The sequence below is a fragment of the Lactuca virosa genome, chromosome 9, assembly GCF_052849685.1.
Source record: "Lactuca virosa cultivar CGN04683 chromosome 9, Lactuca_virosa_CGN04683_v6, whole genome shotgun sequence".
In the NCBI taxonomy this organism is placed as follows: Eukaryota; Viridiplantae; Streptophyta; class Magnoliopsida; order Asterales; family Asteraceae; genus Lactuca; species Lactuca virosa.
The window spans coordinates 6,401,345-6,473,433 of NC_136434.1; the positions used below are offsets into that span (position 1 = coordinate 6,401,345).

General features: G+C 38.2%; 2 protein-coding genes and 1 long non-coding RNA gene across 6 annotated transcripts; 1 reads left to right on the top strand and 2 right to left on the bottom strand.

Moving 5' to 3' along the window:
• Window positions 1–23,949: 23,949 nt before the first annotated feature.
• Window positions 23,950–27,111, bottom strand: LOC145135815 (kinetochore protein). 4 transcript variants are annotated; one of them, XR_013720050.1, is made up of 14 exons: window positions 26,992–27,111; window positions 26,816–26,846; window positions 26,622–26,689; window positions 26,385–26,424; window positions 26,236–26,285; window positions 25,793–25,912; window positions 25,500–25,704; window positions 25,315–25,424; window positions 25,083–25,247; window positions 24,893–25,002; window positions 24,730–24,815; window positions 24,516–24,631; window positions 24,326–24,412; window positions 23,950–24,254 (listed from the first exon to the last, which is right to left on the bottom strand). XR_013720050.1 is itself a non-coding variant. In XM_079070027.1 (14 exons), the coding sequence occupies exons 1-14, from the start codon at window positions 27,070–27,072 to the stop codon at window positions 24,188–24,190; spliced, it is 1,332 nt and encodes a 443-aa protein (XP_078926153.1). In that variant the 5' UTR covers window positions 27,073–27,111; the 3' UTR covers window positions 23,950–24,187. The 4 variants fall into 4 exon arrangements, 3 of the variants coding, with proteins under 3 accessions (XP_078926153.1, XP_078926152.1, XP_078926154.1); XM_079070027.1 differs by having other exon boundaries at window positions 24,326–24,417; window positions 27,001–27,111; XM_079070026.1 differs by having other exon boundaries at window positions 24,326–24,417.
• An 8,804-nt stretch (window positions 27,112–35,915) lies between these two features.
• On the top strand, window positions 35,916–37,664 carry LOC145138904 (uncharacterized). The gene is made up of 3 exons (XM_079072908.1): window positions 35,916–36,489; window positions 36,634–36,925; window positions 37,022–37,664. Exons 1-3 carry the CDS (start codon window positions 35,916–35,918, stop codon window positions 37,662–37,664), a joined length of 1,509 nt encoding a protein of 502 aa, XP_078929034.1.
• An 8,909-nt stretch (window positions 37,665–46,573) lies between these two features.
• LOC145138481 (uncharacterized) lies at window positions 46,574–48,234 on the bottom strand. The gene is made up of 5 exons (XR_013721545.1): window positions 47,911–48,234; window positions 47,316–47,479; window positions 47,024–47,194; window positions 46,831–46,918; window positions 46,574–46,748 (listed from the first exon to the last, which is right to left on the bottom strand). It is a non-coding gene; the product is annotated as an uncharacterized LOC145138481 (long non-coding RNA).
• Window positions 48,235–72,089: the final 23,855 nt, after the last annotated feature.

The following is a 72,089-nucleotide window of genomic DNA, read 5'->3' on the forward strand; positions in this document are numbered from 1 at the left end:
TCTGAGCAGGATGTTGTGTTCTACCAGATATCAAATCACAGAGAATTCGATTGTTCTTGTGATTCGATCCTTCTCGTCATGACTGACCATCGTTAAGGGCAGTTGAATTGTGCCCAATGGCCACAAATTGTGTCCGATGAACCCTATCAACAGCCCCCCGGTTGGGGGCTGTAGCCCCTTCTTCCATGCGTCTGGTAGTTGTCTAAAACAGTGCTCGTAGAGTATATCAGAGCAACTACTGTTGTCGATATATGTTCAATGGATTTTCATGTTACGAATAAATCCAGATATGAGGAGCGGATATCTCTAATCCCAGTTCAATGGTCTGGGATTGCTGCTCGAAAAACTGATATTTAGTAGATTTCTCGAGAGTACCTCTATTTCGTCCCCTGCTTGATGAGTCGTGTTTCTCTTATGAGGATGAGATATAGTAAGTACTTCCATGCCGTCTTGCGGAGGTTTCTGCAGCAGATCATGATGTGATATTGCCTTTTGAGATGACGAACAATTCGATGACGGTTGCCCGAAACTGCTCTGGAGTATTGGCACCGTAATCGGTGAGATCTGCGCCATGAGCGCCAAGATTGGAGTCTGGGTTCTATACTCGCAGTGGTGTTTGTTAGTTATCACCACCGGTATTCGAAACAGATATGGTATTGCAAGCGTAGGTGCTATCGGACATAAATCGCTGTTTTACGAAGAAACAGTGTCGTTAATTGGCTGTATCACCGTGAGGATACGTCCGGATGGCGCCAAATGTTATGATATGCTCTTCAAGGGGTTTGGATGCTTGATGATGCAACTGCTTCGGGAGTTTTCCTGAGAACACAATCACAGAAGAACCGTTAGAGGACGACCGAGTGTTCTCCTGGGACGTCGCTCCGACGATCAAGTTAGTTTTCTAAGAGAGAGAATTAAGGTAAACACAGTGAAAGAGAAGATGGATCCCTCCCTTGAGACGGAAGGGATCCTTTTATACCTGTTACTAACGGATCGTGGGGACCGTCTCTCGTGAGCGTGATACGTGGCCTCCTCTTACTGGGATAGCTATTCACGCTAACTAACCGCCAGGTGACGTCAGTTCTGGGTGTCACCTGGGCTATTTGTAGCTTTCTCATTGGTTGTGGGTGAATGAGGAGATCACATGGGATGTTCTTCCATTGTGACGAGAAATGAGCGGTCGCTCCGGCTTTGGCTCTCTAAGGCCAAGACCGGGTCTTAGCCAAGATAGTAACGTCTCTGTTACATTTAACGTGGCTGTTAGGTAACGTTAACAATATATATATATATATATATATATATATATATATATATATATATATATATATATATATATATATACATGTATATATATATATATATATACATACATATATATATATATATATATATATATATATATATATATGCGAGATATTTACCTCACAAGGTTATGGATTAAGGAATCTGTATGCTGGGTTATTAGTTGAAAGATTCAGGGTCAGAAGTATGTTTTTAGTTTTGATGATAGAAAAAGACTCTTGTGATTGTGTTTTGGATTGGTTCCACTGTGTGGAGGTTAGGCTAGTTATGGGACTTCGGAATTATAGCAGTAACGTATTGGATCGACAGTTATGTGATCAGTGTTTCGTTTAGCACTAGAAGGTTTTGTTCGGAACGTTGGTTCCCAGTAGGGTGGTAAGGAGTGATTTCGAGGACGAAATCTAATTTAAGTGGGGGAGAGTTGTTACAACAAGTTACGAATCGTTTCCTAATGCAGGGAGGTGACCCGAAGATCGGGTATCATCAGGCTTATGGCCTTTGGGGAAAGAGAGATTTAGACCCATTTAAGTGTGGGTAATGTAATTTAGATGATCCGGGAGTTCGGTTTGTGTTTAGGAGCCAATGGGTATATGGGTAAAGTGTCAGTTCGGGCTTTTATGGAAATTGGATTTTAGTATGGGAAGTTTTAAGGCAATTATGAGTTGATAGTAGCGTAGAGCTTCTCGTTACCGTTCCGTGGATATAAGGATCGTCGAAAATGGACTTATAACGAAGAAGTTATGGCCTTCGGAGGATGGTAGGGTTTAAGGTTATCCTTAGTACGTCGGGGGGGGGGGGGTACTAGGGAGAAGGATCGCGACACCTTAGAGGAGTATGTTGAGTGTAATGGGACTACGTAGGGCGACTCTAGTTTCATGCAAACCCAGTTTAGGGTCTTGGACCCTATTTAAGCTCCTTATCTCATCACCTAACCCTAATATCTTCATCCTCCATCCCTTTTAAACCCTACATACGAACCCTAAGTGCATTTGGTTATTTTTTAGCTTGAAAAGTGATTTGTGGGTGTTTTGTGGTGAAGAAGAAGAGGAATACTTGGAGGAGTGTCTTGAGCTTGTAGATCCAGGAGTATCTTCTCATTTACAAGCTTTCTAAGGTTGAAAGCTTATACCTTGATGATCATCTAGGTTGGATCTACTTTTTGGTGTTCCTTTGGCATTTTTAGTCCTTTGATGTAAAGATGAGCTTTTGATCTATTCCAGAAGTAGTGAATGTTAGATCTAAGCTCCAATAAGGTCCCTTGTTCATAAAAATAGAAACTTTATAGAAGATATTGGTCCATGCAAGTATTAAGACCCTTATTAAGCTCCTTTTTAAGTGTTGAGTCCCATTAAGGCATGCATGTATGAGAGTAAAGTTGGCAACTTTATTGGTTAAGACCTTGCCTAGGGTTCAAATCTTTGTTTTGGACATCTTGACTTAACCCATTAAGAGCTTAATGTTGTTTTTATGGACTCTGGCGAGTAAGCTGGGGTTACATGGGGGTACGCTCAACGTAATGCTGGATTTATGCATCAACTGGTTGTACATCGTGCTTCAAGACTAAGTATACGGGGTGTACATCTCGAGTACACAGGGCATACTCCCCAATTCAGCTATTTTGGGCCTTTTTGAGTTTGGGTCATTGGGCTTCTGATTTTGGGCCATGGTTAGGCTATGGGCTTTCTTGGTATTGGTCCCATGAGAGTTTTTAGGCTCAATTAGGAAGTTGGTCCATATTGGGCTTTGGGTTGCTATTTTGGGCTTTTTGTGCAATTGGGTTGGGCCTTGGTTTTGGGCCAAGTAAGAAAAGGGTAAAATTGTCTTTTATCCTTTAAGAAGTTGGTTTATGGAGTGGGCCTTAGATTTCGGATTTCGGGATAATTATTGATTAATATTTGTATTTATTGTTAGTTGGCGCGAGGTATCCGATTCAACGACCCGAGCAATCATTTAATTATTAGCGTCCTGAGGTGAGTTTCCTCATTGATTTTAGTGGGTCGAAGGCACCAATGCCGACCCACGGTTTATTATGTTAGGATGCTAGATGTTTGCATGACTCCTGCATGTGTTATGTGTGGTATGCTTTCCGGGCAAGGCCCGATGCCGAGCGGGGCTCAATGACTGTATTGTATGTTATTGTCTTTGTGATTATCGCGTGTGCTCGTATGATTATATGTTTATATGTTTATATATGTACTAGGCGGGGCTCGATGCCAGGCGGGGCCTGATGACTAACACATCTGTATACCGAGCGGGGATTGATATCACGTGGGGCCCGATGTCGGGCGGGACCCGATGTCGGGCAAGACCCAATGAAGGGAGGGGGCCCAGGATATGTTTATTATGTATGGTATGTGGTATTTTGGGGAACTTAATAAGCTTTGTGCTTACGTTTTTTTGTGGTTATGGTTTCAGGTACTTTCGATTCGAAAGGGAAGGGTCTGGCTTGATCGCAGCGCATCCACCCATGTTTCCGCATTATGATGATTTTGGGATTATACTCTGATAACTTTTTTCGTATAAAGTACTTTTGAATATTTATAAAAAGGATATTGAATGTTGACTTAAAGACAATTGGTGTTTTGATTGTATTAAAAATGAATTTTTTGCCTCATAATTTTTGGGATGTAACATACACGTTCGGTTATCGTGTTATGTAATTTTAAAAGTGAATAATATTATGAAATATTATATAATTATGAGTATTGAGTTCTAACAGATAGTTTTTACTAGAAATGAAGTAAAACTATGTTTAGAATCATCAAGAATGTTTTGGAAGTCTTATGAGATTCTGAACATTAGGCAAAATAACGAAATTTAACGAAAATATAAAATTTGAAATAAGTAAAATTTTATTATGGAGAGTTGTAAAGAATCACGTTAGAAACATTTAGGCGAAAACCTCATCGAAATCCGAGTTATAACGAAGAAGTTATGACTAATCGAAGATCCGCGACAAAACCGGCACGACGCCGAATGACGTAAAAAGTGAGTTTTTGATAAACTACTTTTTAGCCTTGGTGATCTAAATGAAAGTCGTAGTATTTTTTAAACCGAGAATTTTAATAAAAAGAACGCCAAAATCTGACTTCGTATGAGGAAGTTATGATTTTTCTAATATCAGCTTAGCAGTAGACAGCTAAAAACTCGAATTTTAGATCGAGTGATTTTTAGCTGACACAACCTAAATGAGAATCGAAGGTCTCGTCAATAGTAGTACAACGGTAAAAAGACAGACGAAAACGGACATCGGATGAAGAAGTTATGAATTTTTAACGGATTTTCCTGTCCCGGTATGTTAAAAATAATAATATTAAAAATAAATCAAAATTGTCCGACGAAATCTAAACGAAAGTTGTAGATCACAATTGTCCCTACGCGTGCATATAAAGAACGTCAAAAACAGAGCTCGTATGCGAAAGTTATGGATTTTAGAAGTTCGGGGCTCAAAAATCGAGAAAATCCTTGAAAACCGAGAAGAATCGCAGGGCTTAGCTTCGGCTACGTCGCCCTTCTCGCATGCAGACGCGTGTCCGAGTCGGAGAACCAAGCGATGCGAGGTCCAATGGCCTTTCGACGTGTGCCACCTCCGTGTCAAGTCCGAAACGCGCCTGCTGTCCCGACCCTCGCATCCGAGCCTCGCCCTTCTGCCGCGTGTACCGAGCCTCGCAGCTTCGCAGCCACCTGCCCTCTCCCTCTCGCTTCGGATCCGAACCTCGGCCCTATATAAGGGGTGCGAGACCTCCCGGGTAAATGTTGGAAAATTGTCACTTTTCACCCTTAAACCCATATTTTAACTACTTTCACTTCCCCCGAAGCCCCAATATCATTTTTAACACCCGGAACACGCCCCGAAGTGCCCGAGAAGCCCGAGAAATTTATCTTTTCGGTTTGAAGCCCAACCCTCGCAGAGCCCGGTTTTCAATAAATCTCCCGTTTTTCAACGAAGGAAGTTATATTTAGAGCCGAAGTGCTGCCCAAATTACTATTTTAACCCCCGGTTATTTCACGGTGAGTTTAATATATAGGAACAATTGTATGTTATGTGTTATATGTGCTAAATGCTTTCCTGAGTTATTTTGGTTTTTTATACTCTTGATCATGTAGAGCATGTCTCGTATCACTTCTGGTATTGGCTTTGAGCCTCTGGCCATGTAGAGCATGTCTCGTATTATTCTGGTATCGGATTTATGCCTTTGGCCATGTAGAGCATGTCTCGTATCACTTCTGGTATTGGCTTTGTGCCTTTGGCCATGTAGAGCATGACTCGTATAACTTCTGGTATTGGCATAGGGCTATGTAGGGCTGAAAGCCTGTATATTCTAGCAAAATTATAATCAGAAATTGTATGTTTTCTGTGTCATTTGGGCCAAAGTGTTATTGATGTATATCAAGTATGGAAATTGTTATGTCTCGTTGATTGTATATCTTTGAATCAAATCATTGATTGATATGGAAAGTTGGTCACATGATTCACATATGCCCTAGTTGTTTCTTGTTCCTCTTTGCTTCTGCCATATTGAAGTATATATATATGGCATAACGTTATATTGTATCTATTATTGAGCTCACTAAGCGTCACCGCTTACCCCTCTCAGTGTTTAACAATTGCAGGAGATAAGTAAGCAGTATGGTTATATACTGTCAGAAGATGTAGAATAGTTTTTACTATTACTTTTGTATTTCGGTTTATGTTTGTATAAAATTACAATATCCTGGGTGGTTATGTAAAATATTAAAACATAGTCGGTTTGTATCTAGTAGTTTGTAATCACTTTACCAATATAAAATATTGTTTTTATGAATATGCATGTAGCATGTTTTGGAATAACAATTGTCAAGTATGAAAGTTTGGGTCTTTCAGAAATACGAAAGTTTAGAAAGGGGTTCTTTCAATCATGGTATCAGAGCGGTGGTTTAAGTGAACTAAATTCCACGGATTGGTATTTAGACTTAAACCGTCAGAAGTTCACTATATGAACGGATTCATTAGGAGTATATGGATACAAACCATAGGAAAGACTTAATTAAAGTATTAGGTAATAATAAATCCTAATATTCTAAAATACTATATTGCTGCAAATTTTCAGAAGATTGGCTGAACAGGAAGGTAGCCATACCCCTGAGGTGGGTGGAGGTCCTCAACCTGGTGAAGTAAATACTCCAGTATCTCCTCGAGAGGAGCGACTCTTAGGTAAACTTACTGGTATAATTCGACAGACTCTTGAAGAACACAAGAAGAATAATGATAAAGGCAAAGAGAAAGCCACTGGAGAATTTTCAAAAAGAGAGGTGAAGCGTCCCTCGTTCAAAAATTTCAAGAGTAGTGGGGCTACGGAGTTTTCAGGTGTTCTTAATCCCATTGTTGCTCTTACCTGGATCCAAAACACAGTGAAAGTGTTTTGTATTTCTCATGTGGATAATGAAGACAAGACTAATTATGCTTCTGCTATGCTCGTCGAAGAAGCCTTGGTCTGGTGGGAAGCAACATATGAAGCTCTCAACGAGTATGACCATGAGAATTTATCCTGGGAGATGTTCAAAACTCATTTGCTAGAGAAGTATTGTCCTCTAGACATGAGGAGGAGATTGGAGAAAGAGTTTCTGGAGCTTAAGCAAGAAGGAATGACCGTGAATGAGTATGAAACTCAATTCAATCAAAGAGCACAGTTTGCTGCAAAGTATATCACCACTGAAGACGATAAAATTCAGTTATTCTTGGATGGACTGCGGTATGAGATCCGCGATTTTGTAGCTAATCGGGATGTTCTGTCCTTTGACAAAGCTGTTGAGTATGCTCGAAAGCGTGAGCATGACTTAGAGATATGTTGGGTCAAAAATATGGTTTATACTTTGCTTTTCTAGGCAATTGTATTTTTCTCTAATATTTTATGAGTTTACGGTCAGGTTTACGGCCAGGTGGGTGTTTACGGCCGTAAACAGGTTTACGGCCGTAAACCCTGTTTACGGCCCAATGGGTGTTTACGACCGTAAACCCATTTACGGCCGTAAACCCATTTACGGTCCATATTCCCCATGTATATATATAGGGGTGAGGGGTGTGAGGAATAGATTGATGAACAGAAAAGAGAGTGTACGGAATAGAGAGAAGAGAGGAGTTTTAGTGTGTGTAAGTGTGTGAATCTTGTGTAAAGGATCTTCATTCTAATTAATACATTCAAGATTCATCATCTTCTTCTTCTTCTTCTCTTATATTTTATCTGACATCATCCGTTTGATTGGGATTCCGCACCATCAAACGGATCTGATTGATACACAAGCAATTTAGGGACTTACAATTGGTACCAATTCATCTCGAAATTTTTTTGTGTGTTTTTGCAAAATCGTTTAGTCCACATCAAAGGTATGCTAAAACCGACTGAGGAAATGGTGTTTGTTCATCGATTCGACTGATACTGGGAGATTAATCGAGGTTTTTCAGTTCGTCGGCGTTTACGGTTTAGGGAGGGCTTACGACCGTAAACAGTCTGAGATTACGGCCTAGAAGCTTAAGACCGTAAACTCCTTTTGGAGTTTACGACCGTAAAATCTGTTTACGGTCAGGAGATTACTGCAATGGGTTTACAGCCGTAAACCTAATCTGGACCGTAAACCCTATTTTGACCATTTTTGACCGTAAACCCAATCTGAGCCGTAAACCCAATTTTGACCTTGTTTGACCGTAAACTCAAAATTTTTGATCAAAATATTTCTTTTTAAGGCCAAAATGAAATTGATTAATTAATAAAACTTAAAGCTTTAACTGCTCAAATCTTTTGTTTTCTTACTTGGCCTGGTTTAGTGCAGATCAATGGCAAGTTTGAAGTTTGCTGACATGCATAACTTGGCTATTGTACTGGATGATCCTCCTGCTGCTCATGGAGATTTCAGGTCGATGATCTACAGGCTGAGAGAATGCTGCCTAGCCTTTGCCATTACTGTGAACCCAGTCATCTATCAGAAGATTGTCAGGGAGTTCTGGCAGAATGCTAAGATGACAAGAGACAATGGAGCAGTTACCGTTGAAGCTATTGTGAAAGGATGCAAGATTATGATCACTGAGCAGTACATCAGAGAAACATTGCTGATTAATGATCAACCTGATTTTCCTACTGAAATCGGGATTGAAGATGTGCAAAAGATTCTCAAGAAGATGGGGTATGAAGGCATCTATCCTCCCACTGTGAAAAAGCTTCTGCCACCCTACTGGAGATTCTTGGCTCATGTGTTTGTGAGCTGTATCTCGGGCAGAAGATCAGGTGAAGATGAAACTCATGAAGTTTGTGTCGAAGATTTCTGAGCCAAGGCTTCATCCGTGATCATCGAAGAATTCTAATTCGAAGGAGCAAGAAATGAAGATTATTCTTTCAACATTCAATCCTTCAACCCCAGAAGCAAGGTGAAGCTCACTTGAGGATTAGGTGACGGATTGCATTGAAGCCTTCTCAATCAGTCTGCTGCTATCTTGAACCTGCTGAAGTGATCCAGAAAATTTGTTCTCTCTGATGTTCTCTCTGAAGATTCTCAAGCTGAAAGCGCTATCTTTCAAGAATCAGTACGTCAATCCTCCTCACCCAATGTGCGTTCAATGCCAAATTCTGAAGAAAAGCTCAAGTGCTCAAGATGAAGTCATTCATTGAAGATTCATCAAGTTCATCTTGAAGTTGTGAAGAATTTGAAGATAAATGCTGAAGCCAAGCTTACAATGAAGATGAACAAGAAAGCCAACTACTTTTTAGGGGGAGATTGTTGGGTCATTTAAGAAAAGAAAAGAAAGCTATAAACCAAGGGGGAGATTGTTGGGTCAAAAATATGGTTTATACTTTGCTTTTCTAGGCAATTATATTTTTCTCTAATATTTTATGAGTTTACGGTCAGGTTTACGGCCAGGTGGGTGTTTACGGCCGTAAACCCTGTTTACGGCCCAATGGGTGTTTACGACCGTAAACCCATTTACGGTCGTAAACCCATTTACGACCCATATTCCCCATGTATATATAGGGGTGATGGGTGTGAGGAATAGATTGATGAACAAAAAAGAGAGTGTACGGAATAGAGAGAAGACATGAGTTTTAGTGTGTGTAAGTGTGTGAATCTTGTGTAAAGGATCTTCATTCTAATCAATACATTCAAGATTCATCATCTTCTTCTTCTCTTCTATTTTATCTGACATCATCCGTTTGATTGGGATTCCGCACCATCAAACGGATCTGATTGATACACAAGCAATTTAAGGACTTACAATTGGTATCAATCAGATCCGTTTGATGGTGTGGAATCCCAATCAAACGGATGATGTCAGATAAAATAGAGAGAAGAGAGAAGTTTTAGTGTGTGTAAGTGTGTGAATCTTGTGTAAAGGATCTTCATTCTAATCAATACATTCAAGATTTATCATCTTCTTCTTCTTCTTCTCTTCTATTTTATCTGACATCATCCGTTTGATTGGGATTCCGCACCATCAAACGGATCTGATTGATACACAAGCAATTTAGGGACTTACAAGATACGTGGTGCCACTTTTTCTGTTCCAAAGCATCCACGTATCGATCAAACTATTCCTGTTTCCTCTATTCCACCAGCTCGATCTGTTCAATTTAATTCTAGTACAAGAGAGCAATCTCAGAGCGCCATTCGTGGCTGCGATAAATCACAATCTTTTTCTCTTCAGTCGCCATCATGTATAAAATGTGGAAAGAATCACCAGGGCCAATGCAGAACAGAAAAAGCGGTGACCTGTTATGGATGTGGAGAAATGGGTCACATAAAGCCTGTTTGTCCAATGAAGAGTGTTACATGCTTTGCTTGTGGTGTTACTGGCCACAGGAAGCGTTTCTGTCCTACTCTTACTAGTCAAATGGCGGGAAGTCAAGCTTCCGTTCAACAACCAAGGAATACTCCAAAGGAGGAGGTGCCAATAGCTAAAGGCCATGCATTTCAGATTACCACAGAAGAGGCACGCGAGGACCCGAATGATGTGACGGGTACATTTCTTGTCAAATTTGAGACCTGCCCACATCTTATTTGATTCTGGTGCCTCAAATTCTTTTGTGTCTCATGAATTTGCGCATTCTTTTCAAATTGCTTGCTATGCACTTGTGCAACCATTTCACGTAGATACCGTAGGAAGTGTATCATTACTTACTGGTAAAGTCCATAGAGATTGTGTCATGGAAATTAAAGGTTATAGTTTTCTTGTTAACCTGCCCAACTTTGATAATATTCCCGGCATGGAATGGTTATTAAAGAACACACTCAGACGTGAAAAGTTTCTTTGTGAAAACTTATGAATGGTGACTTGGGAACTGCGAGACAATACTTGGGACGAGTATGAGTAGGTGTGAATAGTAGTAGAGGCCTATACTACTGGAAGCACAGGACTCACACTTGGATCAGGGAAAGTCACAAGGTTACCAAGAAGCTAGTAATTGATTCTGTTGTTGTTCGAGTATGTCATTACCTTCGTTTTAGTGATGACTAAGAAGATGATTTTCGTTCAGACCTTAATGGTCATAAAGAATTGAGTCCAACTAAAATAGATATGCGAATTGAGGTGATTGGTTCAGAGAACCATGTCTCGTTTAGTGACGAAAATCTAGTCAGAGAATTGAAGAATGAGATGGTCAGACGGAAAGAACAATTCAAATGGTAGATGATATGCTTTGTGCATATGTCTTGGAGTTGGTGCACGTCAAGTGGAAACACCATCGAGGCCCAAATTATAATTAGGAAAATAAGAATGAGATAAGAGCGAAATATTCCCAATCATTTTTATCGTTATGATTTCGGGGACGAAATCCTCAAAAGGAGGTGGTATTTGTAACATACACGTTTGGTTATCGTGTTATGTAATTTTAAAAGTGAATAATATTATGAAATATTATATAATTATGAGTATTGAGTTCTAACAGATAGTTTTTACTAAAAATGAAGTAAAACTATGTTTAGAATCATCCAGAATGTTTTGGAAGTCTTATGAGATTCCGAACATTAGACAAAATATCGAAATTTATCGAAAATATAAAATTTGAAATAAGTAAAATTTTATTATGAAGAGTTGTAAAGAATCACGTTAGAAACATTTAGGCGAAAACCTCATCGAAATCCGAGTTATAACGAAGAAGTTATGACTAATCGAAGATCCGCGACAAAACCGGCATGGCGCCGAATGACGTAAAAAGTGAGTTTTTGATAAACTACTTTTTAGCCTTGGCAATCTAAATGAAATTCGTAGTATTTGTTAAACCGAGAATTTTGATAAAAAGAACGCCAAAATCTAACTTCGTATGAGGAAGTTATGATTTTTCTAATATCAGCTTAGCAGTAGACAGCTAAAAACTCGAATTTTAGATCGAGTGATTTTTAGCCGACACAACCTAAACGAGAATTGAATGTCCCGTCAATAGTAGTACAACGGTAAAAAGACAGACGAAAACGGACATCGGATGAAGAAGTTATGAATTTTTAACGGATTTTCCTGTCTTGGTCTGTTAAAAATAATAATATTAAAAATAAAGTCAAAATTATCCGACGAAGTCTAAACGAAAGTTGTAGAGCATAATTTTCCCTACGTGTGCATATAAAGAACGTAAAAAACGGAGCTCGTATGCGAAAGTTAAGGATTTTAAAAGTTCGGGGCTCAAAAATCGAGAAAATCCTTGAAAACCGAGAAGAATCGCAGGGCTCAGCTTCGGCCACCTCGCCCTTCTCGCATGCAGACGCGTGTCCGAGTCGGAGAACCAAGCGATGCGAGGTCCAATGGCCTTCCGACGCGTGTCACCTCCGTGTCAAGTCCGAAACGCGCCTGCTGTCCCGACCCTCGCATCCGAGCCTCGCCCTTCTGCCGCGTGTACCGAGCCTCGCAGCTTCGCAGCCACCTGCCCTCTCCCTCTCGCTTCGGATCCGAACCTCGGCCCTATATAAGGGGTGCGAGACCTCCCGGGTAAATGTTGGAAAATTGTCACTTTTCACCCTTAAACCCATATTTTAACTACTTTCACTTCCCCCGAAGCCCCGGTATCATTTTTAACACCCGGAACACGCCCCGAAGTGCCCGAGAAGCCCGAGAAATTTATCTTTTCGGTTTGAAGCCCAACCCTTGCAGAGCCCTGTTTTCAATAAATCTCCCGGTTTTCAACGAAGGAAGTTATATTTAGAGCCGAAGTGCTGCCCAAATTACTATTTTAACCCCCGGTTATTTCACGGTGAGTTTAATATATATAGGAACAATTGTATGTTATGTGTTATATGTGCTAAATGCTTTCCTGAGTTATTTTGGTTTTTTATACTTCGTATCACTTCTGGTATTGGCTTTGAGCCTCTGGCCATGTAGAGCATGTCTCGTATTATTCTGGTATCGGATTTATGCCTTTGGCCATGTAGAGCATGTCTCGTATCACTTCTGGTAATGGCTTTGTGCCTTTGGCCATGTAGAGCATGACCCGTATAACTTCTGGTATTGGCATAGGGCTATGTAGGGCTGAAAGCCTGTATATTCTAGCAAAATTATAATCAGAAATTGTATGTTTTCTGTGCCATTTGGGCCAAAGTGTTATTGATGTATATCAAGTATGGAAATTGTTATGTCTCGTTGATTGTATATCTTTGAATCAAATCATTGATTGATATGGAAATTTGGTCACATGATTCACATATGCCCTAGTTGTTTCTTGTTCCTCTTTGCTTCTGCCATATTGAAGTATATATATATGGCATAACGTTATATTGTATCTATTATTGAGCTCACTAAGCGTCACCGCTTACCCCTCTCAGTGTTTAACAATTGCAGGAGATAAGTAAGCAGTATGGTTATATACTGTCGGAAGATGTAGAATATTTTTTACTATTACTTTTGTATTCCGGTTTATGTTTGTATAAAATTACAATATCCTGGGTGGTTATGTAAAATATTAAAACATAGTCGGTTTGTATCTAGTAGTTTGTAATTACTTTACCAATATAAAATATTGTTTTTATGAATATGCATGTAGCATGTTTTGGAGTAACAATTGTCAAGTATGAAAGTTTGGGTCTTTCAGAAATACGAAAGTTTAGAAATGGGTTCTTTCATGAGACGTTACACAAAGGCATCAAGTTGTCGACTTTATCATTCAAGACATTCCCAAAAGCAAGATCTGTGATTTGGACATTTGGTCTTAATGCATTAAGTGCTTAAAGTCGAGTTTTGGGCATCTGTGGCATATGCCAAGCATACCTTCCTGGTACCCGGGGACGTAACGAGCTCGACCTGAATTCCCTTTTGGTCGTAGTCTAGTATGTTGGGCATAAAGGTGGTACGCATGGCGTTCTCACCAGGAGGACTTTTGGGCCATTTTTGGGCTTGGACTAGTTTAGGCCTTGGGTCATGGCTTGTTGGGTCTGGAGTAGGAAGGGTAAAATGGTCTCTTACCCTTTTGTGAGAGGGTTTATGATTTGGGGTTTTATTGTGGGTTAATACTCTAAATAGTGATTATTGTTGGTTTGAATGTGTTCAGTGTGAGGAGCCATCGTAGCAACTTGTATGTGACTGTTTATCATCTGACTGAGGTGAGTCTTCTCACAGTATTTGGCGGGTCGAAGGCACCAATGCCGACCCATTGATTTATGTTTATAGAATGCTAGTTGTTTGTGTGACTCTTGCAGGTATTGTATGTGTTTGTATGTGTACTGGGTGGGGCCTGATAGATGTGTCGGGCAGGGCTCGTCACATGTTACTGACAAATCTGTACCGGGCAGGGCCCGATGGATATCAAGTGAGGCTCATTGTATGTATAACATGTGGTATTTTGGGGAAACTCACTAAGCTTTGTGCTTACGGTATAAGTTTATGTTTTAGGTACTTTCGGTTTGAAGGGGAAGGGCCCGACCTGATCGAAGCGCATCCACCCATGTTCAATATTTTTATGATTTTGGGAATTGTACTTTGATAACTATATTCACATTGACATACTTATGTATGGTTTTATATAAATACTTGATGGTTTTTGGTTAACCAAAAGATGAAAATTTTACTTATAATTTTTGGGATATTTAAAGTTGGTATCAGAGCCTTGTTTTGAGGGATTCAGACACACACTCGGGTGTGTCTGAACTCAAACTGAGGGTTTGTTAAGTTTTTATAAAATAATTTATTTTCTAAAGAGATTACTAATAGAAAGAAGGGTGTGATGCATGCAATCGACCGAGCTCAAGTAAGTGTTCCATGCGTGATTTTGATTCAGTATGTGAATATATGAATAACATGCTAGATTAGGGCTAAGGATCTGCTTAGAATTGTGTGATAGGAGAGATGCCTTTGTATGCTTACTTTATGAGCCTTTAGAACTGCATGCTAGTATGGATTACTAATGATATGTTAGGATGGCCTATTAGGCAGTGCTCTGGTTAGAACTCGATGCTCTAATGCTGCTTGTTTTGTGCTTTTAAGAACCACTGCTAGTGCTAGTTGACTTATCAAGCGAATATGCTAGGTTACATGTTGCAAAAATTAGATAATTTTAGAATGTTAGGTTTAACTCTGTTACTCAGCTCTTGTTTGAGTCCAACCGTTGTTGTATGAGACATTGCAGTCGAAAAATTATCTAGTGTCTGTTGCATGTAATTATATTTGTAAGGTGGTTAGCGGGTGTTAGTGGAGGTTTCGTCTGCAACTGATGGAAGAGAATGGTGGGAAGGGAATCCTAGGAGTCATGTTAGCATTAGCAGATGCGTGGTTTAGTGGGATTATGGAATGTTGGAATTTAGGGTGTCACTTAGTGGAACTTTGAAGGATGGAAGCTTTAAAGAAGAAAAATCTCTGCGAAAAGGCCAAATCACGACGTGGCCATGGCTTACACGACGTGAAGTGAGTGTTCTAGAAGATAAGTGCATGGGAAGTCAGAGTCCTTGCCCAATAAGGATTCATCTCAACTCACGACGTGGAATCACTGTTCACGACGTGGAGCGCGAACATTCCCAAAACTATATATATTCATTCACTTTCACGATTTAAGGAGGTTTTAGAGGTTTTTCAGAGGGACTTCTGGAGAAAAATAACACAGAGATAAGTGCGAAAAAGCATTCATTGAAAGAGGCTTAATTGAAGATCAAGAGATTGAATAATACATTCATCATCATAGTTTGGTACACTTGATCATGTCGATTTTAATTGAATTTGTGTTCATGTTTTCAGCCATGAGTAGCTGAATCTAGTAGCTTCTGTTTAGCTAGATGAAGCTTTAACTCTATGGTTTAATCATTGATTTATGGATTTTAATTGTTGGTTATGAGCTTGTGTTTGATTATCTTTACCTAGCATGTTAATATTAGATGTTTTAATTGCTTGAATTCAGGTTCTGTGTAGCTTAGTGAACATTAAATTATATGAACTTGTTACCTAGTAGTTTAGTAACCATTAAATTGCTAGAGCTTAGATCGATCCAATCTTAGATAAGTAATTAAAGTAACTAATTTAGTTGTGCTAGAGAACATAAATTGTGATCACAATTGTGTTTAATCTTACATAGCTTGTTTACATCTTATATTTGATTATGTGTTTGCTAGTGTATGACCATACATAGTTTTACATGAATTAGAGAAATTATTAGTAAATTTTGACTTGAATTGCTAATTACATAATAATATAATAGCCAACATTAATAATCCATAATTAGTAGATAACCATAGAGGAGAAGTGGATTTGAACTAAATGGAAGTGTTTTTAGTAATTGATTGAATTCGTTAGTTAAGTGATTAAGTTTGTCTGAACTTGCAAAATCAGATTAAAACCAATTATATTTTTGCTTTGTTTTAGGTTAATTTTTAGTAGTTAAATTAGATAATTAAATATGTTCCTTGTGTTCGATGTCCGACTATTTGTGCTATATTATTTGCGAAAAGGTCCATTGCCTTAAGTCGTAATAGTTAAGTAGATGGTTGGTAAAACTAGTAGGTATAATAAATTACACATCATGGGACGACTCTTGAGGACAGTACGGATAGGTGTGGAAGGTAGTATTGAGTCCGTACTACTGGAAGCACAAGATCCATGGAAGGTAGTATTGGGCCCGTACTATTGGAAGCACAAAATCCGTATTCCAGTTAAGGGAGTCACGAGGATACTAAGGGAAGGGAATCCTATATATATATATATATATATATATATATATATATATATATATATATATATATATATATATAGGGTCGTAGGATGGAACAATATGTTATTAACAAGATAGTTCCAACGCTTAGATTAACGAAGAATGTTGGCAACAAGATTGGCCAAGACTTCTAACTTTCGTTGTTGGTGGTAGTATGTGCGCCTAAAGGCACCATGTACATGACTCTATAGTTTCATTTCTCTTGTTTTGATAATCTCCCGAGCATATACAGTCTGACTTTTTGCCAACAAATAGTTTATCAACTATAAAAAGCATTTAGAAATTTCATGTGTAGTTTTCAAACTACTTCTATCTAAAATATAAATTTCATTTTTGTGCTAGTTCAATAATTTTGAAGAAAAAACTAAGTTACAAAAGTATTTTGAAAATCATGTCTCGATATTTTAACAATTTTCTATTATATAACCTAGGCTTAGGTTATTCTATTCTAACTAATTATTATGCGGATATCGTATGCTATGAGAATGATAAAAAAAATATGTTGTTTGATAATATAAATACGTTCAATCATATATAACTATTGTCATTAACACACATTCTCACTAATTAAATCGTCTATAATGTTATTATACACTTATTATTATTATTCTCATTTCTGTCAGAATGTTTGTCAGAATGTTTATTGGGTCGTATTCTGTCAGAATGAAAATGAGTGAAAAACGATGTGTGAGAACAAAAATAAATAATAATTAGCGAGAATGCATGAAAATGATGATATTTTTGTAAGGTTGAACGTATTCGCATTGCTAAACAATTTATTCTCTTAGTAATTCTCATAGCATACGATATCCGCACAATAATTAGTTAGATACTTGAACCTAGCTCATATAACCTACTTCTATTTGTGCAAAATGGATTTCGAAAATATAATTTCTTCACATATTTTTGAAGATATTTATTTTGATTTCCGAACACATTCTTTAGGAGAACTAAACACAATGATTTTAAATTTAATTTTGTTGAAGCTATGAGAAAATTGTGAAGAAGACATCATCTTAAATAGAAGGGGACCACTTAAAAAAATATATATTCGAAGATCTTATAATTGGCAGTACATTCGGAAAATTTAGTATATTTTCTAAATTGATGATTTTTTACGATCGTGGTCTTATCCTCATGTTTTCGAAAAAAGTGGTTATTATGTGAGGTATCTTTTCTTTTGGTGGTCGTTAAAGTCAAATACCACTTTTCTAAAATTTTGAAAATAATCTTGCATGGTTTGAACTTCCGTGGAAAGATTTACAGTTCATTATTTTGTTAAAATCACACTATATTGTGTTGTTTGAGGTTTTTTTTTTTAAAAAAAACTAATTATTGTGGTTTAAACCGCATCTCTTATTAAAAATAATATACTTAGATCATTGATCATTACATATTAGATATTTACCATCTTTATCAGTGGGGGGCCGTTTGACTCTTTTAAGGTCAGTATTAGGTTCTATTCCTACAAATTTTATGTCTCTTTTTAAGGCTCATATGGGTGTTTTGTCTAAATTGGAAGCTTTGGTAAGTAATTTTTTAGGGGAGCCGTGAAGGAAGAGAACAAAATGGCGTGGTTTAGTTGGGATAAGCTTTTACCCTCCTAGGAAAATGGCAGTCTTGGTATTGGACGTTTTTTTTTCTCTTAACATGGCACTTTTATTTAAATGGAAATGGCATTTTCGTACCCAACCAGAACCGTTTTGGGTTTCAGTGATCAAAGCAGTTCATGGTGATCATGGGTTCTTGGATCACCCTCCTCCTCCTAATCGGTCTTCTTTGTGGCTGGATATCATTAGGGCAATGTTGAATCTTGGTTATAAGGGTGTTTAATTTGGTGCATAGTTGTGAAAAAGTGATTGGCAACGGGGCTTCTTCTTCGTTTTGGAAGGATACTTGGTTGGGTGATGCTCATTTTTGTATTCGTTTTCATAGGCTCTATGCTTTAGAGTTTAATAAGGATATAACTATTGCTGAGAAGATGGGTCATATTAATAGATATCAAAACTTCTTAATCATATTGATAAAATGTTTGGAATATAAATACAAACGACAAGCTAAAAAAGGAAGAGATAATAACTAAAGCAAAACATGATATATCCTAAATGAAGGATAGATATGACTAGATATGGATGGAATCTTTCACTCCCCCTCAAGTTGGAGCATGAAGATTACGAATACCCAACTTTCCCCAAAAGGACCGTAGACGCTCGACGTTGAGTGCTTTAGTGAAGATATCAGCCACTTGGTTTGTAGTGCTTGTAGTGCTGATGAATTCAGTAGCAATTTCTTTAGACTCTACTTGTTCTCTAACAAAATAGCAATCCATTTCTGTGTGTTTAGTACGTTCATGAAAAACGAGATTATTAGCAATTTGCCTAGTAGCTTGATTATCATAGAAAAGTGGAGTAGGAGCATTTTGACTGACGTTAAGTTCGTTCAACAACCAACGCAACCACATAATCTCGTTTACAGTGGTAGCCATTGCTCTATACTCTGCTTCAGCGGAAGAACGTGGTACTACTGATTGTTTCTTGGTCCGCCAGGAAATAAGGGCTCCACCTAATAAAACAAGGTATCCATGTCGAGATCGTCTAGAGAACTGACACCCCAACCAATCAGCATCACAAAAGGCAGTGAGTTCAAGGCCTCCTGTTTTTGGAAGTAGAATACCTTGTCCTGGATTGGCTTTTAAGTAGAGAACGACACGAATGGCAGAATCCAAGTGCTTTTGTTGAGGGTCGGAAACAAATTGGTTGAGTAAATTTACTGCATATGAGATATCTAGTCTTGTTACTTGTAAATACAGGAGTCGACCGATCAGCCGACGATAATGGGTGTTATCGACAGGAGGGCTATCGGTTTTGCTCCATGGGGAAAGCACTTGGTTGACAACCTAGTTGACCACCATCTTTTAAAATATCTAAGGTGTACTTTCTCTGACTAAGTACCAACCCTTCTTTCGTTCGACTTGCTTCGATGCCCAAGAAATATTTTAGAGGACCAAGATCTTTAATACTAAACTGATTGTGTAAATGAAGTTTGAATTCTCTAATTTTTGCATCGTTATTCCCCATGATAATAACATCATCTACATAAATGAGGACAACGATGAAAGAAGTGTCTGATATGTAGATAAGAAGTAAATGATCAGCCTTGGACTGCTTGAAACCAATGTTGAGTAAAGCATGGATGAATTTTTGATACCAGTTTCGAGAGTCTTGGAGAAGGCCATAAAGAGATTTGCGTTGGCGACAAACCCGAGTGTATCCGTTTCTTCCAAAACCTTGAGGAATCTTCATGTAAACTTCCTCTGCTAAATCACCATGAAGAAAAGCGTTATTAACATCTAGTTGGTGGATAAACCAATTATTCTTGACTGCCACGACCAACAAGGTGCGTACAATGAGCAGTTTTGCAATAGGAGTGAAAGTCTCGTGGAAGTCAACCCTTTCCATCTATGTAAAGACTTTCGCAACTAGATGGGCTTTGTAACGATCCACTTCTACTGTTGGTTTGAACTTGATTTTGTACACCCATTTTGAGTCAATTGCTCGTTTTCCAGGAGGCAAGGTCTCTAAAGTCCATGTCTTGTTCCGTTCCAATGCATTGATTTCATTTTGCATGGATTCTTGCCATCGAGCATCTTTAGCTGCCTGGTAATAATTTCTTGGCTCATCATGTTCAATGATGGCGGCTAAATAACATTTGTGCAATTTAGAAAACTTTTCATAAGAAACAAAGTTAGACATAGTGTGTACCGTGGAACTATAGTGACTAGTATCGGGTAGAGTGTGGTCTATGGAGGGAGGGAGTCTCGTAGAAAAATCATTTAGATGGTTTGGTTGGGTTTTGATCCTTTTCCTACGTCTTCTGATGGTACATGATAACTTCCTCAAATGTCACAATGTATTGAATCAAAGCATTCTAACGTTTTTTTGAATTACTAGGAAAAGGTAAACGAGTTTCTTTGGCCTTTATACAAGAAGCACAAAAATTATTTTCTGTGGATTTGTTGGATCCAGACAAACACGCAATTTGACGAAGCTTTTCTTCAGACGCATGCCCTAATCTCTTGTGCCAATTCCCATCTTTTGAGACTTCCATCACCACACCTCCACTTATTCTAGATTTCATGCGATAAAGACCATCTTTACACTCACCCGTGCCAATCACTCTCTTCGAAACTAAGTCCTGTATGATATAAAAATCATGAAAAAAAGTCACAGCACAATTAAGACCTTTGTTAGTTGACTAACAAATAAGATATTGGTTTTGAATGAGGGTATGTAAAGGACATTTTTCAATTTTAGGTCCTTAGTTAGGATGGTCGTTCCAAAGCCCTCAACTGACACATTTTCACCGTTAGGAATAGTAACAATATCATGGGATTGTTTAGACCATTCATGTAAAAAAATCAAGATTGCTAACTATATGCTCAGTAGAACCAGAGTCAACAACCCAATTGATGTTTAGCTTTGTCTTACCAGCCATGTTGACCGTAGGAGTTTCTGAAGTGGAATAATCGGTGGAAAAATGTTTCACCAATCATATGTATTGCTCGCTAGTAAGGCTTGGTATGGGACTTGGATCGAGACTGACTTGTGCAGCCTTTGGTTTTATTTTGACCTCCGTTGATTGAATTTTTCCTTCTCTTTTAGTCTTGCCAGGCCACCATTCTGGATAGCTAATACGTTCGAAGCAACCTTCGTATGTATGCCCATCTTTGTTCCAAAACATGCAACATATCACTTCCTCACTAGCACCATCAGGTTTCTTCACAGAGCTGATGTTTTGTGAGAAGGCTTGGAAGGCAGCGGATTCCACATCAGGTTTCTTCACATAGCTGATGGCCCTTTGTTGTCCGTCTTCAGCAACTAGGTGGTGTTGGTGATTTTAGTGTCACCATGTCATTTTATGTAAGTGGAACTAACATGTGAGCTAAGGGGCTTCATAATTTGTACTCTAATTTATGTTCGGGTATGTGTGGAGTGCACACATGTATAAGATCGAATCAGAAGTCGATTTGACGACAAGTCAGGGGTCCGGGGTTTCCAAAGGGGCAACACCCCTTTGGCAGGGTCTAAGGGCAGCGCCCCTAGCGGGGTCCAAGGGGCAGAGCCCCTGGCTGGGACCATAGTAGGAAAAGGTCTCCGAATTTTACATATAGGACCATAGTGGGAAAATTGAATTCTTGAGGATGATTATGGTAAAACTAACGAAATTCGTCAGTTTTGGAAACCCTTGATTTCCGCATTAAATTCCGAATTTCGCTGACTTGCTTCAAAAGCAACCCATGACGGCCAACCCTAAGAGGCAAACCCTAAATCTCGTTTATTATATAAACAACTCTTTTCTTTGGGAAGAGATACACAATGATTAACTTTCTTTTCTTCAAACGAACATAGAATCCTTCTAGCAATCTGGCTTACGATTTCTGTGCCTAGATTTGTAATTGTCCTCTTGGATTATCCTAGACTGAATTTCTTGCAACCCAGGCATAGGTAGAAATATCAGTTCGGAAAGTGTTCACACGATCCAAGGGGTATCCAGAACTCCAACATAAACCATAATACTTCCAACAAATGGTAGGCTGTCCCAAGACTTGGTGTTGGCTTCATAGAGAGAATATGAGTTTTTATGGTTCCAAATTTGTCTTCAAGACCCATCAAAAACTCATACAGACGCTCATTCTCTTTGGTTTCTGCCATTCTTTTCTCTAAACCACATGTACACTTAGGCGTAGGCGATGCCGACTGTATTTCGTCCCAAATTCCCCGTAGTTTGGTGTAATACGCTGAGACGGAAGCTTGTCTTGTTGACTCAAAGTGAGGGTTTGTTTCAGTTCATATCCACGAGGGGCACTTTCCTTACCGAAACATTCTTCAAGGTCTTCCCATATTTCTTTGGCACGCTTGGCATACTTGACACTACTTCTAAATTTTTTTTCTCCATAGCGGTGGTGAGCCATCCATTGATTATCGCATCACACCTTCTCCACATCATCAGATCAGGCATTCCTTCCTCAGGTGTCTCCAACGTTCCATCAACGAAACTGATTTTGTTTTTGGCGAAAAGGAAGTTCTGCATCTCTTCCTTCCGGTCACCATAATTGTTGTCGTTTAGAAGATCATTGACATGCATATGCTTTGGATAGTCAGATGCATGTATGTAGTAGATGGAGTTAACATCGATTTGTTTGTCGATTAAACCATCTTTGGCGGCGTCGCTTTCTTCTCCGAACTTGGTCATGATTTCCGGCTAGGGTTGATAACCCACTCTGATACCATAATAGATATCAAAACTTCTTAATCATATTGATAAAATGTTTGGAATATAAATACAAACAACGAGTTAAAAAAGGAAGATATAATAACTAAAGCAAAACAAGATATATCCTAAATAAATGATATACATGAGTAGATACAGATGAAATCTTTTACATATTTCATTTTCGTCTTTTAGGAGGCCTCTTTTGAGAGGATCTGAGAGTGAAGAAGGTAGTGATCTTGGTGGTTTTCTTGGTTCCCTTGTTCTTGGTGAGGTTGTTGACATGTGAGTTTGGAAATTGGATGGCTCAGGTGTGTTTATGGTTGCCTTTGCTTGTACCTTTGTGGATTCGGTTTTGTATGTGTCGGTTGCTATTAATTCGAGATGGTCCAAGATGGTGTCTTTAAAGGTGAATATTTTTATTTGGCGATTGATGCTTGATAGATTTCTGACTCGTTTGAACCTTTTTTTGCGAGGTATGAACAGTCCTTCTTTGGATTGTTCGTTATGTAATGGAGGGATGGATTCTATGAATCATCTCTTCTTTTCTTGTTCTAACTTTTGTGAATTTATTGGCTTGGGTGCTTAGATGGTGGAAAATTGATATGCCTTTGTGAGGTTCTTTTTCCGATTGGAGCCAATGGTTTGATGGGCTGCACTTGAGAACGTTGTACAAGGATGTGCCGGAAGGAGTTTTCTTTATCATGTGGTATATGTGGCTTTTTAGGAATAAGACCTTGTTTGCGAAAGGGCATCCTAGGAAGAGTTTTTTGTTTGACAATATTGTCTCGTAACCTTATTTTTGTGTTCTAATATAGGTCTAAGGGGTCATTTGATTGGGTTATGTGGTTAAAGAATCCCATGATGACCATTATATAATGTTTATATTTTCCTTTTTGTATCTTGGTTAGTCTAGCTTCTTGCTAACGAGTGTATTTTTTTCTCTTGATAAAATTTCTGCCATTCTAAAAAATAAAGACTATGCTATACATATAAAAGCATATGGATATTGTTGAACAGATCTACTATGTTGGAGTATATGTAACTTGTCATTGACTCTTATTATAACGATTTAAAATGATATCAAAAGAAATTATAATGTCATAATAAATATGGAAATCGGAAGCACATGATGATGGCCCAATAATCATATTGAGGATTGTTTGGTTATACTATAAGTAAGCATATGCAATTAAAATTCTTTTTGCATTAGGCTAAATTTAAGCATTTAAGTTGGTCAAACCATACAAACCACGGAGCTTTTTGCATTCGGCTAAATTTAAGAATTTGGATGCACTATGAACAAATTTGATGCTACAGAAAGTACAACATATGTTTCAGGTATGCAGTATGCACAACTGGTATGCCCCAAGTAAGCACCATGCTCTGGGCATCACATATGGTAAGTGTTGCATTTAATCTTAACAAGGTTAGAAATAATACAACAAGAAGAAGAAAGAAACCCCAAGACTAGTTGCTCAAATCTGGGAGTAATATGTAGATAAAATGGTGTTGTGTTGCTTCCCCTTTACATTTACTTGTTTCCTGTAAAAGAGAAAGCTCGAATCAGACATACAAAAATAAGATAATGATTTTGCAGAGGAATGAGTACATACCATGGAGGGTGAATACGAACCATCATCCCAACATCAAGATCCACATCGCCACATATTCTTGAGCTAAATATGATGCTCAAATTCTTCCTTTGCTACATACAGTTGTAAGGGTATAAGCGACATTTACTAGATATAAATAAAGAATGTCCAAATCTGGTAGTGGTCAACACACACACACACACACACACACCTCCTCATTTTCAATGGAAGAACGTGAACATGAAGATGAACATGAACATGAACAGACAGTCAGCTTTCCTTCCCAAGATCTGGACAGTATCTTCACCTCAAAAGAACCCTCTTCATCTGAATTTATTAACAAACAATCCATCCAAGTTGTCTCAATTTGGCAGCAGGGTTTATGTTTGTATGAATTTATTAACAAACAAACATGTAGGGTGTACCTTGTTTTTGCAATTTGCTCAAAAAATATAAATCTCTTTCCTTCTCCATACGCATTACATGCTGCAACTTCCCAAATAAACCAAACCTGCAATTATCAGATTTCAGAACTCTGGTATAAACAATACAATACAATACAATAGAAATTAGATCACCATCACCCACCCTGTATGAGTATGTCTAGAAACTGCATACATATGCCCCCCATCTTCGTTTGTAGAAGCAGCACCTAAAGCTTCATGAAATTGATCAGCTATGGTTTTCTGTTTAGGCTCCTGAATTTGATGTGATAGATCACAGTTAATAACTATTTTTACTGGAATATGTAAATTGTAAATTGTAATAACAGAATTACATGTGGTGGTGGTGGTGCCTTGTCTTCTTCTGATGACTCCGAATCACTGACCAAACAATTGGGATCATCCTCTATGTCTATGTCTGTGTATCTATTATCACTAACTGATAATATGCTTCTCTTTTTGTCAGCAAGCTGTTCGGAGGTGGACTTTGTTTTATTGCACTGAAACAGATCAATATCATATGTGAAATTGTGCCCTAAAAAACAAAAGAGCAAATAAATAAGCTACCTTCACAGTAGTTGTAGTTCCATCTTCATCTTCAAAGAGGTGGTCCTTATGCAACTGTGTCCTAAAAGAAAACTTGCACTTGCCTTTGGCTTTGGCTTTGTCTTGGCCACCTGGCAGCAGATGATTAAGGATGAAAACCAATTGAAAGGGAATTAAGTCAACATGAATTTGTTTCAAGAAATTACCTTTACATGACCTTTTTGATCTGGCAGATACAGGATGAAACTGAAAGGAACCACAATCAGCATCTGCTGCTTCTGTATTTGCAGCAAGCCAAGTGCAAATTCCATCTGCCCTGTTTCCTCCAAAACTAGAAGGAGGTTCCATTTTCTGATACTTATCAGCCTCTGAAGTGAAGTATTTACTCAATTGTAACCAATTTCCTCCCACCTTAAAACCGCACAATCAGCACTGTTAGAAATATAACTTAAAGCCTTGTTTCTCTTTCTTTTTTTCCTATTAAGAGCTATGTACCTACCTCATTATCAGAGACAATTTCTTCATCTGAGTTGCATCCCTGTGGATTGTAGGTGAATTTGCTTTTGGTGGCAAAATATGGAAATTCAACATCATCTTCCACACAGATATCTGCTTGCCTCTAATAACAACAAGGTGACAGAGAAAACCTATTTGTAAACCATCAAAGTTTGTAGCATCAACCGGAATGAATACAATTACTATATCATAGCAGTACCATAAGTCAGAATTGAAATATATATATATATATATATATATATATATATATATATATTAATTGACTACTGTCCACTTTGAGAGACCACAATAGTTTTCCCCTTCAGTCAGCCAAATTGCATACTAACTTTTTGTTAAGAGTTAAAGCTATTGACTTTGATAACAACACAAGGGACTCAGGGAGTGATGATGAATTGTGGTCTGGCAGAAGTTTTCATAAAAACATACCTTTTGAAGTAAACTTGTTTCATGTCGTTCATGCATGACTTCATTAGCATCTGCATAAGATCATACCATGGTTCTTTAAATAGTAATTTCAGGTGATAAATTAAAAGGATTGCAATCAATAGTGGAAGTAGTGATTGAATGAATTGTACCTCTAAGCATATCAAGTTGAGAAAGAATTTGTACTTTACCCTGCACAATTTTATATATAATGAGCTCTAACAACAAAATAAAGTATAGCTATAGCTATAGCAACACACTGTTGAGCAGATAGTTATATGAAGAAACAAACTCTCATAAAAATCCTTTCTGTTTCTACTTTCTAGCATACTTAGAAGTTGAATTTGCACACAAAACGCATACACACGAACTTAGAGCAGAATATTAACCTTTTCTTCAGCTGGAATGCCCAACGAGACGTGATCTTCTGACAAGTCTCCATCCAAATCATCATCCTCTTAAAACAAATACCATATCCAAATTCAAGTTTGCATTTCAAAAACAACATCTCAGTAGTTCTCATTAACGAGATCAAGCTGAACGTAAAGCTAAAAATCGACCAGTGCATCTATAATTACGTTACCTGATATACTCTGATCAGAATTTTCATTTTCCTGCAATTAACAAGTAGTCACTAGCAACGACAAATTCAACAAAATTTAAATGTCATTTTGAGTTAATTTCTACTTGAATTGAAACAAATAAGTTGTGATTCTGATGGGTGGAGAGTGTTATCACGAAATAAGTGCTAAATCTCACATTGCTTACCGGAAATACGGTGGCCCGCCACATTTCTCCTTGGTAAGAAGGATGACCTCCGCGGGTATGGCGTTCCACCATTTCACGGCGGACCCTTGGGCCTCGGCAGTCAGCTCACCAGACACCAGCTGGGTTTATGTTTGCACATGGCCCTGTTAAAATAAGCCCGTAAATGTAAAATGGCCCATTCTCTTAAAATATATACATGGACAGAATAATGGTATAAAAACTTTTTAACTTTGAATAAATATAACTTTTCCTTTTTTTTAATCACTTTGTGCATTTCTGGCTCAGTAAGCCCTTACGTTTTGGCAGATTTTTTTTTTTTTTTTTTTTTTTTTTTTTTGGTATAAAAAATCATTAAGTTCATTAAAATCTTTAAATTTGACAGAAATATTTGATTTTATCGGGTAAATTTGTAAAATGGTATTTTTTTTTAAAGTATATGGTATAATGAACATAAAATCCACAAAAGGGTATATATATATATATATATATATATATATATATATATATATATATATATATATATATATATATATATATATATTAGTAAGTATTTATGCATCTATAATTTTTATAAAATTTTTAATTTCTTTTTAATAATAATTATTATAAATTGATTAACTTATATTAATAAATACAAAAAAATATATATTTTTATTGAAATATGAAATTATAACATTTAAAATTAATTAACAATACTAACTATCTATAATAAGTGGTTTTATAATGAATACCATAAATGGTTTTATATCTTTCTATATGAATGGTTTCCTATAAAATTCAATTTTACAATTTATTTACAAAAAATAAATTCAATTTCTACTATCTGCAAACCAAATGCTTATAAGTTTTTTTTAATAGCATTAATATTTTAATTATTTTATTTAAATTCATGCGAGACATGTGAGATTCACCTAATATAACTATTAGTGCATAATTGTCATAAAAATCTACAAAAATTGAACACTTACACTATAGAAAGAGTCATCGTAAATGAACCCGTGTAATAGCCAATGAGCATATGTGTGGTTCACACATACACATACATATATTCTATTATAGGGTTTTTTTTTTAACAACATATAGTATTATACATGTGACGAGGATTGTGAAAGTACGGTGATTGCCAAACGTTGAAATCAATTTAAACAAAAAGAAGAAAAATAATCTCATTTTCCCTTAGGTGTCATTTACACATAATTTCTTCCTTCGACATTTGGATTGAATGGTATAATAAAAAACTGATCATTTTGTACAACCCTTTTAACATTCTCTTGATAGGGTGGTCTTTATGACGACATAAAAGAACATAATAAAACCAATTAAGATAATGACTGATGTGAACGTGACATACATAAGATTGAACAAAGACTAAATCAAAAGAAACTAAACTTTTAAATTTTATTTCCATTTAAAAAAGATGAAACGAAATTGAACAAACACATTTTACCTAAAATACCCTCAAATGAGGTTGTCGCCAAGATAGACACAGAAACCAAGAAATGAGGTTGTCGCCAAAATAGACAAAAAAATTGGCGAGCCTTTAAGGATGAGAGGGTTAGGAAGTATGGACTTCCACCACCCTAATGTCTGTAATTTAGGACTAAAAGTTTTATCCCTTAACTAAAGTTTTTTATAAAATAAATTAACTTTTAAAATTAAATTAAATATAAATATATGATTTCAAATTTCAAATTTAATTAATTTAAAGTAAACTATGTAAGTTAAAGATTAATTGTAAGATTAAATTTGAAATTGATAATTAGTGAAAATACCCGTAGGGTTTATGTATATTCCATCAATATATATAGATACAAAAGTTACAAAGAGGACCCTACACTATACAGTGTATAAAAATTAATAATGCAATTTAACACCCCCCCCCCCCTCTCAGTTTGAGCAGGAGGTTCTCGTATGCTTAAACTGTTCCGAAAATCTGGAAATAACTGAGTAGGAAGTCCCTTTGTAAAAATATCAACAAATTGATGAGCAGATGGAACATGCAAAACACGAACCTGACCAATAGCAACGCGTTCCCTAACAAAATGTAAATCTATTTCCACATGTTTGGTTCGTTGGTGCTGAACAGGGTTAGAAGCCAAGTACATGGCACTGACATTGTCACAAAAGACGACCGTGGTACGAGTTAGCGGACAATATAACTCAAGAAGGAGGTTACGAAGCCTGGAAGCTTCGACAACAACATTGGCTACCCCCTGTACTCGACTTCGGCACTAGACCTAGAGACAACGTGATGGCGCTTGGACGACCAAGAAATGAGGTTGTCGCCAAGATAGACACAGAAACCAGATGTGGACCGACGTGTTTGAGGACAGCCAGCCCAGTCAGCATCACTGTAAGAGACCAAACGATCGACATGAGACGGACGAATATAAAGACCATACGTAATGGTACCCTGAAGATACCGAAGGATACGCTTGAGAGCAAGAAAATGAGGTTTACGAGGATCATGCATGAAGAGACAGATTTGTTGAACTACGTATGAAATATCTGGACGAGTGAAAGTCAAATACTGAAGAGCACCAGCGAGACTTCGATATAGGGTAGGGTCAGCCACATGTTTTCCAAGAGCACAAAGCTTAGGCTTAGAGTCCGTAGGAGTGCTACAAGGATTACAGAGGGTCATGTCAGCACGAGAAAGAATCTCACGAATGAACACAGTCTGAGATAGGAACAGACTCTGTGACGACCTAGTAGCAGCAATGCCGAGAAAAAACGAGAGAGGTCCCAAATCAGACATAGGAAACTCAGCAGATAGTCGAGAAATAACACGTGTAACCAAGGTTGATGAGGAAGCAGTAAGGATGATATCGTCGACATACAGCAGAAGATACGCAACATCATTCCCATGGTGATAAGTGAAAAGAGAAGTATCAGAACGACTGCTTCGAAACCCAAGAGAGGTGATGTATACAGCTAAACGCTGATACCAAGCACGGGGAGCTTGCTTTAGGCCATATAAGGCCTTGCGAAGACGACAGACATGATGAGAATACTGAGGGTGGACATAGCCAGGGGGTTGCTTCATGTACACCTCCTCATTAAGATCTCCATGGAGAAAGGCATTTTTAACATCGAGCTGATTGATGAGCCAGTTGCGAGAGACGGTAATGCTGAGAACAGTACGAATGGTAGCAGGCTTAACCACTGGGCTAAATGTATCATCAAATTCCAACCCAGGTTGTTGAGAAAAACCTTGAGCTACCAGAAGACCTTTATATCAATCAAGATTGCCTTTAGAGTCAAGCTTGTGTCGATATAACCATCGACAACCAACAATATTTGCATTAGAAGGGGTGTTGGAAATATTTGGATGTGATTGTCACTTGAAATGAGTTGAGTACTGATTTACATTTTCTAACAAACATTATCAGAATGTTTCAGGTTGGAAAGATACTGAAGATTCAACAAGTGTTTGAAGAATCAGATGTTGGAGCACTTGAAGTGAACTTGGAGCACTTGTTGTACACATGGAGCACTTGTTGACATGGATCACTTAAAGAAAGCTAGTTGGATCATCATGATCTCAGATGACACATCTAGATCATATGTGGAGCATCAAGACATTGATGGATCATCTAGAATATTGATGGCTCATCAGAAACATTGTTGGCTCATCCACAACTCTATGGCTCAACAAGAGTTGATGACTCAACAGGAATAATTGGTGGCCCAACTCAAGTCAATGGATCAACATGATCACATTGATGACTCAACAAGACTGCACATGACACATCATGTACAATGAAGGCACGTCCAAATGCTCAAAGGAACATGAATTTCGTCCATGGTCCATCATGAACATGTGGTGGTACATCTTCAAGTTCAAGACACAGTCCAACACTCAAGAAACAACTCAACATGATCAACAACACTTCTAGAAGTTGATGACATCTAAGAAGACAATTGAGCAACATGATGCTCATGTTGCTCATCACATTTTCAATGTTGATCAAGAAGGTTCAAGAATTATGAAGACTCATAACTTGGATGGAACCTTAACGGAATTGGAATATTCCATCCATTCTCCGTTAAGTAGGGCAAAGGTGTCAACTGATTGGTCAAGCCATGTCATGGGCTTTTCCAAAGCCTATAAATAGGCCCCTTGGGATCCATTATAAAGTTTCTCTTTTCTGATCATTCATGCTCATTCTGCACAATTGCTGCTTAGACTAGTCTTTAGAGAGCCATTTGAGAGTTTTAGTGTGTTCTACATTCAAACACTTGTAATTGAATCTTCATGAATATGAGAAACATTTGAATCATTGATCTTGAACATTAAAAAACGTTTTTCTATTAATTTGATAGACTCACATCTCTTTATTTTCCGCACTACTTGCCACTTGACGATTCTGAAACTCTGTTTCAGTATTTTCAACACTTAGACTATTCTAGTCTAGGTTTACTGAATTTTTCTCATTTCTTCAGTTGGTATCAGAGCTCGAGTGATCGACTTTGAGACTTAGAAAACTTTTCACAAAAACACTTTTTCAAGTTTCAACAGAGTATCACCTGTTCTCAATGGCAAGTGTGAATCAAAACCAAAATGTTCTCTATTCAGTTTCAGTTGCAAACAGTCTTGGAGCAGGAAATCGTGCACCTATCCTTGTGCCTAGTGAATACACTTCATGGGCAGATCGCATCAAGTACTACCTGGAAGGTCATCACTCTGACATCTGGACCTTCATCTCCACTGGGAAACATACTCCGAAATTTTTGAAGGACATCAGAGTTCCTGAAGCTGATGTCTCTCCTGAAACCTCCAAAGTTATCTCTGGATCTGTTTCCTCTGCTGCTCAACTTTGTGACAGGAAAATCAAGAAGTTTGAGGCTAAGGCAATGCAAGAGCTGTTATCTGGAATTGCTCATGACATCTATGAGAAACTTCCCGATGAAGACAATAGTTCACCCTTCAATGTCTGGAATGCACTCAAGAAACAATTTGAGGGAACTGATAAGATCCTTGCAAACAGGAAGAAATCTGCATTGACAGACATGGAAAACTTCAAGATGTTACCTCATGAATATCTCTTTGTTGCATATTCTAGGTACAACATTGTTGTCAACAGGGTGAAGAAACTCAAAGGAGAAAGATCGCAAGAGGATTTCAATCTGAAATTCTTGAACAGTTTATCTCCAAAATGGGATACAGTGCATATGATCATACTACAAACTACAATCAATCTAGACACCATGTCTCTGTTTGATCTGTATGCTGAACTGCAACAACATGAGCCAAAGGTCAACAAGCTAGCTCAAGCAACTCCTTTTGATAATCAAGGACTTGCCCTGGGAAATTCAGCACCCATGGCAAATCATTCACAAAACTTGATTGCACATCATAATCCAATCCCAAACCACTTTGCTGATCAGTTTTCCAACCAAGGATATGGAGCATATCCTTATCAAAGTTCGAGTATGGCTCAACAGTACAACCAGAATCCGTACATGTCAACTCAACAACCTCTTCAGATCGCAAATGGTTACATAACTAATCCTCAAGCTTTCATTGGAACCACATTGAAATCTCCTCAAATCAATGAGGAAAAGGAGTATGAAGAATACTTGGCACTCCGGACCAAGTTCAATCCAAACTTCAAGAAGTTTGTGAACAAATCAACTGGGAACTTTAGAACACAAAGTTATCAACAACCCCAACACTATCATCAAAACTATGGAAACTTCCAAGGAGGAAGCAACAGTCAACAAAGCTTCAACTCTCAGAATTCAAATTCTGAAAGTTACAATTCTCAGAGGATGAACTCAAGGGTTCAAGATAACAAGTTGAAGTCCCATGAAGATAATGAAGTAATCAGGTGCCACAACTGTCAAGGTGAAAATTATTTTGCCAAGGATTGCAAAATGAAAATCAAGAAGGTCAAAGACGAAGCATACTGCCTTCAAAAAGCGGAGCAGATCAAGAAGCAGTCAAAAGACAAAGCTTTCATGGTCATTGAAACTCCAAACGTGGAAGTCTGGGAAACAGATGATGAAGTAGATCAAGCAGAAGAAACTGAAGCCTACAAGAACTACTTCTGCTTCATGGCTGATGATGACAAAGAACCTTCTCCTCTTCATCAACAAGTTGTTGAAAAGGTACACTTTATGCTTCATGATAATCATTTAACTATTGAGCATTTTCATGATGACATTGACCATATTACTGAAATAATCAAAGAATATGTCACCAATGCTGAATATCGTGTCAGTTATTACAAAGATGAACTGACCGACACTCAGTTCAGACTTGAAGAATTGAGATGTCGTATGGCTAAGTTAGAAAATGACCTCACAATCAAAACTGAGGCACATCTTACGTCGGTTGAACAATATGAAATTGTATTGAATCAATGTGACATTATTGCAAAAGACAATCGTGAGATGTACGCCCAAATCAATACAAAAATCAATAGTTATAAGGCATCCAAAACCCTTCTTGAACAGAACTTGCATGCTATTCTTAAGGGACCAAAACCATCATGGATCAAATATGGTCTTGGTTATGATGAAATAAACAAGGAAATTATGAGGCTCAATACTCAACCAGAGTTGTTATCATATGATACAAGTCTCTTCACTGGAGATAATGAGGATCATGAAGAGGTGGTAACTTGCAGTCCTGATGTAATTGCCACTTCACCCTCAAGCATCCCATTGGAAGTCACATCATCCCATGATCTTCCAGAGTTGGACAATAAGTCTGACTCTCTAGTAGAATTTTCTCTTGAATGTCCCACCATGGAAAGTTTCAATTCAGAAGATGCCACTTCTGAACAATCAAATATCCATGACTCTAAATCTAGTGATAAACAGCCCAAATCAAATGAGCCAATAGGATATTCCAAGACTGAACCCATTGAATTCCTCAGTCAAGAAACATTTACATCTCTTAATGCTTCTGTCTCTGGAACAAAGGACTTAGGATGCAAATATTCTAAGAAACAACAAACTGGGAAGTCTCCAATTCCAGTCAACAATGATGAAACCTTGAAGACTGTGAATAATGAGAAAATTGTTGTTGAAATACTCAAGAGACCTATTGTTCCAATCAAAATCTCTTCACCCAGTCCTAAACAATAGGAGACAATTGTAAAGCCAACTAATGACTCTAAAGACAAGGGAAAAGAGAAAATTGATGTCTCTAAAGAATAAGGTCCAACTATAGTCCATCCTTCAAAACCCAAAGTGGTTAAGACTATAAATAATGACAAGGATAGGAAGACCAAGAGAGTACCTAAGGCTAAGCCAAGCCAAAGGAAGACCAGACATACCAGTACTCCCAAAACTTCAAGGACTCAAAGAACCTCTCCATCCAATCATGGTTTCTCAAATTCTGGATTTCCAAACCAAAATGGAACTCACTATCAGAATAATTTTAGACCTAACAATCTTCCTGATTTGTCTGAAATGATGAGACCAAGACCTATTCAAACCAACCCTTTCATGTATCAGAATAGCAATTGCCCTATGAATTCTATTCTTGGTCCATATTGTGGTTTTTCTCCGTTCATAGGAGGGAATCACATGTTTGGGGGAAACTCTGGGTTTCCAATGATCAATCAATTCGGGGGAAATACCCAGTTTCCCATGTTTGATCAATTTGGAATGCATGTGAACTATAGATTTGCCTCTCTACGAATTCCTACACAGTTCACCAACTCTCAATTCTTCCCACAGACCAAATCTTAAAAGAAAACCACTAAAAAGGTCAAAACCAAGGTCTCTAAAAACCAAGCAAAACCCAAAGTGGTTGATGCAAAACTAGAAAAGACTGTCCCAACTCCCACAAGTCCGAAAGAAGCTAACACTCAAGGACCCAAACAAACATGGGTACCTAAACCTTCTCTCTAAATGCAGGCTTTTTGTGTCGGGGTACCACACGACGATACATGGTACATTGACAGTGGATGCTCCAGGCACATGACCGGGCACAAAAGATATCTCAGAGATTTCAAGATCACAACGCCAGGTCAGTATGTTTCTTTTGGAAACAACATGAAGGGAGAAGTTATGGGGCATGGAAACATATCAAACGGGAACTTTACCGTTAAGCGTGTAGCGTATGTAGAAGGTCTTAAACATAACCTTATCAGTGTTGCACAACTGTGTGGCAATGATCATGAGGTTTTGTTCACCAAAACCAAGAGTTTGATTATGGATACCAACAAGCGCATCCTTGTTGATTCCCCACGAAATGGGAACATGTATCCTCTTGATATTGAACTAATTGAGGGAACCCCAAATATTTGTCTTCTTTCCAAACCTGCCTCTGACATCAGTTGGTTGTGGCATAAAAGACTCTCTCACCTCAACTTTGGTTATATCAAAAAACTCATTGGAAATGATCTTGTGAGAGGACTACCATTGTTAAAACTTGACAATGATATACTTTGTGCTGCCTGTGAACAAGGCAAAATTTCCAAATCTCCGCAGAAAAGTATAACAGAACACAATGTATCTGAACCTCTTCAGCTTATACATATTGATCTGTGTGGTCCCACTACAGTTCCTAGCTTAAGTGGTAAGAGATACATTCTTGTGATTGTGGACGACCACACAAAATTCACTTGGGTGTACTTTTTGCGAAACAAATCTGAAACCACCAATGAGCTAATTAACTTCATTTGCTACATAGAAGTTAGGGTAGGCAAGTCACTTAGAAGACTGAGAAGTGACAATGGTGGCGAATTCAAGAACAACGCCTTAGATAGCTTTCTTGTATCCAAAGACATCGAGCACAATTTTTCTGCACCCTACACCCCACAACAGAATGGTGTAGTTGAATGGAAGAACCGGACACTATGTGAAGCTGCTCGATCCATGTTGATCTTTGCCAACCTACCGCAATACTTTTGGGCTGAAGCCACAACAGGCTAGAAGTCACTCCCTATGAAGAAATGAATAAGAGGAAGCCCAACGTCAATATCTTTCACATCTTTGGTTGTCATTGCTACATCAAGAACAATAGGGATCAACTAGGGAAATTTACACCCAAGGCTGATGAAGGTATCTTTCTTGGATATTGCCTTCATGTTGCACCCTATAGAGTTCTGAAAAAAAGAACCAGGGCGATAGAGGAAAGCAGTGATGTCACTTTTGATGAAAGTTATGTAAGGGTTCTGGATCCAAACCACTTTGGTCCTCAAATGGTAGTACCATTTGATAAAATGAACCAGCCATCACCTGCTAATGCTTTTGCTCCAGTCCATGCTATTGAAGTAGATTTTGATTTCCTCTTTCCAACTCAACCTTCTGCCCTAAAATCAGAAAAGCTCACGAAAACAGCTTCTCCTGATGTCTCTCAACCTCATCAATCATCAAAAGTCTCAAGTTCCATCAAAGCTCCGGTTGAGGGGGAACCATCTTCTGAACCTTCTACTCCAATCTCCCACCATCAATCTGGACCAGTCATAACACCAGTTACTGCATCTTTAGAGGGGGAACCACATTTGAACGGTTCCATCCTTAAAGGTACTTTATAATCCTCCCAACCATCCGGTTCATGGTTTCAGGGGGAACCCCACTCAATTGGTTCCAGTCCTTCAAGTTCCTTCACGTCTACTCCATCTGTTGAATTCAAGCATGCAACAGTTGAGGGGGAACCACATGTTTCAGGTAGTTCTGGACTCTTCCAAGACGATCTTTTTGAAGGAACATTCACTTCTGGATACCCTCCTCGTCCAAGAGAACAATATGAGGTAGTTTGCACTCCTCAAATCCATAAGGAAGCTCACCTCACAAAATGGACAAAGGATCATCCAGTCGATCAAATCATAGGTGATCTAGATTCTGGAGTAGTAACTTGTTCAGCAACCAAGAATGAATGTCTATATGCAAGCTTTCTATCCATGATAGAGCCTAAAGGAATCAAAGAGGCTCTTCAAGATGCAGATTGGGTAAAAGCAATGTAAGAAGAGTTAGCTGAATTTGAACGCAACAACGTATGGGACTTAGTGCCAACACCAGAAGGAGTATCGGTTGTTGGTTCAAGATGGGTCTACAGGAACAAAAGTGATGAAGATGGAATCATCATTAGGAACAAAGCCAGGTTGGTTGTCAAAGGCTACTCGCAACAAGAAGGCATAGAGTATGATGAAACCTTTGCACCTGTTGCAAGAATAGAAGCCATTAGGATTTTCTTGGCATTTGCTGCACACAAGAATTTTAAGGTCTACCAAATGGATGTGCAATGTGCATTCTTGAACGGAGAAATCGATAGGGATGTCTATGTTCAACAACCTCCCAGATTCGAAGATCCAAAGTTCCCCAACCATTGCTATAAGCTTCAAAAGGCTGTCTATGGATTGAAGCAAGCCCCAAGAGCATGGTATGGAACATTGTCCAAGTTCTTAGAAGATTCCAAGTTTCAAAGAGGTTCTATCGATCCCACTCTCTTTAGGAAAATTCACAACAACCATCTGATTGTCGTGCAAATCTATATCGACGACATCATATTTGGTTCAACCAGCAAGGACCTTAGTGATGATTTTGCTGAGTTGATGAAAAGCAAATTTAGAATGAGTATGATGGGTGAGCTTAACTACTTCCTAGGTCTAAAACTTCGTCAATCTCCTAAGGGAATCTTCATTGGTCAAGAGAAGTACATCAACTGCAAAGACACCAATGTCTACTTCCTACAAGCTTGATTCAGACCTTGATGGAAAATCTGTAGATCAGAAGCACTATAGAGGAATGATTGGCTCATTACTGTATCTTACAGCTAGTCGACCAGACATCATGTTTTCAACATGTCTGTGTGCACGGTTTCAAGCCAATCCAAAGGAATCACACCTCATAGCAGTCAAAAGAATTTTCAAATATCTGAAAGGAACTGCTTCTATGGGTCTATTCTATCCTACTAAAGGCAACTTCTATCTTCAAGCCTTTACTGACTCAGATTATGGAGGATGCAAGCTCGACAGAAAGAGCACCTCTGGTAGCTGTCAATTCTTAGGAGGCAGATTGGTCAGCTGGACCTCAAAGAAGCAAACATGTGTTTCAACCTCTACTGCTGAAGCTGAATATGTTGTTGCTGCCAGCTGTTGTTCTCAAGTGCTCTGGATTCAAACACAACTGAGAGATTATGGATTCAAAATGCAACAGATCCCAATCTATTGTGACTCTAAGAGTGCAATTGCAATCTCTCACAATCCAGCCAACCACTCAATGACCAAGCACATTGATATCAAGTATCACTTCCTTAAAGATAATATTCAAAAAGGTCATATTGAGCTTCATTTTGTTCCTACAGAAGAAGAGACTGCAAATGTGTTCACGAAAGCTCTGGATGAATCCAAGTTCTTACACTTTCTAGGACGACTTGGCATGCTTAATCCCGATTCTCTAGGCTTTTTTAAAAAAAATCATTTTTTTAAAAGAAAACTCAAAAAACATTTTATTTCTAATTTATTGTATTTTTTGCTTTACTTTTCCAAAAGAAAAACCCCCCAAAAAAAGTTTTATTTTTTTACTTTACATAAGAGAAAACTACAAAAACATTTTATTTTCTGTATTTTGTCTTTACTTTAAACAAAAGAAAATACCAAAAAGATTTTATCTTTATTTTTGTTAGAAAAATGCAAGTTGTCATCACAATTATGCAAATGAAGAAGGTTAGTTTCTTCACACTTTATTGATTTTTCACAATACTAAATTCTGTGGTTCTTCAGTTTGCTTCAGTAGACAACTAATATTGGTACTTGAGTGACCATTAACAAGCTTCATGGTTATACTCTACTTAGAGTAATAATACATCAAGTACAAATGTTATGTGGGATACTTTGAGGCGAACTCTAAGGTTTAGTTAAGCCAATGTGTTATAGTATATTTGTGGTTTCCCTGTCCTAGTGAACTCATGAGACAAAAACGTGAACTTGTGTAGTTTGAGGGACATAAAAAGTTTTGCTTTGTGAATATCTATACCCAATAAAAAAGCTTCTTAGTTAAAACAAAGCGAGTCAAATTCCAAGTTTATTTTTTCAATTATTGCATTTTGAGTCTAGTTATATATTAAATAAGTTATAGTTCAGGAGTGGAGTCAATCTGTGACCTATGAGAACTCGGCCAGTAAACCCCACGGGATATTGAAAATCTGTCCACCTGCAGTACATTAACGCGGATCGGACCGGGAAGAAGTCCGCTACATGGGTTTTCATAGAAAGTCATGGACTCCATTAGTGACCTAAGCGATTCCGAGCACTCCAATGAATTTCTTAGAAAGTCACGAACTAAAGTACAAATAGAAGTAAAACTAAGAATTATTTGCTTGTGTACTTTTTCAATGTTAGAGTTATAAGAAAAGATAAAAAAAAATCAAAAAAAAATCTAGTTACATTCGTAGGTCAACTATTATATATATTATGTTTCCTTTTAAAGTCGTGTCACTTGGAATTTGGCGATACCTTTTGAAACGAAAGGAGTAAATAAAAAGGTATAGGTGGTAGTAATGCCAAAAATGAATGTTGTTCAAAATAAGTGGGGAGCGTTTATGAGGATTGTCAGTATTTAGGGCTTGGGAAGTAACTAGGCCTTAGACACAAATATACGCATTGCGGTGAGACATAATTGGTGAGTACAAATCGGGTTATTCTGTGTGATGTTAAGGAATTCAAAACATAATAATCCACAAGGGAATTCTTTACAACGCGAAGTGAAGAATCAAACACAAAATTTAGTTGCTTGATAAATCTGTAAGTAACAACAAGATAATCATCAATGCCTCTAAATCAGTCAATAAGTGTTTCCTTAAAGTTCTTGTTTCCACATACACACACTTCACTACATTTTACTATTCCCTTCTCAGATTCTCTATTTATATGCATACACATCACTTTCAAAGTTAGATTATTCAGTGTTTGCACTTTTATACTTTCTGTTTAACTCATGCCTTAGAATCTAGGTAAAGCAGCTAAGTTAGATAGAGAATATCACTTACTTGATCATGGAACATCCTTGATCATGTGGAGCATCTTATGACAAGTGGACCATCCTTTTCAAGAAAGCCATATGTGCTTGTCTTGGTTTATGGAGCATTCTTGTATATCGTGAAGAAGGAAAAGATCAAAAACTTTAAAGAACCATCTTGGACCAGCTGGAAGCATCTTAGAGCTACTTTGCGCTCTTGGACCAACTAGAAGTACTTTGGAGCAACTAGATGATCTTGGTCACTTGGACCATCTTCAATCAACTTGGAGCAACTTCATTCTCTTGGACCATCTTGGACCATCTCCTCTTCTTTGGACTAACTGGACGAATGAATGAAAAATCTTCATTCATTTTAATAATCTTGAGGCATGTTGGACTATCTTCATCAACTTGATCATCTTGAGGCATCTTATACCATCCTCATCAACTTGATCATCTTGAGGCATCTTGGCACATCTTCATTATCTCGATCAACTGGAAGTACCCTGGAGCAATTTTACAAACTTGAAGGATCTTGATCACTTGGACCAGCTTGGAGCATCGTTAGTCATTTGGAGCATGTTCAAAAACGTGGGACCATGTTCAACAACATTGGAGCATGATCAAAAGCATAGGCACATGATCAACAACTTGAGGCATCTTCAGCCACTTGATGCATCACGCCCATGTGGCTCATTAAGTCCAAATAAAGCATAATAAATATGACATGCACGTTCTGAATAGGCCATACACATTTTTAGTACGCCATGCACACTTCAAGTAGGCTATGCACAAGTCAAGTATGTAATGTACGTTTCAAGTAGGTCTTTCCTTAGGTGCCATGCACGTCTCAAAGATATCATCCATGCATGCACCACCTTTTTCTTTCTTGACTCTCAAGGCATCATTCTCACGCTCGCGACTCAAGTTGAAATTCTCCTATTTATACTTGAGTACCATCCAAGCCTTATGGGCCCATAAATTGGCCCATGCAAGCCCTATCTCGGCCCATTGAGAAACCCTAGAAACCTTCACCTATAAATACCTCACTTCTACTTCTCATTCTTGCTTTTTCACTCTCACTCCCATACTCGCTTGGAGCAACAAGGCTTCGTGAGCAACAGCCGCGTAAGCAACATGCAACTTCAGTTGGTGAGCAACAAGCAGCTTTGGCTCAACAACAAACCTATTCTCGAAAATCACTCTTGGGCCACAAGATATTTTGTTTCAAACCCTAGTTTGGCTCAACTACTCAATTCTCAAAAATCCTTCTAGAGCCACAAGTTTTTTTCTTCTCAAACCCTAATTGTGATCAACAAGGATTTTGTGTGCCCTCTTGAGCCATTCATGATCAACAAGGATTTTGAATGCCCTCTTGAGCCATCACTAATTTCGAAATCCCTCTTGAGCCATCACTAAATTCAGAATTCTTATTGACCCTCAACAACCCTCTCTTGATCATCAAGTAATTTTGAAATCCCTCTTGAGCCATTCGTGATCAACAAGGATTTCGTATCCCCTCTTGATCCATTAGTGATCAACAAGGATTTCGTATCCCCTCTTGAGCCATTCATGATCTACAAGGATTTTGTGATCCCCTCTTGAGCCATTCGTGATCAACAAGGATTTTGTGTGCCCTCTTGAGCCATTCGTGATCAACAAGGATTTTGTATCCCCACTTGAGCCATTCGTGATCAACAAGGATTTTGAGTGCCCTATTGAGCCATCAATAAAAACGAAACCCCTCTTGAGTCATCAAGTAATTTCGAAACCTCTCTTGAGCCATCAAGTAATTTCGAAACCCCTATTGATCCATCAAGTAATTTCGAAATCCTTCTTGAGCATCCTTTTTTTTCGAAACCCTTATTGACCCTCAACAACCCCCTCTTGATCATCAAGCAAAACCAAGGATATCTTCTTGATCCATCTAATACCCTCTTGAGCCATTCCAAATTTCGCAACTCCTCTTGACCCACAAACCCTAATTGCGCCTTTTCTCTCTTGAGCCACAAGTATCTTCGTGATCAAGCAAAAACCTAAATCTTCTTGATCTTTCCCTTCTTGCCTCATCAACGCAACACCTCTTGATCCTCACAACCTTTTTTTCTCGTGATCAACAAGTTAAAACGAAACCCTCTTGAGCCTTACCTTTTTGCGCCACAAACCCCTCTTGCTCCAACTCTTTTTTTTTCGTGATCATCTTAAAAAAAATCGTAATCATCTTGATTTTTTTTGTGAGCATTTGGTTTCTTTTTTTTTTGGAACAATTTTTTTGGCGCTTTCAATTTTTTTTTAATTCTTGGCTCAACAAGCTCCTTGGCGCAAGATACTCTAGTCGATCATATCTTTGGCGCCGCAAGATCCTCTAGTCGATCATATCTTTGGCGCAACAATACCCCCCTCTTGCTCCATTACCCTTGTTAATCTTTTCTATTGCGCCACTCTCTGTTGTTGTTTTTGCACCATACACCTCTTGAGCATCATCTAATTAAGTCGACTTATGCTACTTGCACCAAAATCCCTTCTTGCTCCATGTTCCTTTTGCACCATATCTAACCGAGAGTGAGTTAACCCTAGTATTGGAGCAACCTTAATCGACATCCCATTTGGCACAACTCCCACCTGTTTCTTTTTGGTGCATCACTTCCCTCATGGTGCACTGAACATCGACAACACCCTCCCATTGGATCATCGAAGTACTATTCCAAGTGGGCCACTTCATCACCGTTCACGATTTGTAAGCATCACGCTTTGATAGTTCAAATGTACCATTCTCGCTCTGTGAACCTGATCAAAACCATAGAAGCCTCTCCATCGAGCCATCTTAGCCCCAAGTGTGCAACTAAAATCCAAGTGAACATCACCTTCCTTGATTAGATCTGGGTGCAACATTAGTTTTTTTTTCGATGCATCTGATCACCGAGAACACCAAAACCCAATGCACATCATTCATATCGATCGAGTGAGCATCTCCAGTTGCCATAATACTCAACTCTCATGGTGAACATCTTTGCTTCTGATCATCCATCAAGCAAGTGCACATCATCGTTTGATCATCCCTCAATCAGAATAAGTGGGCATCCTCTTTTGATCATCGGGGAATCACTCGGGTTACTTCGATCAGGTATGTCTTCTCGTCTTTGTATGCTTTTGATCATCCCAAACATGTTGGATGGCTCTTCCTTATCATCATTCTGTTTCCTTTGAAGTCGACCCAAACACATCAACGGATACTTCACTCATGGTTGATTAAAATCTTGGAGTGCATCTTGTTGATAAATCACACATTAGCGGATGGTGGGTGAATCATCAAGGTGAAGAAAAAGAAAAACAGTTGCTCTGATACCAACTGAAGAATTGAGAAGAAATTCAGTAAGCCTAGACTTGAATAGTCCAAGTGTTGAAAATACTGAAACAGAGTTTCAGAATCGTCAAGTGGCAAGTAGTGCGGAAAATAAAGAGTTGTGAATCAATCAAATTAATAAAAAAACTTTTTTTAATGTTCAAGATCAATGATTCAAATGTTTCTCATATTCATGAAGATTCAATTACAAGTGTTTGAATGTAGAACACACTAAAACTCTCAAATGGCTCTCTGAAGACTAGTCTAAGCAGCAATTGTGCAGAATGAGCATGAATGATCAGAAAAGAGAAACTTTATAATGGATCCCAATGGGCCTATTTATAGGCTTTGGAAAATCCCATGACATGGCTTGACCAATCAGGTGTTGACACGTCATCATGACTTAGTCATCAGTTGACACCTTTGCCCTACTTAACATAGAATGGATGGAATATTCCAATTCCGTTAGTATTCCGTTAGGGTCAAGTTATGAGTCTTCATAATTCTTGAACCTTCTTGATCAACATTGAAAATGTGATGAGCAACATGAGCATCATGTTGCTCAATTGTCTTCTTAGATGTCATCAACTTCTAGAAGTGTTGTTGATCATGTTGAGTTGTTTCTTGAGTGTTGGACTGTGTCTTGAACTTGAAGATGTACCACCACATGTTCATGATGGACCATGGACGAAATTCATGTTCCTTTGAGCATTTGGACGTGCCTTCATTGTACATGATGTGCCATGTGCAGTCTTGTTGAGTCATCAATGTGATCATGTTGATCCATTGACTTGAGTTGGGCCACCAATTATTCCTGTTGAGTCATCAACTCTTGTTGAGCCATAGAGTTGTGGATGAGCCAACAATGTTTCTGATGAGCCATCAATATTCTAGATGATCCATCAATGTCTTGATGCTCCACATATGATCTAGATGTGCCATCTGAGATCATGATGATCCAACTAGCTTTCTTCAAGTGATCCATGTCAACAAGTGCTCCATGTGTACAACAAGTGCTCCAAGTTCACTTCAACTGCTCCAAGTTCACTTCAAGTGCTCCAACATCTGATTCTTCAAACACTTGTTGAATCTTCAGTATCTTTCCAACCTGAAAAATTTTGATAATGTTTGTTAGAAAATGTAAATCAGTACTCAACTCATTTCAAGTGACAATCACATCCAAATATTTCCAACAGTTTCCCCTATGTGATGGTTACTGAAATAAGGAGTTGTAAAAAGTGTGCAAAAGAAAATATTGATTTAACAAGGGGGAGAGACGAGATCCCACGTATGATTAGACTAAAGAGCTTCCATTTCAGAGTCCATGGCAGATTTCCAATTTGGGTCACAAAGAGCCTGAGAGGTTAAACGGGGAATCAGAGAGATAGACGAAGCGGATAAGTTTAGAAGATGACGAGGTTTAAGAGAGCCAATACGAGAACGGGTGATCATAGGATGTCCATGGTTGCTGGAAGAGGGAGCATAAGGTTGGACATGAGGAGAGGGGACAGAGGAGGAGGAGTTCGGGGGAGAGGAAGTATCCACCGGAGGTACAAGAGAAGAAGGAGTGGAAGGAGAGAGAATTGGAGGAATATCATCATTAGGAATGAGCAATTCTTAATCGGATGTGGAAGGGGAAGGTTGAAAATTAGTATAAGGAAAATGATCTTCATCAAAAACGACATGGCGAGAAATGATAATGCGTTGAGTGATTAGGTCAAGACAACGATATCCTTTGTGGTCTGGAGATGGACCGAGGTAGACATAAGCGGAAGAGCGAGGAGCAAGTTTGTGAGAGGCAGTAGAAGATGTATTTGGGTAACATAGGCACCCGAAAACACGCAAATGGTCATAAGTCGGAAAGAAACCAAACAAGGTGTCAAATGGAATTTTAAATGAAAGAGTAGTGGTAGGAAGGAGATTAAGAGTATGGACAGCAGTGAGAAGAGCTTCAACCCAAAATTTGATGGGTAAGGAAGCTTGTAATAAAAAGGTGTGAACAATGTTGTTAATGGTACGGATTGAGCGTTCAGCTTTTCCATTTTGCTGAGAGGTGTAGGGACAAGAAAAACAAACTTGAATACCATTAGTTTGAAAGAGCTGAAGAAGAGGTTGATTATTAAACTCACGACCGTTGTCGCATTGAAATGCCTTGATGTCGGTTTTGAACTGATTTTTGACATAAACACGAAAATTAGAAAAAACACTATACACTTCAGATTTCGTACGTAAAGGAAAAACCCACAAAAAATGAGAGAAATCATCCAAAAAAAGAATATAATATTTGAAACCACTAATCCTAGGAACCGGGGAGGTCCATAAATCCGAATGAATTAATTCAAACACACTATATGTCTTAGAAGTAGATAATTTAAACGAAAGACGACAATGTTTCCCAAGTTGGCAAGCATGGCAAGTGTCAAGTTTATTAGAACTACTTGAAATAAATTTGCGAGAATGTAAAAAAGAAAGAACAGACGATCCAGGGTGTCCAAGACGGCGATGCCACGTAGGGAGCGAGACGGTGGCAAGAGAGACGTCGGAGGGAGCACGAGCGAAAGTGAGCGGGTATAAATCTCCAACACTATTGCATCGTTGAAGAAGAGTGCCCGTGTCAAGATCCTTAACAGAGAAACCAAATGGGTCAAACGTTAAAGAAACAGAATTATCAATAGTGAACTTACGAATAGAGACAAGATTTTTAATCATATGAGGAGAGACAAGAACATCATTTAAAACAAAACTATTTTTTAGAGAAGAGAATTTTGTGTGACCAATGTGAGTAACCGGTAAAACAGCACCATTACCAACCATTATAGATTTAGAAGTACACGGTGTTAAGGAGGGCATATTACCTTGGTTAAACGACATATGAGAGCTTGCGCCAGTCACTACTAGAAAACCAGTGCAATAGCTACAGCACAATCCGTAGCTATTCCGTAGCTATAAGCGGATAGCTACGGAAAAATGTCTGTAACATAATGGCCCGTGGGAAAATTATAGCTACGGATTAGCTACAGAATAGCTACGACATTTTCCGTAGCTACCATAACTACGGAATAGCTACGGAAATAAATAGCTACGGATTTCTTACAAAATAGTTACGGAATTTAATAGCTACAGAATAGCTACGGAAGTGGATAGCTACAGAATAGCTATGGAAGTAAATAGCTACGGATTTTCTGTAGGTAATCCGTAGCTAATTGTTTTTTAACTAAAAAAAACAATAATTTTTTTAAATAAAAAAACAATTAATTTGGTCAAAATGAAATAAAATTTCATTACATTAAACTACAAAATGTCAAATACATTACTAAGTGTTTAACACATTACAAAAACATCATTTTCCAAAAATAAACATTACAATAAACATCATCTATACAACAAAATAAAAAATTTCGTCAAACTGAAAAATGCGTTGCTATTTACAACACTTACAGTGCATCAGTGCACTGATACAAGGCATACTCTTCCTCATTTGGGCCTAACAAAACAAAAAAATTATAAGTTATTCAAATTTATCGTATAACATAAAATACATAATTGATAATTCTACTCTTACTCACCCAGGTTTTCTAGTTTAATAGCCTTGAATCCAACCTCATCTTCACTTGTCAAATATTGTCTACAAGGATCAATGCTTACAACCACCGCCTTTAAAATAAACATAACATATTTAGATGCAAAACATTAAATGGACAATAATACCCTTACTTCTAAATGACAAGATTTATCAAAATTTCACACTTTTGGATTTACCTTGCCTTTTCCTCACAATCCCAGGTTAACATTGATATCGTCCTCAGTCTTCTCGAAAGACTGATTGTTTAGTCCTTCAATACAACTCGTTGCAACAACCTGTATTTCCAGGTGATCACTAAATAATGGAACCAAAGGAAAGTCATTGTGTTTTGACAGCACCATCAACACCTGCAATCACAACAACAAAGATCTTGTAAGAATTAAAATGGGAAATGTTCATTCGCTAAATTAAAAGTGAGAAATCTATTTCAGAAATGAATGTATCGGCACCATAAATATTGAATCTCACCAAAGCAACATAAGGGGCAAAATAGGAAAAAGATGACTCGGAAGGAGGAAAAAGATGCCCAATTCCCTAGTTGGAACCACAATCAATGCTTGTAGAGCTGATCTTTGTGTGTTTATTACTGAAAAAATCTGTAACAAGTATGCCAAAGTTTTCCCTGAACCTGTCTTTAGAACCAAATAATAATATTAATAAGTAGATAAATCATGGAAGAGGTTATATGATAATGTTCATAAATGAACCATTTTACACAGGGATAAATTTGATATAGATATATAAACTACATTATAATTAAGAAAAATTCCATGAAAAATGTAGAAACAGAAAAAGGCTTAAGCAGTTAAGAAAAAATCGAGCATGGAGGTATACAAATCAAAGTAAAACAAGAAGCACAACTTTAACAAATAGAAATTCAGATTCTATGAACTTATGAAACAAACACATCATAAGAAAAAAAAAATCGAGCATGAAGTCATCGAGAAGTAGAAATCGAAAAAAAAAACGAAGTAATCGAGCATTAGATATCAAAAACTCACATTGCTGTTGTATACATGAAGTAAATATCAAAAAATAAAATAAAATAAGTCTAGGGTTTTACTTGGAGATGAAATCGAGCAGCAGCAGAGAAGAAATCGAGCAGGAGATATGCGACTGAGGAAGTAGAAATCGAAAACTCACTGCGAGGTTCGTTTAGCGGTGACATCAAGGTCGACCCGTGGCGATGCTAAAGCGGTGATGGTGATGTCGATTGCAGATGAAATTGAAGACGAAAATGGTGATGTCGATTGCAGATGAAACTGAAGACGAAAAGGTTGAAGAAGAAAAGGTGGGAGATTGGAGGCGGCCGGATTCGGGAGGGAAACAAAACCTCAAAATATTTGGGGGAAAAGGAAGCGGGTAAACAAAACCTAGAAGTATTTGGGAGGCTAAAAAAACGGGGACTAGAAAAACGCAAAAAAATGGGGGCCATAGGATTCGAACTCGGATTCTATATGTACAATGTCAAGGATTCAACCAAGAGGCTGGGCATGCCACATCCATATACAAAAGCTGCCTCAAACCCCGCGGGGGTGCTGCCCCTCGACCCCGCCCGCTGACCTGGCAGCGGGACTCCATCCAGGGGCTCTGCCCCTTGGACCCCACTAGGGGCGCTGCCCCTTTAGAAACCCCGGACCCCCGACTAATCGTCGAACTGGCTTCTAATTCGATCTTATACATGTGTGCACTCTACACAACCCCTTACATATATTAGAGTACAAATTATGAAGCCCCTTAGCTTACATGTTAGTTCCAGTTACTGAAAATGACATGGTGACACTAAAATCACCAACAAATCAGGGTGTTCTAAGAATTGAACTCATCAACCCATTTGAATACCAGAAAGTAAAATACATACTAGTTTATCGAATTTCTAGAAAAATACAACTTGACACTATTATAAAGTCGTGTGTCCCAATCCTCCTATGATCGTATTAAGGTCAAGTCCACAACCTCTTGAAATGCGGCTACACTTCACAATCACGTAGGTGAATCCTTTCCAGCAGCTGCTAACGCAACAAACTTAGATTACATTGTCGAGTTTGTAATGCAAGATGATAATGGTGATGGTGGTGATGATGATGGTGGTGATGATGATGGTGATGGTGGTGATGGTGGTGGTGGTGGTGGTGGTGGTGGTGATGATGCTGATGATGATGGTGATGGTGGTGATGATGATGGTGGTGTGATGGTGATGATGATGATGATGATGGTGATGATGGTGATGGTGGTGATGATGATGGTGGTGTGATGGTGATGATGATGATGATGATGATGATGGTTGTGGTGATGATGATGATGATGGTGATGGTGGTGGTGATGATGATGATGATGATGGTGGTGGTGGTGATGATGATGATGATGATGATGGTGATGATGGTGGTGGTGGTGATGATGATGATGATGATGGTGATGATGGTGGTGATGGTGATGATGATGATGGTGATGATGATGATGATGACGATGATGATGATGATGATGATGATGGTTGTGGTGATGATGATGATGGTGGTGGTGGTGGTGATGATGATGATGATGATGATGGTGATGGTGATGATGATGGTGATGATGGTGATGGTGGTGATGGTGGTGATGGTGATGATGGTGATGATGATGTTGATGATGGTGATGATGGTGATGATGGTGGTGATGGTGATGATGGTGATGATGGTGGTGATGGTGATGCTGATGATGGTGATGATGGCTATAGAATTTTCTTATTTTTGATTTTTCGGGCACCAAACTTCGTTTTTTTCGCTCCATTTTTTTCACACCTCTATTATACATGATTATCTATATTTTCACCAACTTATAGCTATTAATATCATTCATAAAGTTGTGTGTACATACGAGATCCATTACTCGTTTAATGGTTTAACACTATAATGCTTATGAATACGTACACATACATCTCACAAACACGTATACATACACATATACACGTACACATATACCAGAACTCATTCATGTGTATAAATATACATATACAAACATAATCCATCATAAGTTGGTGAAAAGTATATGCATTACAATGTTAAACTGTGAAACGAGTACTTGATCCCGAAGGGGCACACGACTTTATGAACGGTATTAATAGCTACAAGTCGGTGAAAATATAGATAATCATGTATAGTAGAGGTGTGAAAAAAAACAAAGCGAAAAAAACGACGTTTGGAGCCCGAAAAATTGAAAAAATAAGAAAAATTTGTAGCTAATCCGTAGCTACTTAGCTACGGATTAGCTACCGAATTCTAACGGAAAGCATACTCCGTAGCTAATCCGTAGGTAATTAGTATCCATAGGTATTCCGTAGCCATTCCGTAGCTAATTAGCTATTCCGTAGCTAATTAGCTACATAATAGCTACGGACCCGCATCCGTAGCTATTCCGTAGCTATTCCGTAGATATTCTGTTACTAAACTAGGGCATCCCATTCTGTAGCTGATCCGTAGCGATTCCGTAGCTAATTAGCTACGAAAATTTTCCGTAGCTATTTTCCGTAGGAAAACGCCATGTTTTCTAGTAGTGAGTGTCCATGTAATAGTTGTTATCCGGTGGCGGTTGAACAGACATTGCTTGAAAAACGGAGCTGAGATCGGTAAATTGATGTGCTAGTTGATTAGCCGGAACAGATCCACCAAAAAATTATTGTGTTGCTGTTGTGGACCACTATGGACGTGGGGCCTGATCTGCGAAGAATTAAAAAAAGAACCCACTTGGGGATGTTGAGTAGGATGTGTAATATGGGGCACTTGGTTTGCACATGGGTGAAGTCCAAATGAAGTAGCGCCAAATGAAGGTAGCATTGGGCCTGTTGGGCTGAAAGTAGTAATTGAGCCAAGTTGCTGTTGGGCCGGCGACAATCCTTGTTGCTGGGAAGAATAGTTCACGTGTGATGCTCCAATGGGAATTTGTTGAGGTGGGAAATTGTTGTAGGCAGTGGGATTGGACCCCAAAATTCCTGCAAACTGTGTTTGTTGTTGAGAGTTTGTACCTGCAAAAGAATTAGCACTAGTAGAAAAACTAGAATTACCCCCCCCCCCCTTTGGAAGTACCCCGACCATTATTTCGACCTTTATTCCACTTATTTTTCTGTTTTTCGGGTTGAGTTGAAACGGAATATAAAGCCGATGTAGTAGAATTTCTCGAGTCAAGTGTAGAGTCGGTGTTTTCTTCATGGGCTTCATGTAAGAGGAGCATATTCTTAGCTTCCAAAAAAAGACGGGAACGGTTTTGTGTTAGTAATTACATTCACGATGCTATGATATGACGGTGGGAATTGACGGAGGATTTGCATAACAAGTTCAATTACATTAATCGTGGAGTCGACATCGACAAAAGCATCGACAATATTTTTGAGAGCATGACAATATTCGGTGATTGAAGAAGCACCTTTCTTGGTATTGCGAAATTGATCTTGAAGTTGCAACATTAGAGACATCTTGTTATTCAAGAAAAACTCATCTAATTTGTCCCATAAATCCTTTGCCGTACAATTATCACTCGAGACAATTTGAAGGAGGTTCGGTTCACATGCAGAGTAGAACCAAGATTTCACCCGTCGTCATCACCGCTTGGTTTAGATTTGCCTGTAATGTGGCCACTAACCTTAGCACCTTTGCAAATATCCAAAAAAAATGCGACGCCATAATTTGTACTTCGAACCATCAACGGTAAGTTTGAAGCTAAACTGTTGGTAGACGTTGGTGACGACATAGACCAATTGATGGGCAGCCGGCATGGAGTTGGAGGTTTGAGCGGGGGACGACATGAACCCGGATAAAAAAACAGAAAAAATACTTGAAAAAAAGATCAAAACAAAAGTCAAGATACTAACCTTTGGTAGAGGGATTGTAGCATCAAAACTAGTGTAATTCTAGGACTTGTAGAGAGCAGCGGAGATGCTTAAAAACATGCAGGATCGTGTATCACTAAAGCCTTAAAGCCACTAAAGTTGACCACCAATAAAGATGATGGTTAGCTTTAGAAAACACCGACGATATGATTTGCCAGCAAAAAGAAAAAAAAAACTTGAATAAATCAGAGAAGGTAGGAGGCTTTGATGAAGTCGACGACCAAGAACAATGATAGAGATATTAACGGCTGTGATATCATGATAATTAGTGAAAATACCGGTTAGGGTTTATGTATTTTCCATCACTATATAGATACAAAAGTTACAAATAGGACCCTACACTATACAATGTATAAAAATTAATAATGCAATTTAACATAAAAATAAAGCTTTGAGATTTGTGGTTGACTTTCTTATACGGAGAGTAGATGAACGACACTTGACTAAATTTATTGTGACATCCCCTAATTTCTCGGCCAGAAAAGACCGATTTAATTTATGCTTTTTAAAATAAAATCAGAGAAATCTTTTTAAAAGATATTGCGGAATTGGTCCCCAATACAAAATATGATAAAAGTTTGTCAAAACCTTTCTTTAAGAAATATATAATTTCATTTCATATCAAAACCTCGGGATGTCATGTTCCGATACAGATCAAAAGCATAAACAAGACATTATAAGCCTTTCAATAGTTATTTACAACTACTGGCCTATAATCCAAAAATCTCTCATCGTCCTCCGACTATGCTCGGGGTCCACTACCTGTAACATAAAAAGCTGAGTGGGTCAGGCTTGGGAGCCTGGTGAGCATATAGGGTTTTCAACCCACAATAATAATAAACTTATTAAGTTCATCAATCAAAATAACCCTGATTACCCGTTCCCGTTATCCTCACTTTACGTACCTAAACACTTATCACAAGGGACCTAGCCTAAAGAATATCATCGGGATGGACACCACTGCTAAGGGGTTTCCTCAGCCATACATGTCCTAAAGGCAACCATGAGGGGGATGGAGTACAGCGAATGAACACCCAAGTTCATTAACACCTACAGGTTGCGGGCCTGCTAGCGTTCCACTGGACTGTCTAGAAAAGTCCGTGGTCGGCATCCAAACTCCGCTAGATGACTGGATCACAATCACATCGAGGCCTCTCATCATTTTATTTCATCACACACCAACTATCTACCCATGTTTTACCCAACATATTTGTAGATAAAAATACATATACAGTTTAAAACTTGTATAAAACATCTATTCAACAGTCACCTCAATTAAACAATTAATATAATTACACGTAGCACGTATTTTATAGAAAATACTTCATATCTAGGTGTAAGATGAAGGTGACTATACACTCACTTGATTTGATGAAAATCGGGCAGCAATTCGTTTCCTAAAACGTTCGTTTCTAATAAAACCGAGAGTTTTATTGAGAAACCGGGCTCTGCGAGGGTCGGGCTTCAAAACCGAAAAGATAAATTTTTCGGGCTTCTCGGGCACTTCGTGGCGTATTCCGGGGGTTATACTTGATACCGGGGCTTTGGGGGATGTTAAAATGAAAGAAATATGAAGAAAGGGGCTAAAAGTGACAATTTTCCAAATAGTCCTCGGGAGGTCTCGCACCCTCCTATTTATAGGTCGAGGCTGCTGATCCAAGGGCTGAGAAGCCTCCACGCGTCAGCAGATCCGAAGAGGGCAGCACCTAGCTCGCACGTGGGCTGCGCATGCGAGGGGCTCGGTGGCATCTTCTAAGTAGACCGAAGTCCGGGTCCGAGGAGGGGGGGGTCCATGGCACCCTGCGAAGCTCGGATGCACGAGGAAAGGGGCACGCGTCGCAACTTCATTGGACCACTTCGGATGGCTTCTCCGGTTCGGACACGCTTCTGATAACACAGCAATTTCGGACACGTGGCATGATTTAAGCGAGGGTGACGTGGCCGAAGTCCACGTATGCGAAATTCCTCGGTTTTGACATTTTTTTCTCGATTTTCGCGCCAAAACTTCTAAAATCCATAACTTTCGCATAGGAGCTCCGTTTTTGACGTTCTTTATATGCACGCGTAGGTAAAATTACGATCTACAACTTTCGTTTAGACTTTGTCGGCTAATTTTGACTTTAATTTTTATATTATTATTTTTAACAGACCGGGACAGGAAATCCGTTAAAAATTCATAACTTCTTCATCCGACGTCCGTTTTCGTCTGTCTTTTTACCGCTATGCTACTATTGACGAGATCTTCGATTCTTGTTTAGGTCGTGTCGGCTAAAAATCACTCGATCTAAAATTCGAGTTTTTAGCTGTCTACTGCTAAGCTGAAACTTCGAAAAATCATAACTTCCTCATACGAAGTCAGATTTGGGCGTTATTTTTATACCTACTCTCGGTTTAACGAACACTACGACTTTCATTTAGATCACTAAGGCCAAAAAGTAGTTTATCAAAAACTCACTTTTTATGACATTCGGCACCGTGTCGGTTTTGTCGCGAAACTTCGACACGTCATAACTTCTTCGTTATAACTCGGATTTTGGTATTCTTTATATATCCGTAATCTTTATCACGACCACTACAAGTTTCTTAATAGATATCGGCTTTATCTAATATTTATTTTTGACGCTCATTTTTATTCTTAATTAATTAAACCCTAATAATTAAGCATAAAACACATAATTCACATAATATTCACATAATTCCTTTTCATTTCTTCAAAATGAGTTACAAAGGTTAACCTAGACTATAACGTCAATATTAATGCCTAGCCCTAGAAACACGGGCGTTACAATTCTCTCCCCCTTAGGATGATTCCGTCCCCGGAATCACACATCAGCAAACAAATGCGGGTAGCGACTCATCATGTCACTCTCCGTTTCCCAGGTGAGATTTGGCCCATTCGTATGTTTCCATCGCACCAGCACTAAATCGACCATCTTGCGTCTCAACTTCTTAGTCTTACGGTCAACGATTGCCTCAGGTTCTTCAATCAACCTCTTGTTTTCATCCAACCTTTATTCAGAAATGGGAATTATGTCGGGCACATCTCCCGTGAACTTTCTCAAATAACACACATGAAAGGTGTTATGAATACCCTCCAGTTCTTCTGGTAATTCTAGCTTGTAAGCTTGATTCCCGATCCTTTGAAGAACTTTAAATGACCCAATAAACCTTGGACTCAGTTTTCCCCTTTTACCAAATCTTATAAGTCCCTTCCACGGTGAGACTTTAAGTAAAACCGAATCTCCAACTTCGAAGGATATCGGTTGTCTTTTCTTGTCAGCATAACTCTTTTGTCGATCTTGAGCTGCTAACATCCTTTCCCTAATCACTTTCAACTTTTCAGCAGTCTGATGGACTATTTCAGGTCCCATAAATTGCTTTTCCCCAGCTTCCAGCCAACATGACGGCGTTCGACACTTTTCTCCATACAAAGCGTAATAAGGTTCCATCTTGATGCTTGAGTGGAAACTATTATTATAGGAAAATTCTACTAGAGGTAAGTGTTCATCCCAGTTACCTTGGAATTCTAGGGTACATGCTCTCAGCATATCCTCCAATGTTTGAATCGTTCGTTCGCTCTGACCATCGGTTTGAGGATGGTAAGCTGTACTCAAACACAACTTGGTACCCAATTCCTCTTGTAGACTTCTCCAAAACCTTGAGGTAAAACGGTTGTCACGATCGGACATAATTGTTAACGGAACACTGTGAAGCCTCACAATTTCCTTCACATAAGAATTTGTAAGTTTATCCATAGACCATTTCTCGTTAGCGGCTATGAAATGCACACTCTTAGTGAAGCGATCAACGACCACCCAAATCATGTCGTGATCGTTCCTTGTTCTGGGCCGTTTAGTCACAAAATCCATGGTAATGTCCTCCCATTTACCCATGGGTACAGGTAAAGGTTCTAAACTCCCATATGGTTTCTGATGTTGTGCCTTAACCCTAACACAAGTTACACACTCGGCCACGTACTTAGCAACATCGAGCTTCATCGTCGGCCACCAGTAATAGGGTTTTAGATCCCTATACATTTTTGTACTGTCGGGATGAATCGATTACATGGTCTTGTGAGCTTCTTCCATCAGAAGATCTCTTACTCCTCCCGTCTTAGGTACCCAAATCCTATCTTTGAATATCTTCAGTCCTTGACCGTTTGTATCAAACACCAACGTTTTACCCAAACGTTCCTCCTTCCGGTCATTTTTCTCTAAAGCTTCCTCCTGAGCTTTCTTTATACTTTCCATAATTGTAGAGACAACTTCAATTCTCAACGCTCTTGGCCTTTTCTTTTCAAGATTCACCTTCCGACTGAGAGCATCAGCACCAACATTTGCTTTACCAGGGTGGTAAAGTATCTCACAGTCGTAGTCCTTGAGTAACTCTAGACAACGCCGTTGCCTCATGTTCAATTCCTTCTGATTAAAGAGATATTGAAGACTATTATGATCAGTGAAAAGTTTACATTTAGTACCATAAAGATAGTGCCTCCATATCTTTAAGGCGAATACTACCGCTGCCAACTCCAGATCATGAGTGGGGTAGTTCTTTTCATGCTCTTTCAATTGCCTCGATGCATACGCTATCACTTTATCCCTTTGGGTCAGAACACACCCTAACCCAACTCCAGAGGCATCACTATAAACTGCGAAGTCATCAAATCCTTCAGGTAACGAAAGAATCGGTGCTTCACACAATCTCTTCTTTAACTTCTCAAAGGCTTCCTTATGCTTCTTATTCCAAGCATAAGTAGCTCCTTTGTGGATCAAAGCTGTTAATGGAGTAGCAATCGAAGAAAAACCTTGGATAAATCGGCGATAATATCCGGCTAATCCTGAAAAGCTTCGAATCTCCGTAGGACTTTTTGGTTGTTCCCACTTCATCACAGCTTCAATCTTTGCTGGGTCAACCATTATTCCTTCTTGGTTAACCACATGACCTAAAAATTGGACTTCTTGAATCCAAAATTCACATTTGGAGAACTTTGCATATAGCTTCTCCTTTTTCAGAACTTCTAGCACCTCACGCAGATGTTTTTCATGCTCCTGCTTGCTTTTCGAATAAATCAAGATATCGTCTATGAATACTATCACAGATTTATCAAGGTATGGTTTACAAACCCTGTTCATCAAATCCATGCAAGCTGCTGGGGCATTGGTTAGTCCGAACGACATAACCAAAAATTCATAGTGTCCATATCTTGTTCTGAACGCAGTCTTTTCGATATCCTGCTCTCTCACCTTTAGTTGATGGTATCCTGACCTAAGATCGATCTTCGAAAAATAGCTCGATCCTTGCAACTGATCGAACATGTCATCGATCCTCGACAACGGCTACTTGTTCTTTATTGTTGCTTTATTCAGCTCTCTATAATCGATGCACATTCTCATGCTCCCGTCTTTCTTCTTTACAAACAACACAGGGGCTCCCCAGGGCGATGAACTAGGTCGAATGAAACCTTTGTCCAATAACTCCTGAAGTTGTGTCATAAGTTCTTTCATCTCTATTGGTGCTACTCGATACGGTGCTTTTGCTATCGGCGACGTTCCTGGTAACAAGTCGATACGAAATTCTACTTGTCGATCAGGGGGCAATCCAGGAAGATCTTCGGGAAAGACTTCCGGATAATCACACACCACCGGAATATTCTGCACCTCCTTCTTTTCCTTCTTAGCATCGATCACGAACGCTAGATATGATGTACATCCCTTGGCCAAACACTTTCTGGCTTTCATTAGGGAAATGATTCCAGAGTTTACTCTGTGTTTGTCTCCATACACCATAAACGACTCTTTCCCTGGCGGGTTTACTTTTACTATCTTCTTCCTACATAATATTTCGGTATCATTGGCGCTAAGCCAATCCATTCCTAAAACTATGTCGAATCCATTTAACTCAATAGGCAATAATTCCTCGTGGAACTTATTCCCATCGAAGTCAATGAGGATGTTTTTCATACGATGGCTAACAGGTACAAACTTGCCACTAGCAATCTCGACTATTATAGCATTAACTAGTCTATCTACAGGCAAAGCTAGTTTTCTACCAAATTCATGCGAAATAAAGGAGTAATTGGCTCCATAATCAAACAAAATTTGGGCAGGCAATTCGTTTACGAGAAAGGTACCTGAAGCGACATCGGCTTCTTCTTTCGCAGCTTCAAGTGTCATCTGAAAGGCTCTCGCCTCCGGCTTTGGTGGAAGATTAGGCTTTGCTGCATCCTTCCTCTTTGGACAGTCTTTAAAAATATGCCCTTCTTCATGGCACTCAAAACATACCCTCTTGTCGGACGGACACACGTTGGCAAAATGCCCAGTCTTTCCACATTTGTAGCAAGTCACCCCGTCACTACATTTCCCAGAGTGCTTTTTCTTGCACTTCTCACACCATTTCACTTCGCCTCCTCCTCCTCCAAACTTCTTGGACTTTGAAAATTTGCTTTTTTTGTTGGAACCTGAAGTTCCTTCAAACTTTCTCTTTTCGCCAACTTCTGCCCTCTCCAGACCCTTCTCTCTGATCTGAGTCTCAACATTCTTAGCAGCCCAGATGGCGGCTTTCAAAGTGGTTTCTTGCTTGACCATCGGACCAAAGTCCGCTGGTAATCCGAGGGCAAACTTGTTGACCTTAGAGAGTTCAGTTGGAACTAGATGAGGAACAAGTTTCATCTTTTCCGTAAAACTAGCAGCATATTCAGTAACGCTCATCTTTCCCTTCTTTAAATTCTGGAACTCATTATTAATTTCCAGAAGATCCTGCTCAGAGCAGTATTGCAATTTCAGTTGTACCACAGAGTCTTCCCAAGACATCTTACTAGCTTCACCCTTGGGCATCGAATCAGCTAGTAACTTCCACCAGCTCAATACACCAGATTTTAACAGAGGAATTGCAAGTGCGGTCTTTTGTTTGTTGCTACACTCACAACTTTCAAACATCGTCTCCATTTCGGAGATCCAATTCATGACTTCCACCGGTGTCGGACTTCCAGATAAACACGGTGGTTTAGATGCCATGAAATCTTTGTATTTGCATCCGCGTCCATCAACTCCTCCATCCTGGTTGTTTTGTCTAACTATCGGTGGGTTGGCTTGACCAAGAGTCCCACTGTAGTTCCCTCCTACTGATTGCCCTTCATTCAATTCGGGCTGTTCAACAGGTATCGTAGTTTCTTCCCTATTCTGTTGTAGTAATCTCCTTGTCTCCTCCATTTGGCAATCTAACATTATCTGCATCATTGCATGTACCCCAGCCATCGTCATTGGCTTAGGTGCAGCTCCTACAACAGGTACTTGCTCAACTACTTGAGGTTGAGGTTGTTGATCCCTGTTTCCATTTGCATTTGCAACTCCACTGCGAGTTCTTGCCATTACAATCTATATACCGAATAAGGCGAATTTAGGTCTTTATCCTCGATAGGTATTTAAATTCCCTTATCACTTCTGTCACAACTAGGAATTCTAATGCTTTGTAAACATTAAACAAGGATAACATTGTAACTAAAACTTGAAAGCAACGTATGATGCTTATTCAATGACAACCAAATTCCATCAAACACTCTTTTCAAAACACTCAAATAGTCAACAAAAGGTTGGAAACCCTAGAAATCCCGGTGTAAGTCCATTATGGACTAGGATTTCTTTATTGGGCCTAATGGGCCAATAAACCTCCAATGTGACTATCTTGGGCTTAGAACTCTTAAATGGGCTCTAATTGGACCCACTCTCATAAGACTTAACCTTTTGGGCTTTATAAGTCTAAAATGGACTAGTTTACCTTTAATGGGCCTTTTTGGGCCATAACAATCCAATAAGCCCTATAAAGCCACAAATCTATTCTTGCATGCACGTTTGGGCCGTAACCCACTCCAAAGGCCCAAATGGGCCGAAAACTATTAATTTAGGCTCCATATTTTGGACTCTAACATCAAGGCCCGAATATTTTCTCTCCTCTCTCTCTCTCTCGGCCCAAGTAAAACAAAACAAAAAAAAATAATAATAAAAGAATGGATAAGGGAGGGTTGACTTTTAATGGTGCCACCTCATAATTACCCATGGGATATCCATGCATCAAATCTCATACTTCCATGCACCATCACCTCAAGACTCTCCCCTCTCTCTTCTCTTCTTGTTTCGGTCGAGGATCACCAAACACACACACACATCTTCAAACTCTCATCCTAAACACTCTCAAGCACATCCTATTCTCCATCCAATTTTTCGGGATCTTGGAGCATTTCAAGGAGGTTCTTCCACAAGAATCATCATCTTAGGTAAGTTAAATGCTTGGATCTATAATCTAGTCTCTTTATTTCATAAAGAATCTTTCTAAACTCACACAAACTCATGATCATCATCTTAGAGAACTCTAAGTTCGAGATCCACCCAAGAAGGCTTACTAGGACCAAAACCCTTCCATTTCCTTCTTCAAAACCGAACCCACAAACATAAGGCGAGTTCATACCCCTCTATTTTTGGTTTTCATATGTTTTATGGGGGAGAATGCAAGTAAAATGTGAAGATCTATGTGTATTTGTATGTTATGTGTGATTTCTTGTGATTTTGTGATATATTTGTGCTAAAGATGAAAGATATTTCGAGATCTATAGTTCAAAAAGGAAAAATATGTGATCTAGTTCATATTTCACTCAACATGTCAAGATAAACTAATACCAAGCTTTAAATTAACATACTACAACATCAAACTCATTTTTGGACTATTTTTGTCAAATAAGTAAAAGTTTGGGAAAAAGTTGTCATTTGCGGTTTTTACAAGGTTCAAAATGCCAAAACAGTTAAAATAGAAGTTTCTATGAACATTATGTTTTTCAAAGGACTAAAAATGAAATTTTATGACTTATTGGGCTAAATTTTGGGCTTTTCGGCCCATAAGCCCAAAGTTGCGAAAAATATGTTCCTTAAGGGGCTGAAATGGAAATTTCACAAAACAGTGGGTAGAAAGGTACATAAATCTATTTCTGGGGTTTAAAATGATCATATTTTTTAAAAAGGATTTAAAATGTAAAGAATTTGGATTTTGGGTAAAAAGTGTAAAAGTTGCGAAAAAGGTGGGCAAAAATGCAAATCTTTTAACTAAAGGGGTTGAAACTTTCAAAAAGTCACTTTTGGGCTTAAAACATTATTTAAATAAGTGTTTGGGTCAAAGATGTCAAGAAAAATGGTTTAAGGACCTAAAATGTCATTTTTATTTATAAAAGGGCAAAAATTGCCAAATTTACAAAATAAGGGGGGCTGAATAGGTCAAATTAATGTTTTTGGTCAATTATGTTAATAATGATAATAATCGGGCCAAAATATACAAAACTTTATAACTTATGAGTTTTAAATAGAAAAATAACTATTTTATAAATCTATAAATCGTTATGAAACAATTTCGTGATTTATATGACATATCGATTAAACAACTCGCAACATTAGTATTATACAAAACAAGTAAACATTCAAATGGTTGGGCTTGAGAGATTCTAATCATGCTTAATGGGCCTTCGTGACTCATTAACATGGTTTTTGGGCCCAACTTAAATAATACATGTTATTGGGCCTCCTGTGACCCAATTACATGCTTAATGGACCCTCAATGGTTTTTACATGCTATTGGGCCCCAGTGGCCCATTAGCATTACTAGTAAGGTCCAAATAAATTATATGCGAAATGGGCCAACGCGCCTTTCGTATACTCGACAGCCTTAAATAACATACAAAATTAGTAGGGCCTAGTAGTCCTCTTCTCCTCGTCTGTTAGGCTTGCCTTCTCTTCATGTAAAATAAAATTCGATCATTAATCAAGGTTAATCAAATTCATGTGGATTGAGTGAGTAATAACGGGTGACACCTATAAGTGTCGGTCGTAGTCTGTAGTTGTAATCAAAGTCTCCTGGAGGGAGAGCGAGAGTTTGTGTATAAATCTATACGGGGGTGACTCCCCCACACCTAAGCTGTTCGCTACAGTTAGACTCGGCCAGTCTAGGGTGACAAAGTCTTAAGATCAAATTTTGGTGTTCATTAGAATACCGAGACAGACGAACTAGTCATTATCATGCATGGTTATAACGACTCACGTATCCGACATCATTAATCAGGGGAAATCATTAATCAAGGGAAATCATTAATCAAAGGAAAATCATTAATCAAGGGAGATCATATTCATTCGATGTAATGATTCAATAAAGCAAAAACAATCATAACTTTTATTCAGAAGACATCGGGTTTTCCGGGGAAATTAATCTTATTCACTTGTACTTTCAAACATTATAATGCAAAACTCCTCATTTATTCATGTTTTGAAATCACTCACGCACATACTTACAGGATCATCACAATATTTTCAAGAAAAGTTTTATTACAGAAAATATCGGATTTTCTGGGTTTTACCAATGACATAAACTACTTACATCAAACACACTTATGAACTCACCAACATTATATATGTGACAATTTTGGTCTCGCACCCTCCTATTTATAGGCCGAGGCTGCTGATCCAAGGGCTGAGAAGCCTCCACGCGTCAGCAGATCCGAAGAGGGCAGCACCTAGCTCGTACGTGGGCTGCGCATGCGAGGGGCTCGGTGGCATCTTCTAAGTAGACCGAAGTCCGGGTCCGAGGAGGGGGGGGGTCCATGGCACCCTGCGAAGCTCGGATGCACGAGGAAAGGGGCACGCATCGCAACTTCATTGGACCACTTCGGATGGCTTCTCCGGTTCGGACACGCTTCTGATAACACAGCAATTTCGGACACGTGGCATGATTTAAGCGAGGGTGACGTGGCCGAAGTCCACGTATGCGAAATTCCTCGGTTTTGACATTTTTTTCTCGATTTTCGCGCCAAAACTTCTAAAATCCATAACTTTCGCATAGGAGCTCCGTTTTTGACGTTCTTTATATGCACGCGTAGGTAAAATTACGATCTACAACTTTCGTTTAGACTTCGTCAGCTAATTTTGACTTTAATTTTTATATTATTATTTTTAACAGACCGGGACAGGAAATCCGTTAAAAATTCATAACTTCTTCATCCGACGTCCGTTTTCGTCTGTCTTTTTACCGCTATGCTACTATTGACGAGATCTTCGATTCTTGTTTAGGTCGTGTCGGCTAAAAATCACTCGATCTAAAATTCGAGTTTTTAGCTGTCTACTGCTAAGCTGAAACTTCGAAAAATCATAACTTCCTCATACGAAGTCAGATTTGGGCGTTATTTTTATACCTACTCTCGGTTTAACGAACACTACGACTTTCGTTTAGATCACTAAGGCCAAAAAGTAGTTTATCAAAAACTCACTTTTTACGACATTCGACACCGTGGTTAGTTTTGTCGCGAAACTTCGACAAGTCATAACTTCTTCGTTATAACTCGGATTTTGGTATTCTTTATATATCCGTAATCTTTATCACGACCACTACAAGTTTCTTAATAGATATCGGCTTTATCTAATATTTATTTTTGACGCTCATTTTTATTCTTAATTAATTAAACCCTAATAATTAAGCATAAAACACATAATTCACATAATATTCACATAATTCCTTTTCATTTCTTCAAAATGAGTTACAAAGGTTAACCTAGACTATAACGTCAATATTAATGCCTAGCCTAGAAACACGGGTGTTACATTTATTTATATTAGAATATGGACTTAAATTGTAATAATTTTAACATATAGCTTAAAATAGCTGTTGCTGGACTTGGAACGTTAACAGAAAGTCATCTTATGTTAAATGAAAAATTAAAATGTTGAGGGGCCAACTTGCTAATTATGGAAAATTAAGGAACAACTTTGACTTACCTAGATTTTGGACATAATTGTTAATATATTAGCATTAGAGTTTTTAAGTTAGAAATCATAATTAGGTGTCATTTTTTTTTATCAAAATCAAAAATCAAGAAGTTATGGGACCAAAATTGGTAGATTGGAAGCCGAATTAAAGCCTCATCAGAGTTCTAATACTAAATCATGGGAGAACTAGTAGTAAGATAATATTTTTCATCTTTTTCCTTGACATTTGAACATCCGATTATCTTATCGATAAACTTTCTCCACTATCTTTAAATATGACATTAGGGATTTGTTTTTGTAGTTCAATGGGTTTAGTACTAAAGTTTAGTGTTCTAATACTATACAATTGATCTTTATGGTTGAAATGGATTAGTGAAGATTTAATGTTGATTTTCAAACCTTAGTTTCATGAAATCATCTTTGACCATTTAGAAATCGAATTTAAGTTTTGATTTAATTTAGTGTAATGATTTGGAAGTAATTTTAATGGTGCAAAGTCCAAATCATTGCATTAAAACCTTGAGTTGGATTTAAATATGCATCCAGTTTTGATGGAGTTTTGAGATGAATCATATATTGATTAATTTCAATTGATGTATATTAAATGATATTGATAAGGTTTAATTACAAATTACAACTTGACACATCATTTTTTAAATCACTGATGAATATTATTTTCAATTGTTGTTTATTAAATAAATATCAACTCTAGAGGGCAACTTTGAGATTTTGACTCTAAAACTTGAGAATTATGAGTTGATCTCTTTTGTTTATGATTTAACTAAGTTGATGATGTTGTAATTTCTAAAAATCATGTTAAATAGAAGAATTAGATATATTTACATCCATAAAAAGTCATTAAAATTGGTTGATAAAGTGCTAAAATCGGATTTACCAAAATGCATATTTTCTAGAAACAAACATAATAATAAATTTCACCTCTGACCAAAATCATCTAGTACGATTATAAATTGTCTTAGAGCTACACTATAAATCGTTGTTCATTGCCCAAAATAGTCCATAGAGTTCCTCGAATTGTTTTTGTCCAATTTTGAGTTGTTTAACCTCTAGTTGGCTTCATCACTCTTCTATGAACATAGGAATAATATCTAAATGATAAAATGAGACATTTAAATTTATTAGGGAAAAATGAAGAAAAACACAATCATTTATCTACCAGTATTCTAAAAAACTCTTATATTTTGTTTATATCTAGAAAAGCTCTTACATTTTCAGTTACTTTTCACATTAACCTTTCATGGCTGATTTTTTTTTAATAGTAAACATCTTTCCCAAAAAAAGAAAAATAATTATTATTAATTTATTTACAGGCTCATAGTAAAAATATATATTAAGGGATGAGATTGTCCAAACCATTAAACTACTTCTGTATCAATTAGTGAATTAGCCTCTATTTTCCACCATGTTAACGTGCAAATTTCAATGCATGAAATACACGCTTGCATATGGTTTCTTTCTTTGATTTGTGGGTATGCACGGTACCCCCATTGTACCTAATACCTAATAAGCGTGCATAAGCTGTTAATGACTACCTCACTTCACCTTATTTTTGCATAAAAACCACCAAACAATAATTATATCTTCTTGTCACAACGGTAGTCATTAACAACTGATATGATCAAAAATAAAATGAAGAAACATGGGAATGCTAGACCCGTGAGTGAGGGCAAAATGGTCTTTTTTCAAACTAAACCAACATAAACCGCTAAATAATACATCACCAAATGTTACTTTTCACAAATTCAACATGTAGACAGTTAAAGTCTACAACCTATTGTTGGTATTAAGTCGTTCTTTTTGTATTAACTCAAAAATCTCTCATATTAAGTCATTTTTCGGCACTAAAAATGTTTTTTCTACACACATTCCAATGTATTTTTATTTTTTTACATACTAAAAAGTTGTTTTTGCAACTTTAGACATGTTTACGGATTACATCTGGAATACACATGATTTCCGCAAAGAGGATTCTTTGTTATCTTAAAGTATCAATTATGGAATTTTTTATTCGTATTCAAATGTGTTTAAGTAAATAGGCTATTGTGATAGCAAATACAAACTACAATGGTTGGAAGTTGGGACTTACTTTCTGAATCTGTGACTGACGTACTGATATACGATTTCTTTTGGTATCAATATTTGCATTAATGTCAGGGGATAATTGTAGAAGAGATATAAAACTTTTAAGATTTTGCATCAAAGTTTTTTTTACATCATCATTAGCAGACTTTAGTGTTGATTTATTCTCCATCCTAAACACCTCAACAAGTGTTAAACCTTTCGCATTCAACTCATTTCCTAGTTTCAACCTAAATTTTTTTCCTCTTCAAATGCCTGAAGACAACATGTTTACATCATATTAGACTATCAGTACAAAGCATAAAACTTTTTGGCAACATGTTAAAAACAAACAATGGAACACACTCATATTACATATTAGTACAACTCACTCTTGAAGTGACAAACATGAGCTGAAATGGCAGCATGAATGTTTCCCTGTCATTTCCATGCTTATTTAGTGGGCTACTTGTGAATGGTTCAAGCATAAAAAATGAGACGATAGGTTGGGAAGTTTTCCTCTATCCCCTTCATCACTAGTTGAGTTGGTAGCTTTTGCATGCAACAAAGTTATCAAATGCTCGATTTTAGATTTGAAATGGTATATTACATCAATAATGGAAAAAGTGTTCACAAATAGAAATATGGATAATTCTCATAAAAAATAACTAACCTAGTAAAAGTCTTATGTTTTAGCATACTCTGTAACGCCCGTAGATTTGGGCTACTCAATTTAGAGATAATAAACGTTAAAAATGACTTTTTGATAAAAGGTTATTTAGGACAAATAATCTTAACAAAATCTATAGTATATGTGACAAGGATTCCGTACATATAAAGAACGTTGAAATCTGACTTCATATGAAGAAGTTATGTTTCTTTGAAGTTTCGCCATTAAACCGACATGGTTCTGCGTATTGTAAAAAGTGAATTTTTGATAAATTAATTTTATCCTAAGAAGTCTAAACGAAAGTCGTAGTAGTCGTTAAAACGAGAGCATGCATATAGAGAACGTCCAAATCTGACTTCGTAAGAGGAAGTTATGATTTTTCGAAATTTCAGCATAGCAGTATACGACTCAGAAACCGAAGTAGAAATTGGTTGATTGTTAGGAAAAACAATCTAAATGAGAGTTGAAGATCTCATCCATATGATTCCTTCGATATAAAGACAATCAAAAACAAATATCGTATGAGAAAGTTATGATTTTTTAACGAACTTTAACAATCTAAGTCTGTTAAAAATATAACTTAAAAAATAAAGTCAAAATTAGCCGACGAAGTCTAAATGAACGTTGTAGATCTCATCGAGAGCTTTCCGGGGATATACTTAACGTCAAAAATGGAGCTCGTATGAAGAAGTTACGCCGTTTCGAAAATCTAGAAATTCTCGCACGCGATGATGTGACACGTTTTAGGGGCGACACGTGGCATGGTCGGCGGTCGGACTCTCCCTCGAGACGAGGTGATGTGGCACCACAATATTCGGACACATGAAACCATAATTTTGAGACACATGTCACATTCTAGAAGAATAGGAGGTGGAGGAACCGGACGACGACATGTGTCAGCAGGCCAAAGGAGCCTGCCAGGCCCATACGCGCGACGTGCCTCTGGGACATGCCCGATGCGCCTTCCTGCTTTTTATATATACTTGTTGATTTCTTATTCATTATTCACACCAACCAATCCCAAACTTTCCCAATCGATTTCCGTTCTTAAGATCCGATTTTTTCGGGGTTTTGAGTATTTTAGTAAGGCTCTGTGAGATTTAGGATCCCAGTTAACAGAAGCTTTTGGTTTCGAGATCCTGTTTGCGTGTTTTTCCTGGTTTTCGCCAAAACCTCTGTAAGTTAAGCTACACTCTTTTGTTTTCAGTGTAATTTATATTTATAGTCATAAGTCGTTATTATGAACCTATAAATAAGATTTATCAGTAATTCCATGTCATTATACTAATTAGTCTACTTACGACAAAGATGTCTAGAAAGGTCACGTTGGCTTGATTGTTAGGATTAATCAAGAATATAGACTATAATTATTATAGTCACCTGGATTTCAAAACTAGACTAAGGCTTAGTACTTTATGCATCTAGGTCTTTTCAATGTACGAAGCGAAGCGCTGCCGAAATTATCAGCCACCAATTTTCATCAAGTGAGTGTATAGTTACTTTCATATTACACATAGATATGAAGTATCTAAATAACTAAAGGCTATATGTGCTTATGTGCAAAAATGTTCTGTGTTAGATGAAATATTATAAGATGATTTTTATACGATTTACTATATATGTATTTTCTTACTTATAATATGTTGGGTTCAAATGAGTAATGAAGGAGGAATATAATAAAGAGGGAGATGGATGACAAGAGATGAAATTAATAATAAAATGCCTTAACTTACTAGTGCTATTGTACTAGGCGATGACGTCATCTAGCAGAGTATAGATGACAACCACAGACTATTCTAGACAATCCAGTGGAATGCTAGCAGTCTTGCAACTTGTAGGTGTTTTTGAATTATGGGATGAATATAGAAGAAAACCTAAATGTATCAACATCATCTCGAATCAGAGTAAAACACAAAAAGCGGAACTAGGTTGTGTGTGCGCTGCAATCATCCCGAGCCCTTCCCTTTTAAATTGGAAGTACGTGAAACATAAACTAAAAACCGTAAGCACAAAGATTAGTGAGTTCCCCAAACTACCCAATACCATACATAATAAATCACATATTGGGCCCCCTCCCTCCATCAAGCCCCACCCGGTATCGAGTCCCACTAGGCTTCGGGCCTCGCCCGACATCAAGCCCTGCTCGGTATATATATATATGTTATTCTTAGGCCCTGCATGACATTGGGCCCCACCCACTATACACATAGACATATATTGTAACACCCTGTTTATTTATTAAATAAATAAACAAATTAATGAATGAATAATAGCCCTAAAATAAATATTTATATATAAAAGGATGGTATCGAAGAGCTAATTGTCACAATTTTAGAAGTCGGGGGTTAAAAGTGTAAGTTTCGGATGGGTTCCATAAAGAATTATGAGGGCAGGGATTACTTGGTAAATTATTGGGACTTCATTTGAAAAGAATTTGTAGAGGAGGGGGTGTTTTAGTAAAATCCGGACTTAAATTGTAAAGGATTTACATGGATGGGTTAAAAGGGGTAAATTATAGACTTGATATGAAAGGATATTTCTGGGGAGGGACCATTTATGCCATTATGGCTATAAGTTGTATGGCATCGGGTATATATGTCATCCGAACCCTAACCCTAACTCGTTTCTCTCTAGCCACCATGGAGCCTCCAGCCGTCACCACCCTCCACTCTTCAGCCGCCGCCCCTAGTCTCGCCGGAAACCGATGGACGCCGCCACTCCCGCTTCTTCACCTCCGATCGCCACCCCTCTTCTCTTTCTTGCTGCCGGTGACAACGAGAAACATCCACTTCGCAAACCGGTGCCGCCACCACTGTAGGAGCCCCTGTCGGTGGTCGAAACCCGCTGCCACCATTCTTCTTCCCTTCTTCTGTTAGATGCCACCATGGATGTGGGTGAACGGTGTAGGGACGACGGGTCTGATGGGGATGAAGAGGCGTTGCTCGATGCCGCTGCCGCTGCCGCCGTCGAGTAACTATTTCATGCACCCCGGTTGCCTTCACCGCTCTCTTCCATGGTTACCTTGCAAACCGCCGTCGACCGCCGCCTTTGTTGCTGCTTGTCTAGGAACCAACAGAAACCGCCGCCGCCACCACCTCGCGGTGGTGGCTGCCATCTCGGATTCGCTGTTGCCGCCGCCGGGAGCCACCAGGTGGGTGGCTGGTGTGTGAACTACACTTCAAAATGTGTGCTGCGTGTGTTTGTCAAGCCGGAAAGCCGAGGACCGCCACTGCCACCACCATGAGGTGGTGGCTGCCGCCACGTGCCACCACAAGGGTGGTTATGGGTGTGTGTTTATTTAGTATAGTGTGTGTTTATTTCTTGAGTTCATTGTAAATTGTAAAAATTGGAATAATGAAAGGAAAATCAAACCACCACCGTAGGGTGGTGGCTGCCGCCACCGGCCGCCGTGTCGGGTGGTGGTGTGCTTGCCTTGTTGAGTTTGAATCGCTTGGGGTGCTTGAAACCCAAATGGGCCCAATGAATCCCTATTGGACCTAAAAGCCCAAACATGAGACTGATGGGCCTAGTGAAAACCCTAATGGGTCTAATGGACCCTAATTGACCTAAGGAAAACCCTAATGGGCTTAAGGACCTAGCTATTGGGCCTATTGGGCTAATATGGGTTGGAAACCCTAATTAGGGTTTGGAAAACCCTAATGCAATGAAACCCTAATTTGGGGAATTAATCGGGACACACGGAAATTATTTGATAACTTGAAATATTAAATAATAATCATTGGCAAAAATTAATCTAAGCAATATTGGACTTAATGGATTAAGTCCTTAGTGGATTAAGTCCTTAATGGGTTAAGTAGGAAACTTAACCCTAATCATCATTTTATGTGAAACCCTAATTTCACTTGGGCCTTAAGTTGGGCCTTTCTATTGGGCTTTGATGATTGGGATAATAATGGGCCATCCAAGAATAAGCAAATGGGCTAAAATAATTTAATGGGCCTAGGGTAAGTCCCATGTAAGGGGTTTGGTCATAATTTGGAAAATTGGGCCATAGATGGGCCATAGTTTGGGCCTTAATGATTATATGATGTTGGGCCTTAGAATAAGACCATGTATAGGCCTGGGCCCAATTTGGAAAATTGGGCCATGTGTTGGGGTTTGATTCCTAATTGACTTTGGGCCTATGGATTGGGCCTTGGGCTTGAATAAACCAAGCTTGGGGTAATGTAGTAATTGATGGGATTTAGGTACAACAAATAAACTAGAAAACAATTCCTAAGTTCACATGCAACCTACTTTGGATCTATGTCTTAACTATTGAACATACAACTTTGAATTGCAATACAAGAACCCTAGAGGAGAGAGGCTATTATCGAAAATAGTAAACTAGGGTTTAGGGTTTACATACCTTTCAATTGTTATAGCAAACAAATGATATTCCCTTGATCTTGATCTTGATCTTCTTGGAAGCTTTAGCACCACAAGTGTAATGCCTCTAATGGAGTCACACCCAAGAACTAGCAAGAAGGAAAGTAGAAGAGAGAGGGGAGGGAGTATGCAATTTCGGCCACTAGGGTTTCTTCCAATGAATTCAGTACCCAAAATGTGAGCCAGGAGGCTCCTTAAATAGCTGAGGGATTTAGGGTTTAAGGGAAACCCTAGTTATCCTTTGCTTAGGGCCTAAGCAAACCCAAGGGCCTTATCCAAGCCCCTATGGACGAAATTATTAGGGTTTCCCCTAAAGATTTCGTCCACCCTCTTCCAAGGGGGTTCTAGAGCCTTCCACTCAACTATTAGATAATTGCAAACTAGTCCCTGCACCTTATAATTAATTCTTTTAACCCCAAAATCAATTCTGATTAATTTCTGGCTAACAATTAATTAAACATAATGATTTCTAATTAATATATTAATCCATTAACATATTAATAAATCATTTATATATATATATATATATATATATATATATATATATATTAATTTATTAATCTTATAAATTAATATCTCTCCTTTCATAATTTCCTTGTCCAGTTGCTAGGTTGAGGGCAACCCAAAAGGACTGTGCTGCTATCAATTCAAGTACATACCAATTATAGTTATGGGCTTAGACACCTAATCCAACAGTCTCCCACTTGGATAAGTCTGTAACTATAATTGCTAGTATGCCTTCTAAATTTGACCAGCAAATTGTAGCTTCCAAAAGCTGCTGCCGAACTCTGACCCAGTCAGTTACGTGTCCTAAGATAAGTGATCATATAATCCTTCGTTCTGCTGGATATCCCTAGACATAAGACATGGAATGTAATCAATCTCTTTGTCCAGAATCTATGTTTCCCGATTCCTGATTTGTGATGATGTAGGACTTCTAATCGAACACATCAATTTAGTCCTGGCTGGGCCCAGCACATAAGTCAACACCAAATCATCGAGGGGCCCACAGATATCGCTTTTCCTGTTAGGGCAAAAGGAACGAATAAACGTTGACTCATATGCTTGTATCTTTTACTCATCAAATTATGCATGACAATACGTTTTATAACACCAAGTTACTGATGCGTTTTCGTATCACCAATGCACAACCGACTTGTAAATTACAACTCATATATCTTCGTTTCAAGATTATAAGATATTATCGTCTCAGTATTACTCGTGATGAATTCCATGAAGTAATACTCTGAGCGAGGGTTTATCCAATACTCAAATCTCAATTTCTGAGTACTCATGAACATTGCAGCAATTCTATTGCCATGTCTATCCTTAGACAATCTGCAATCCTATTCATGACAGTCTTAATTCACTACTTACTTCCAAGAGTACGAGCGACTGTGGAGTTTGAATAATCTCATTATTCAGGAAGTAAAACATGCAAAAATGAAACACAATAA

Coding starts and splice junctions, on each gene's coding strand:
- LOC145135815 (XM_079070026.1), bottom strand. CDS start 27,072: ATGGTGGAACGCCATACCCGCGGAGGTCATCCTTCTTACCAAGGAGAA. Junction 25,425..25,499: donor ATCAAAAAGGTCATGTAAAG/GTAATTTCTTGA, acceptor ATCTGCTGCCAG/GTGGCCAAGACAAAGCCAAA. Junction 24,418..24,515: donor CTTCCATTGAAAATGAGGAG/GTGTGTGTGTGT, acceptor AACTGTATGTAG/CAAAGGAAGAATTTGAGCAT.
- LOC145138904 (XM_079072908.1), top strand. CDS start 35,916: ATGAATAAGAGGAAGCCCAACGTCAATATCTTTCACATCTTTGGTTGT. Junction 36,490..36,633: donor GAACGGTTCCATCCTTAAAG/GTACTTTATAAT, acceptor CACATGTTTCAG/GTAGTTCTGGACTCTTCCAA. Junction 36,926..37,021: donor GCAGATTGGGTAAAAGCAAT/GTAAGAAGAGTT, acceptor ATGGGTCTACAG/GAACAAAAGTGATGAAGATG.